Consider the following 72,089-nt stretch of genomic DNA (forward strand, 5'->3'; position numbering starts at 1 on the left):
TGTCCATGGATGAAGGCTTGGATTTACAGTCTATTGTCACAGTTGGATCTGAAACTTTTCCCTTATGGCCCAACATTTACATGACTTGTTAAAAACTACTAAACCTGACTCTATTTTCTTGGAAGATTCAGATGACATGACTTTTCAAATCTTAAAGGAAAGTTTAATAAAATCCCCTGCCCTTGGACACTCCATTTATCAACTTTCTTCCTTCCTTTTCTGTATATAAAAAACAAAGGAATGCCATTAGGGTACTCACCCAAAAGCATGGGCATCACCACCAACCCACAGGATTTTACAGCTAACACCTAGATCCCATAGTCAAGGAATAGTGCTCCTGCATCACTAGCTATCCTGCTACTGCCCTCTAGGGAAAGGCCACTAGGGAAATAGTCATTGAATTCCCTTTATCCTTCTTTGTGCCACATGCTGTCAAAGCTTTTCTAAAGCCATCTCAATTCCTATGAAATTCTCCTGTTAACTGTCCCTTACACCACTCTTGCTCACTATAATAACTTTAGCCCTGCTACTCTTCTCTCCTCTACTGACAACCCCTCCTCCTCCCCCTCCCACTGTGACTGGATAATACTGACAGGTCACCTTCTGACACCCTATGATGACTTACAGGAAATACCTTTGCATAACGTTGTCTTCTCATGGTTCAGTGATGGTTCTTATTTGAAAGATTTAAATTGTAAAAATTGTGCTGGATATACAATATCAACTCCTTTTGAAGTAATTGAAGCAACACCTTTGCTTTTGGCTACTGCCACCCAACAAGCCAAATTATGCTCACTCACATGGGCCTGTATGCTACCTGAGGGCAAAAACCTTTGGAGTGGTTCATGATTTTGGAATGGAGATAAGATTTTACATGGCCCTTAAATTCAGGATTTATTAGATGCTGTACTCTTACTGCTGCTGTTTTGGCTATTATTAAGGTCCTGGGGGCATTCTAAGCTTGACTCTTTGGAAGTGAAAAGAAATAACTCACCGATATTTCTGCAAAAAATGCTGCCCTTGAAGAGTTCAAAAGTCAAAACTCTGTCATGGTCCAAAGGAATTCACCTCCAGATGATAAGTTAGAGAAATTCACTAAAGATACCCAATAATCAGTACCAGAAAAGGAAAAACAATATTATAAATCTAATTGCTCTTGGTATGATAAGAAAGAGACCTCTGGTTTGGACTAAATAAAAACCAAGTTCTGCCAGAAATTCTAAAATTCCCACTATTGACCACTGTACATATATTAAACCATTGGGTTTCAAATAAGATGATAATATTTATGAATCAATAATGGTTGAGAAATATTACTGAGGCCTCAAAGAGTGCCTACTTTTCTTCACCACCTATCCAAAATACAATCCAGGGAAACCTGTTAGCATTGTTCCCAGGCACTATAAGTTGCCTAAGGGACCATTTGAGGTTTGGAAATGGACTTTAGTCAGCTAATCCCATCTCATGGATACAAATATGTCTTGGTAATGATTTGTATGCTTTCCCGCTGAGTCAAAGCCTTCCCATGTAGACAAGTTACTGCCTTGTTACTAAAATCTTATTGAAAAAATATATATCCCTACCTGGGAAATCCCTCTTAAGCTCCATAGCAAACAGGGAACCTATTTTACTAGTCAAATATTACAGTTAAGTCTGTGCTGTTTGGCCAGTTTTACATAATTTTCACTATGTTTATAATCCTCAGTCTTCAGAAGTAGTCAAACAAACTAACAGCATCATCAAAACTTAATTGACAAAATTTGAGGAAACCTTCCAAATATTTTGTCCAAAAGTATGCCATTGGTCCTTCTAAATCTCAGATCCACCACTTTTGGAGCTAATAAACTCTCACCCTTTGAGATAATTACTGGGCACCCCATGCATCTAGCTTCTACCTCTTTTGACCCATAGCCAATGCAAGAAAATATACTTCAGTATTGCAAAGGTCTAATTACATCCCTTGAAAACTACCCTGCTCTGGTAGAGCAATACTTTTATAGTGCACTCCAGGGAGACAACGACCTCACACACCACACTCTGCAACCTGAGGAATTCATTTGTTGGAAAAGACATCTTCAAAAAGACTCTCTTCAACCACATTGGAAAGGCCCTTATCAAGGGTTACTGACAAATACTTGTGCCAACAAACTCCAAGGAGTTGACTCCTGGTTCCATGTGTTCCATCTAAAAGTCTGACTGGACCTGCATACCAACTGTGACCTCATATTGAACATTTCCAGGAACTGAAGCGGACAACACCTGAAGCAGACAGCTTTCCCAAGATGACAGGATAAGGCCTGAATAATCTCTCCTTTATGCTTTTTTGCACCTTGTTTTCCCCTTCTGTATCCTGGAGAGATGATGCCATCATTCACATTTCCCAATCCCTTGCAAAAGGGGAAATCTTTTCTGGTTGTTGGATCTGTCTTCAGAAACCTTGATCTATCCGTGACAGCCATGACCCTTTAGTCTTCCTCTGTAGCAAACTCCTTCATATCCAGGGAGACAGCTAACTATACCCACACCCCTCCAGATATTTCTTACCAACTCAAACTTCTACAATGTGGTTTTCCTATACATTGCTTTGACCTCTCCCCTGTCATAAATTTCAGCTCAACTAATCATACCTATTCCACCTATGGTTCCCCATTCTCACTACTACCTTAGGTCTGCTTGACATAACAGAACAAAAACAAACAAAAAACCTTCTGTATGGCCTTTGACAACAATGTCCACAGAACAAGATGGTTCCTCTCTAATTGTCCCCCAAACGCCACTGACACTTGGCTTGAAAAGGCCAACTAAATAATCCCAATTAATGGCACTATTACTAATCAAACCATAGCAGGAATCTTATGCACACCACCTGGTTTTAACTTTATCTGTGAGAAAATGGTCTCTTGATAGGTGTATAAGTGTTTAAAAAGATGGCGGATTGAAGGCCAATGATTAATAGGTTTTCTAACTGTTCCTGTGGACGTCTACAGTTGGTTGTCCCACTGGTCTTCCCCATTAAACTTTTACCACTGCCTTAAAAGGGAACTCTCAGGAGGTATACATGACTCTAGATCTGCTTCCATCAGAAAGGCACTTATCCCTTTTGTGAGTATTTATGCTAATGAATGAATGACTAGAAATCTCTCTCTGGAATTGGGAAAACTTACTGATTCCACTGCTAAGGCAATATGAACCCAACAACAATCACTTGACTCACTGGTTAAAGTAATTTTAGACAATTGCATAGCCCTTTATTACCTACTTGCTGAACAAGGAGGCATCTGTACAATAGCAAACACCGCCTGTGGATATGGAGAAATTTCCCTGGAGAAGCAGAAATCCAATTATGTAAAATTAGGGAACAAGTACATTGACTACAACAAATTTCATCTGATGATCCATGTTCCTTTCATCTTTTTTAGTTACTTTAAGTTTTGGGCTCCTGCTTTAGGACTATTATGCAAACCACAGTCATTATTCTGCTCCTCATCTTACTTTGTATAATCTTTTTTTAAAGCTTTATATCTGTTGCCTGTCAAACATTTGTAGAAATGATATACTCAATAGGGCGATATTGGCTCAATATTTCAAGATGATCTCCAATGTTTACAACATTGATAAGATATAGATTTAAGATGGAAAATGCCTGAGAGTTCTCCTGCCTATCCATGTTACTCAAGTGTGGCCTCAGTGGTTTCCAATCTGTGCACTTCCCTCTGACATGGGACATGACATTGAGGAAATGTTCTTGTTGGTACAGAGGGACAAAAATAATTCTAATCAGGAACAGTTGACCCAACTCTTGATCAGCAACGCTTTCAGAGAAAGATCTTGATTAGAAGGGGGAAATATGAAAATGTTTTATGAAACTCTAACTCAAAATTGGAGTCAGAAAGTCATGAAGGAGGGGCTCTCACACATTAACCAGTCATCGCAGCTTACATAGTCCAGCAGGAAGAAGGAAGATCTCCTATCAGCCCAGCAAGAGCAAACTGCCCTCACCTGTAGCCAATGAGAAGCCACCACTACTTCAAACTCTCATTTCCCTCCAGTGAACTTTTGTTCAAAACAACCTCTCCCAGATTCCTCCTTTCCTCCATAAAAGATCACTCGCTTCCTTTGTTTGCTGGACTTACCTATGGTTTGCCATAGTTTACTTGTTCCAAATTGTGATCATTCTACTCTTCTATTCACCTCTACAAAGTTGAATAAACTCAACTTTGCTTGGTGAATTGCTTTTTTTTTTTCTTTTAAAATGTTGACATAACCATAGTTGGCTGGATAAGGGGTCAATACTTGATTGAAACTGGCCAATCAGACTCTCCTCCTACCCCCTGTAGAGTAAGGATTGAGAGTGAAAGATAGGCAACTTCTGTGTGGGGCTGCATGATGCAACATAGACTGAAATGACAGGAAAGTAAGTCTGCAGATAAAGAAGAACAAGACAAACACACAGGGAAAGGCGGAAATGAGAAACAGAGACTTCTCATGTCTTGTTTTCCGGGTACCTTCCCGAGTTCCAGGTGCTTCTTAAAAGCTTAAACTGATTCCTGTTACTTGTAACAAAATGTCCTAATACCTGAGTTTCCCTTCAATCTAGTCTAATTCTTGGGCTTAGCTCCCCCTGTTCTGTTCTATCCATGATCATCTCTATGTTGCCATGACATCCACCATGAAAAGGACCTTCTGGAGCAGTAACTTTTGGACACAGATAAATTTCTATTATATAAAATAATTACTCTAGAGATGCAAGGTTTTCTAAGGATATGAAAACTTAAAAATGTGGTACACTTTAAAACTGTGAGGCAGCATAAAGTAGAAAAAGAAAAGTTGCTGAGAAGCAGGAGACTAACCAGAAAGAGCAGAAAAATAAAAGTGTATGGAGAAGTTCATATGCCTCACACATGGAAATAAATACTTGTTAGATAAATTCACAAGAAGTAGAAAAAAAACAGAAGGGGGAGGGATCATCCTACATACCCCAAATGATTAGAGAATAAATCTCATATTTAATTTGAGATTCAGATAATGTGTTCAGTCTCCTATGTCAAATCTTTCAGAGGCCTTTGTTTCCCTCATTCACGACTAGGAAGATATTTAAAAGACATTCTTAAGGTTAAGACAATTACTAGGGTTTGAATTTGGAAGTTTGAGACAATTCTGTGTCTACACACAGAATTTCACTCACCTGTCCTCACTCCCTCATTCTGTTTCTTGTATTATTTGTCACACATTCAGGTTCATGATAGATTGAAATTTTGATAGATTGAATGTAAAAGCCATTCCAGATTCAACTTTATATCTCCATGGGAGGATGTTTTACATATAGTAAATGTTCACATTGACTAAATATTTGACAAATATATATTAAGGACCCACTTTCCTTTTAAGCTGAAAAAAATGTATGAATCACCAGTGGCCCTACTTGATAGATGTTCTTCCCATAACTGCACATAACAAAGCCTCTTCTTTTCCTTGGATATAACTATGCATGCTTCCAGGACCTAAAGGCATTGCTTTGTGGAAGAAACAGAGATCCTGATGTCTTAGAAATATGGTGTGACAGGTCAAATAGTGGCCTCCCAATGATATCCATGTCTTAATTATCAGAATATATGACTACGTTACATAACATGGCAAAGGAGAATTAAGGTAGCAAATGGAATTTGAATTGTTAATTGGATGACCTTAAAATATGCAGATTATCCTATATTATCTGGGTGGCCCAAGGTAATCACAAAGGTTCTTAAAAGTGGAAGAGAGAGGCAAAAAAGTAAGTCAGAAAGATGCCATGTGAGAAAGACTCCACTGGTCATTGCTGGTTTTGAAGATGAAAGTGGGCCACTAGTCAAGGAATGAGGTTACCTCTGGAAGATGGAAAAGGCAAGAAAACTAATTTTCCCATAGAGCCTCCAGAAAAGAACACAGCCCTGTCAACACCTTAATTTTAGCCCAGTGAAATTCATTTTGGAATTCTGATCTCCAGAACTGTAAAATAACATAGACACTGGTGTTCCAGAGCCCAGAACATGAAGTTCTCCAACAGGAGATGGCTCTCTGGCAAAGGCTGACTGGAAGGAACTGAGACCAGATAGGGAGGGGCTGTTTAATGGGAGCTGGAATCACAGAGGAATGCAGCCATTGACAGGGAGAAATGCCCTGGCATTTCCCCTCCTGCCCTTTCATCTTTGGTAACATCAAACCTACCCAGGAAGCCAGAGTACCAGAGCCTGGAAAATATATTTTCTGTCAAAAAGCAGGGTAGAAATACAGGATTTGAGAGCAGATAGTTCAATGACTAGAATGCCTTCCAGCAGTTCCCAACTAGGACTAAGCGAAACATTCCATGACTGTGAGAAGGGAAATATCGCTGTCCTTGTCCTCTTCTGTCTTCTGTTTCCTGCCGACTGTGTCCCAAATAAGTCTGTACTGGCAGGGTCAATCCTTTATATCAGTACCTTTGATACTAAACATTGATAACTTCCAGTGGGAAATGTCTCAAAATTCAGGCTTTAACATTACTGCAAAACAGACCTTACAAGAAATGTTAAGGGCACTTCTTTAAACATAAAAGAAAAGGCCATAACTAGAAATATGAAAATTATGAAAGAAAAAATCCACTGGTAAAGGCAAATATATAGCAAAGATAGTCCATCAAACACCTATATAACTAGTATGAAATTTAAAAGACAAAAGTAGTAAAGTCATCTATACTACCAAAATTAGTAAAGAGATCCACAAAATAAAAAGATGTAAAATATGATGTCAAAATAATAAAACAAGGGGGTGGTTAAAAATGTACTACTTTTACAAATCCAAGAACATTTTCAAATTGAAGCAACCATTAACTTAAAATAGACTACTATGTACATAGGTTGTTATATAAGAACATCACAGCAACCACAAGTCAAAAACTAATAATAGATACACACAAAAAATAAAGCGAAATATATACAAACATAACACTAAAGAAAGTCATCAAATCACAAGGAAGAGAGAAAGAGAAGAAAGGAACAGAGAAGATCAACAAAAATAATCAGAAAACAATTAACAAAATGGCAATAAGTACATACATATCAATAATTACTTTAAATGTAAATGTACTAAATTATCCAATCAAAAGACAGAAGGTGACTGAATGAATGAAAAAACGAGACCCATATGTATGCTGCCTACAAGAGACTCACTTCAGATCTTAAAAAACACAGAGACTGAAAGCAAATGGATGGAAAAAGATATTCCATGTAAACAGAAATGTAAAGAAAGCTGAGCTAGCAGGACTTATACCAGACAAAATAGACTTTAAAACAAAGCCTGTAACAAGAAACCAAAAAGGACATTATATAATGATTTAAAAAATCAATACAACAAGAAGATATACAACTTGTAAATATATATACAGCCAATATAGGAGCAACTAAGTACAGAAAGCAAAAATTAACAAACATAAAGGGAGACATTGACAGTAACACATAATGGTAGGGGACTTTAACACCCTATTTGCATTAATGGACACAACATCCAGACAGAAAATCAATAAGGAAACACTGGCTTTAAATGACACATTAGGTCAGATGGACTTATTAGATATATATATGAAACATTCCATCCAAAAGCAGCAGAATACACATTCTTTTCAAGAGCACATGGAACATTCTCCACAGGTTAGGTCACAAAAAAATCCTCAATAAATTTAAGATGAAATCACATCAACCATATTTTCCTACCACAGAGACTTGGGACTAAAAATCAGCTACAGGGAAAAATTGGAAAAACACAAAAACACATGGAGTCTAAACAACATGCTATTAAACAACCAATGGGTAAATGAAGAAATCAAAGAGGGAATTTAAAAACACCTTGAGACAAATGAAAAATGGAAACACTACCTTCCCAAATCTATGGGATTCAGCAAAGGCAGCGCTAAGAGAGAAGTTTATAGTGATAGAAGCATGCCTCAAGAAACAAGAAAAATCTCAAATAAACAATCTAAATGTACACATAAAGGAAACAGAAAAGAAGAACAAACAAAACCCAAAGTCAGGGGCTTCCCTGGTGGCACGGTGGTTAAGAATCTGCCTGCCAATGCAGGGGACACTGGTTCGAGCCCTGGTCCAGGAAGACCTCACATGCCGCAGAGCAACTAAGTCCATGTGCCACAACTACTGAAGCCCACGCACCTAGAGCCCATGCTCTGCAATGAAAGAAGCCACCACAATGAGAAGCCCACACACCACAACGAAGAGTAGCCCCAGCTCACCGCAACCAGAGAAAGCCTACGTGCAGCAACGAAGACCCAATGCAGCCAAAAATAAATAAATAAAATAAATTAAAAAACAAAAACAAAAAAAAACCCCAAAGTGAGTAGAAGGAAGGAATAATAAAGATAAGAGTGGAAATAAATGAAATAGATACTTTTAAAAAATAGAAAAGACCAATGAAATTAAGAGCTGGTTCTTTGAAAAGATAAAACCTTTAGCCAGACTCATCAAGTAAAAAAGGGAGAGGGCCCAAACAAACAAAAAAAAATCAGAAATGAAAAAACAGTTACAACCAACACCACAGAAATACAAAAGATAATATGAGATTATATGCCAACAATTATTCACCAACAAATTGGAAATCTAGAAGAAATGGATAAGTTCCTAGAAACACAATCTTCCAAGACTGAATCAGAAAAAAATAGAAAATCTGAACAGATCAATTACTAGTAATAAAATTGAATCAGTAATCAAAAAAGTCCTAACAAACAAAAGTCCAGGATCAGATGGCTTTACAAGTGACTTCTTCCAAACATATGAAGAAGAGTTAATACCTATTCTTCTCAAACGAATTCAAAAAACTGAAGAGGAAGTAAAGCTTCCAAACTTATTCAATAAGTCTGGCCTCACTCCTCTGATAACAAAACCAGAGAAGGAAACTACAAGAAAAAAAAAGTACATGCCAATATCCCTGATGAATATTGATGCAAATATCCTCAACAAAATATTAGTGAACTGAATTCAATAGTGTATTAAAAGGATCATATACCATGATCAAGTGGCTTTATGTCAGGAATGCAAGGATGATTCAACATACACCAATGAATCAGTGTGATACACCAGATTAACAAAATGAAGGAAAATGATCTCTCTATAGATGCAAAAAAGAGCATTTGACAAAATTCAACATCCATTCATGATATAAAAAAAAAAAAAAAGCTCAACAAACTGGGTACAGAGGGAATGTACAACACAATAAAGGGCATACATGACAAGCCCACAGCTAACATTATACTCAATGGGAGAAAGCTGGAAGCTTTTCCTCTTAGGATCAGGAACAATCCAAGGATGCCCACTCTTACCACTTCCAATCAATATAGTACTGAAGCCCTAGTCAGAAAATTTAAGCAAAAAAGAGAAATAAAAGGCATCCAAATCAGAAAGAAAGAAGTAAAACTGTCACCATTTGCAGATGACATGATATTATGCATAGAAAACCCTAAAGACTCCACACAAAAAGTGTTAGTACTAACAAAAGTCTTCAGTAAAGCTGAAGGATGTAAAATCAATATACAAAAATCAGTTGTATTTCTATACACTTACAACAAACTATCAGAAAGAAAAATTAAGAAAACAATCCCATTTATAATTGAATCAAAAATGCTTCAGAATAAATTTAACCCAGAAGGTGAAAGATCTGTACACTGAAAACTACAACACATTGATGAAACTGAAGAAGATGCAAATAAATGGAAAGCTATTCCATGCTCAAGGATTGGAAGAATTAATGTTAAAATGTCCTTACTACCCAAAATAATCCACAGATTCAATGCAATATCTATCAAAATACTAGTAACATTTTTCACAAAACTGGAACAAATAGTCCTAAAATGTGTATGGAAACACAAAAGACCTCAAATAGCTAAAGCAATCTTAAGAAAGAACAAAGCTGGGGGGTGGGTAATATGCTTCTTTTTTTATGATTCATTGTGGAGTCAGCTGAAAAATGTAAATGGGATTTGTGGATTAAGCAATAGTGTTGTATCAATGTTGGTTTCCTGAATTGAATGGTAGTGTGGTTGTTATGTAAGCTACTGTCTTTTTGATGGAAAAATCACACTAGAGGATTTAGAGGTCGTGTAAAACAAGTCAGGCACTTGCTCTCAGGTGGTTCAGAAAAACACTTTGATAATGGGACTATACGTAGAGAAAAAGTTGATGGAATAAATGAGATAAAATGTTAATAGGAATCTGTGTAAGACACACATAGGACCTCTTAATACTCTTCTTGCTTTATTTCTGTATATTTGAAACTATTTCAAACCCATTATTTACAAGTCAACAATGATGTATTGTCTATACATTTCTTTTTTAATGGTTATATATTGCTAAATATATTTTTACTATTGGCTTTTCATAAATTTGAATCATCTACTTATGGCATCCATCCAATTTTCATTGTTGTGTTAGGTGTTTATATAACAGCTTATTACCTTTTCATAACATAAAGAACTTGTCCAACATGTTGCAAAAAGACAAATAAAATTAAGATATTTTAAGATAAATAGAAGTAGAGATGTTATCAATAGCAGGTCTGCTGATGGTTAAAAACATAGGAAGTATTTTTGCTCTGAAAGTACTGATACTGGAAGTGAACAGATTTATAAAAAGATTATAAGCACCACAAATGGCAACATTTTAACATATGTGTAGGTTATATTTTAATTCTTAATTTCTGTATAAAAAACTGATTCATGAAAGCAATGAAATAGAATGATTTGTGGGTTATAACTTATATAGAATTAAAATATAGAAAAAAGCAGCATAAAGCATGTGAAAGGATATATGGAATTATATTTTTTTAAGGTTCTTGCAGATTCTATGAAATGGTAAACAATAGTTTTAATTAGAATTTAATTGTTAGGGATATATAATGTGATGAATACCTCAATCACTGATAAAAATTGTTATAATAACATTTGTAAATATTTATGAACTCAAATTGGAGGACATAAATGGATGAAGCAAATATTAACAGACTAATGGGAGAAAGAGACAGCAATTCAATCATAGTGGGAACTGTGATACTCTTGCTCTCATCAATGGACAGATAATCTGGACAGAAGGTCAATATGAAAATGGGTGGAACTACACTTTTTTTCTAATTAAACTATGGCTAATTTACAATGTTGTGTTTATATATATATATATACACATACATATATATATATTCTTTTTCAGGTTTTTTCCATTATAGGTTATTACAAGATATTGAATATAGTTCCCTGTGCTATACAATAGGTCCTTGTTGTTTATCTATTTTATATATAGTAGTGTCTATCTGTTAATCCTAAACTCCTAATTTATCCCTCTACCTACCCCGTTTCCCCTTTGGTAACCATGTTTGTTTTCTATGTCTGTGAGTCTATTTCTGTTTTGTATATAAGTTCATTTGCATCATTTTTTAGATTCTACATATAAGTGATATGATATGATAATTGTCTTTCTCTAACTTACTTAACTTAGTATGATAATTTCTAGGTCCATCCATGTTGCTGTAAATGGCATATTTCATTCTTTTTTATGGCTGAATAGTTTTCCATTGTATATACATACCACATCTTTTTTATCCATTCATCTGTCGGTGGACATTTAGGTTGCTTCCATGTCTTGGCTATTGTACATAGTGCTGCAATGAACATTGGGGTGCATGCATCTTTTCGAATTAGAGTTTTTGTCTTTTTCAAATATATGCCCAAGAGTTGGATTGCTGGATCATATGGTAACTCTATTTTTAGTTTTTTAAGGAACCTCCATACTGTTCTCCATAGTGGCTGAACCAATTTACATTCCCACCAACAATGTAGGAGGGTTCCCTTTTCTCCACACCATCTTCAGTATTTTTTATTTGTAGACTTTTTGATGATAGCCATTCTGACTGGTGTGAGGTGATACCTCATTGTAGTTTTGATTTGCATTTCTCTAATAATTAGTAATGTTGAGCATCTTTTCATGTGCCTGTTGGCCATCTGTATGTCTTCTTTGGAGAAATGTCTATTTAAATCTTCTGCCCACTTTCTGATTGGGTTGTTTGTTTTTTGATATTGAGCTATATGAGCTGTTTGTATATTTTGGAAATTAATCTCTTGTTGGTCACATTATTTGCAAATACTTTCTCTCAGTCTGTAGGTTGTCTTTTCGTTTTGTTTATGGTTTTCTTCGTTGTGCAGATGCTTTTAAGTTTAATTAGGTCCCTTTGTTTATTTTTGGTTTGATTTCCATTACTCTAGGAGATGAATCCAAAAAAAACACTGCTGTGATTTATGTCAGAATGTTCTGCCTGTTTTCCTCTAGAAATTTTTTAGTATCTGGTCTTATGTTTAGGTCTTTAATCCTAGTTTAATATCCTTCTTGATTTCAAACTATACTATCAAGCTATAGTAATCAAAGTTGTATGGTACTGGTACAAAAACAGACACATAGATCACTGAACAGAATAGAGAGGCTAGAAATGAACCCACACACATATAGTCAAATAATCTATGACAAAAGAGGCAAGAATGTACAATGGGAAAAGAACAGTCTCTTTAATAAGGGTGTTGGTAAAACTGGACCATTCAAGAGAATGAAACTGTACCACTTTAATTCACCATATACACAAATAGTCTCAAAATGGATTAAAGACTTAAACATAAGACCTGAAACCATAGAAGTCCTAAAAGAAAATATAAGCAGTAAACTCTTTCACATTGGCGTTCGTAATACTTTTTTGGATCTGCCTCCTAGGCAAGGGCAATAACAGCAAAAATAAACAAATGAGACCACATTAAACTAAAAAGCCTTTGCACAGTAAAGAAAACCTTCAAGAAAATGAAAAGGCAGCCTGCTGAATGGGAGAAGATATTTGCAAATGCTATATCCAATAACAGGTTAATATGCAAAATATATTAAAAGCTCATTATTACTCAATGTAAAAAAAAGCTGAACAATCCAATTTAAAAATGGACAGAGGACCTGAACAGACATTTTTCCAAAGAAGACATGCAAATTTCCAACAGACACATGAAAAGATACTCAACATCACTAAACATCGGGGAAATGCAAATAAAATCACAGTGAGAGATCAATTCACACTTATGAGAATGGCTATCATCCAAAAGACAAGAAATAGCAAGTGTCGGTGAGGATGTGGAAAAAGGGGAACCCTTGTGCACTGTTGGTGGGGTAGTCAATTGGTGCAGACATTATGGAAAACAGTACAGAGATTCCTCAAAAAAATTAAGAATAGATGTACCATACAATCCAGCAATTCCACTCCTGGGCATTTACCTGAAGAAAACAAAAACAATTAGAAAAGATATATGCACCTCTACATTTATTGCAGCATTTTTCAAAACAGCAAAGACATGGAAGCAACCTAAGTGTTCATCAATAGATGAATGGATAAAGAAGATGTGAGACAGATAATCTATATCTCTCTATATAATGGAATATTACTCAGCCATCTAGAAGAAAGAAATCTTGCCATTTGTGACAACATGAATGGATCTACAGGGAATGATGCTGAATGAAACAGGTCACACAGGAGGAGGCGCCCAAGACTGGGGCGGCCAGCGACCAGAGGAGCACGAGCCGCGGGACCCGCACCGCACGCCGCCCGTAGGCCCCGGCAGTGGGGCCACCCCTTGGCCTAGCCAAGCTGTCCCCACCCCAAATCCCCGGGAAGGAAGATGAGGGACACGGGCCCGGCGCTCAGCCGCCAGAGCAGCTGCAGCAGCGGTCGGGGGAGGGTGTTTCGCCGTTTCCTCTCAGCCGCCGGGACAAGATGGCAGCGGCCGCGTTGAGAGGCTGAGCCCGGGCCGGGTGGTGCCGCCTGCTGAAGCGCCTGGCTCCCTGTCCCCGACACGGCCCCGCACCCACCCCGGACACACTCAGGGCTGCGGCCGCCGGAAGAGGGGAGAGCGCAGGCCTCTAGGAAGGTACGGCCTCACGAGTCTTGGTCTACCCACCCGTATATTTATCAAACTCAGTCAAGTGTCTTTTGTAGTGTGAAGAAACTCAAAGTAGAGCCAAGCAGTTGTGTATTCCAGGAAAGGAACTATCCACGGACCTATGTGAATGGTAGAAACGTTGGAAATTCTCATCCTCCCACGAAGGGCAGTGCTTTTCAGACAAAGATACCATTTAAGAGACCTGGAGGACACAACCTTCCATTGCAGACAAGTGCTGTTGTTTTAAAAAGCACTGCGTCACTACAAATAACTCAATTTTGTTTCTTTTTATGGCTGAGTAATATTCCATTGTATATATGTATATAATTGTATATATATTCCATTGAAGATGTGCCACATCTTCTTTATCCATTCATGTGTCGATGGACACTTAGGTTGTTTCCATGTCCTGGCTATTGTAAATAGAGCTGCAATGAACAACAGGGAGATCAGCTAGGTAGTTTGTGACCACCTAGAGGGGTGGGATAGGGAGGATGGGAGGGAGACGCAAGAGGGAGGAGATATGGGGATATATGTATAGCTGATTCACTTTGTTATAAAGCAGAAACTAACACACCACTGTAGAGCGATTATACTCCAATAAAGATGTTTAAAAAAAAAAGCACTGCGGGTGCTACAAAGGTTATAGCAGCTCAGGAAGAGCAAACTAAAGTGGAGGCATCTCAGACTGGGACGTGGCGATGCAGGTTAAATTTCCTAGAAGGCCCCCAGCGATGTGGATTGAAGCACAAGAGTGAGGAGTTGGATAATCATAGCGCAATGCAGATTGTCGATGAGTCGTCCATACTTCCTGCAATGTTGCAAACCAACGTGGGAAATCCAGTGACAGTTGTGACAACTACCACAGGAACAAAACAGAATTGTACCACTGGAGAAGGGGACTATCAGTTAGTACAGCATGAAGTTTTATGCTCCATGAAAAATACTTATGAAGTCCTTGATTCTCTTGGTGGAGGCGCTTTTGGTAAGGTAGTGAAATGCTGGAAAAGAGGGACAAATGAAATTGCAGCAATCAAAATTTTGAAGGACCACCCTTCTTATGCATGTCAAGGTTAGATAGAAGTGAACATATTAACAAGGCTCAGTACTGAAAATGCTGATGAATACAACTTTGTACGAGCTTATGAATGCTTTCAGCACCGTAATCAGACTTGTTTAGTCTTTGAGATGCTGGAACAAAACTTGTATGACTTTCTGAAACAAAATAAGTTCAGTCCTCTGCCACTAAAAGTAATTCGACCCATTCTTCAGCAAGCGGCCACTGCGCTGAAAAAATGGAAAAGTCTTGCTTTAAGTCACGCAGACCGCAAACCAGAGAATATTATGTTGGTGGATCCTGTTCGACATACATACAGGGTTAAAGTAATAGACTTTGGGTCGGCCAGTCACGTATCAAAGACTGTTTGTTCAACATATCTGTGATCTCCGCACTACAAGGGACATGGGTTCGAGCCCTGGTCTGGGAAGATCCAACATGCCGCAGAGCAACTAAGCCCATGCGCCATGACTACTGAGCCCATGTGCCACAACTACTGAAACCCACGCACGTAGAGCCCATGCTCTGCAACAAGAGAAGCCACTGCAATGAGAAGCCCGCGCACCACAATGCAGAGTAGCCCTCATTCGCCGCAACTAAAGAAAGCCTGCGCCCAGCAAGGAAGACCCAACATAGCCAAAAATAAATAAATAAATAAATTTATTTTAAAAAAAAAAGAGAATCCGCTTGCCAATGCAGGGGACACGGGTTTGAGCCCTGGTCTGGGAAGATCCCACGTGCCGCAGAGCAACTAAGCCCGTGCACCACAACTACTGAGCCTGTGCTCTAGAGCCCGTGAGCCACAACTACTGAGCCCACGTGCCACAATGACTGAACTACTGAAACCCACGCACCTAGACCCTGTGCTCCGCAACAAGAGAAGCCACTGCAATGAGAAGCCCTTGCACCGCAACGAAGAGTAGCCCCCGCTTGCCACAACTAGAGAAAGCCCCTGCGCAGTAACGAAGACCCAACGCAGCCAAAAATAAATAAATTAGAAAAAAAATCTTAAACTATTAGAATGAAGTGTATTAGTATCTTGCTTAGAGGACTGTCCTTGGGCTCTCTGTGCCAAGGGACTATATTTTAGATAAGGTATCTTTAAGTACCTAAGGAAATAACCTACTTCAAGAGAGGAAAGAGAATACGACTACTTTGCCTTGTACTAAATTCTGTCCATTTGGAAACAGCTTTGGAATTAATCTAGATATTCTAAGTATTAAATCCTCTAGAGGTTATTTAAGACCCCCTTCAGTTCTATGTGCCTAGGCACTTGTAACTTCTAATTTCATTTCTTCCCAATTTTCTCCTTATTTCCCTTCATCCTTCCTGAAATGAAATGACAAATAATATGGCATTTCCCATATAATCATTTCCTGTATTTTGAAGAATCCATACTTTATTCTCCCTAATAAACTCTTCTAAGATAATCCCTTACTTAATTCTTTTATATAATGGCAGATCAGTGCTTATGATTTCACAAATGATTTCAGTAATACGAAAAAGAAGCAACATGAAAAATATCATAGGATTTGGGTAGAACTAGCAGACTAAGAATTCTGAATTTTAATCCTAACTCTAGTACTGATTTACTTAGTACATGTGACTTGTGAGGAGGCTACTTAACTTTATATGTTTCCACATTAATGGTTTAAAGCCTCATTAATATGATCATCATTAATATGATCCTCTTGCTGTATAGGTGTGATGTTAAGTTATAAGATAACAGTACATAAATGCTAAGTAATACTAGTCAGGAATAGGACAAAATCATTTTGTAAAAGCTTGGTCACAAAGTGAGTTTGTTAATTCTGTTGATTATAGATTTAAAATATGTAATAAATGTAATGCCATATAAACGGCTAATCATTAAAAAAAAAGAAATACGTCCTACAGAGAAAGATGAATACCATATGATTTCACGTATATGTGGAATCTAAAAAACTAAACAAACAAAACAGAACAGATACAGACTTATAGACAGAGATCAAACTGGTTGCCAGATGGGAGGGGTTTGGGGGGTTGAGTGAATAGGTGAAGGAGATTAAGAGGTATAAACTTCAAGGTATAAAATAAATATGTTACAGAGATTAAATATAAAGCATAAGGAATATTGTCAATAATACTCTAGTGATTTTGTATGGTGACAAATAGTTACTAGACTTATCATGGTGACCATCCTTAATGTATTTAAATGTTGAATCACTATGTTGTCCACCTGACACTAACTTAATAGTCTACATCAGCTATACATCAATTTAAAAAGTTAGGCTTTCAATACTGTCACAGATGTTGGATGCTATGCTACATACTCCCTCAGCCCACACCTCTGCTTCTCTGTGGAGGCTTCCTCAGGCACCACTGTAGCTTCCTGGTTCAGGATAAGGCATCCCCCAAGGACTGAGATTTAATGCCTTCAGGGGCATCCCTCAGTCAGCCTGGAATTGCTCCCAGTGGATAAATACTCCAAATTTCTGGTCCTTTGATGGGACACTCCTGAGGTGCATCTACATGGCTCTTTAGATGGCCTCTAGTAGGATCGACCTGAGTTACCTATAGTGGTAAACTATGCAATGATGTACCCCTGAGAAAAATGTAAGGTCAGACATAAAATCTTGTTAAAAGGTTGGCTGTCCCTTTTACCTAGGAAATGGTGTCTTTCTTTTACACTGTAATTCTATCTCCTGGTGCTTTAGAACAATTTGTGGCATAAACCCAACTGAAAAAAAAGCGCTACCTTATCTTTTCAGGAGTCCTTGGATTCTGGAATACTATTTGTGTATGATTATAAAACCCCTCCTTTGGTACAGTTGCTGCATAACTTGCATCACTGTTAAGTAGGCCATTGTTTTCCAATCCTGGCTTGCATTAAAAACAAAACCTGGGAAGCTTTAAAAATCCAAATTTCTAGGCCCCTACTTTGAATTACAAAATTCATCTCTCTGTGAGTGTGTGTGGGTGTACGCATGTGTGTGTGTGTAAATCTCTCAGGTGATTCTAATGCACAGTTCAGTTTGGGAACTGCACAAAAGTTTGGTGTAATTCTTCCAACTCTTGCCCTTAGGGAGGGGGATTACAGAAGACAGGGTGGAAAGAAAGGGTGTGAGTGGAGGTTTGTAATATGTGGTAATTGAGACATTAGAATTTTACAGCTACATAATGAAGATGATTTTATGACAGTGTCAAAAGCCTGTATCCAGCATCACTGAGATGTCTCTCAGATTAGTCCTTCTTTATTACAGCTTGTAGTTTAAATGCCAAGGGCACAAGCTGCTTTGATGATAAAGTGTTATCCTTGAATATCTTTTATGTAAATGTAACCTTTAGGTGAGGAAGGAGGAGAGACAATATAATTAGTGAATCAAATGCAGATAATCAGCACCTTGTGTAGTATTGGCATATAATTACAAGGCTGGAATTCTTGAAACTTGATATTTGGACAAGGAAATAAGGAAAACACCTGCAACTCATTCTGCAAGGTTAAAATGGGGTTCTCTCGAGTCTATTTTCAACACAACATTAAACAGCAGATACTAAACCAACCAAAAAAAAAAAAAAATCTTGTGAAACTGTAAAACTAGAAAGCATGTGCAAAAAAAAAAAATCTCTCCTCACTTGGTATCTATTTCATGAAATCATTTTTAAAAATGAGATTTTTACAATCTTTCTTTGAACTTTAAAGAATATATTAAATTTTCTAATGCCATAAAACACCCTTGCAATTTAATCAGTCAACCTGCCCAATTTCCATCAACCCCTCCATACACAACAATATTGAACAAAGTGCTTTGGTGGGACAATTTGTTTCTAGGAGTCTTTTGTCTTCAAGCCCTTTGTGAAGCTTCTGTAAACATGCGGCACACTGCAGCACCTGGGACATGATTAATAAACAAATACATGAACAAGTGAATGAATGCATGCATGATGCACAGACCTTACACACTGATACTCCAAACTGGCCTTGCCAACATATCCTCACATTCCACAATAAGCTGTCAAATATTTATCAAACACAGCCTATGCTAGGGTGTCAAAGGCAAACAAAACAGGACATTAGTTAAGGTGGTGAAAACAGATTCTATTCAGTAACTACTCTCAGTAGGGGAAAGAACTGAGCTCTATTCCAATATGTGCAGAAATGACTGGGGGTTTTAAAGGGAGAATGAAGGAGTAAGGAGGGAGAGTGAGTGGGGGATCAGGTAGAGTCAAAGAAGTGAAATGTTACAGAGACTACCTCAGTGTAATTGTGATTAGGCCCTGTGTCTACTAGCAGACAATTAATCAAAGTTAGGATTCTATACTGCTACAGAGACAGAAGACAGAGACTCTGTCCTTCCTGATGGTTTTCAGGTGCCTGAGAAAGACATTCCTGAGTTGTAGAAGATACACATACATTTCAAAGGGACAAAGAAAGGATTCACAATTGTAAGCCCTTTTTAGTAAATGCTCTAAGTAAGGGAGGTAAGGGGCCTATTTTCATGTGTTAAGCAGAACAAACAGTAAATTCTTTTGGCAGCTCTGAGCCTTTCCAGATTGGGACTCAAAACGGGGCTGTGTTTTCCCAGGGACATTGACCTTAGGCTGCTAGAAACCACGTTAAAGTTTGGTCAAGTCTCTTAGCGCAGGGTTATAGAGCCATTTATGTGCTGAGAGTTCTTTGCATTTCTTAGGGACTGTGACACAAATGACAACGAGTAAGACCAATTCCTTATCTTCAAAGTCTTTACAAATGAGAAAAGATAGGCAGACCAAAAAATTAATATAGAACATAATATTATACACATAGAAGGAACTTTTTTTTACAAAGTACAAGGAAAGGACTCACAGATGTTGTCATGGAATATAGAGAAATGTTATGGATTAGCAATTAGGGAATGCTAGGAAATAAATCAGACAATTTCTAAGCAGAGTCTCGAGTACATTAGAAGTTAGGGAGTCTGAATTGTGGGCTATCCTGCAGCCCTGAAAGAGAAAGGGAAAGTAGAGAAGGATGAAGATTCTTATGTAGGCGAGGAAAAAAATAATGTTCCTTTTACCCTTCTAAGGGGCTGGGGCTCGTGTAACAAAAGACAGATTAACAAGAGAAAAACAAACGGAAGTTATTAACATGTATACCAGGGGAAACTCTCAAAGAGGTGGCTTAGAATTCAGACTTAAATACAATCCTCTTTAGCTAGATTGAAGAAATAAAAGGTGTGGAGGAAACCAGTTATGGGGAGGTGACCAGGAAAAACACGGTAAACAAGAGTAAGGTTAGTTATGCAGATTTAAGTCAGTGCCTTCTCCACGGATGAGTGTTTCTTGTGATCCTTCTCTTCCTGGTAAAGAGAGAGAGACATGCTTACAAATTGAGATTTCTTTTATAAATGTAAATTTCCTTACAAAAGGGTAACCTCTACTCTATGTTCAGAGCACCTCCTGTGGCTGATCTTCCTCAAAATAATCAGCTCAAAATAATGCATATGCCAAAGGCATATTTTGCCACATTTTATTCACTCGGAGTCTGGATCAGCAGAAAAGTAAACATATGAGAGGCCCCAGGGCAGGAAGGGCAAGCAATTTCATGTTTTGTGCCAGTACTGACAGACTGGAAGTGGTAACCCCAGCACACTTGGAGAAAAATTCTTAGACCAAATCTGAACTATGGCTGCCCAGGCATAGGAAAGAAGAGTGACCACATAGGTGCCACCCAAAAGATCACATCATGTACTTCAGAGGCTAATGTCTGAGTTCAAGCTCAGCAAGGATTAAAGCAAATGCACTGAGTGAATTGGGGGATGGGAAAGAGGTCATAAATAAAATTTTTGATAAAGTAAGATGATGGTATCAAGCCCACCAACAGAGGCAGCCAGCAAACCTATAAATAAGTTTCACAACAAAAATGCCTCATGTTAAACTCTCCAGCTCTGTGGGAAAAAATTAATACACTGTATTCTCCTTGACCACTCCATTAAGATTGAATTAAATAAAGCAAATACACTTAAGAAAGGATCCCTGTGTTTATATTCATAGGTCTATTTTAACATATTTTTTTTCAGTTTATCCCTAAATTATGAGCACTTTCCACGTCTGAACTTCCCCTATGTTGTATCAAATTCCCACAGTTTTTGCAAAAGAATGCTCAAGTGAAGGTGGGATCAAGATGGCAGAGTAGGAAGACCCTGAGTTTACCTCCTCCATGGACACACCAAACTACAAGTACATATAGAACGACTCTCTGAGAATGACCTGAAGACCAGCAGAACAGCTTTCCTACAACTACAGTTATAAAGAAAAAACTACATCAAGATGGGTAGGAGAGCCAGAGATGTGGTCTAGTCAGAATACGTATCTCCGTACAGTGCCCCACAAGCAGGAGGGGATCACAAACTCAGAGGTCCTCCGTAAGGAATGAGGGGTTCAAGCCCCACAACAGGCACCCCAGCCCTATGGTGCAAGACCTGCACCAGGAAGGTGAGCTCTCATAACTTCTGGCTTTGAAAACCAGCAGGGCTTATGTCTGGGAAAGCTGGAGGGCTATAGGAAACCAAGACTTTGCTCTTAAAGGGCTCACACAAAACTCACTTGCTCAAACTCCTATTGCAGAGAAAGCAACTTGAAAAGCACTTGGGCCATACGTGAAAGAGATTCACTGACTAATTTTAGGGCAAATGCTTAGGGGCCGGGATCTGTTGGAACTTTCTCAAAGTACTGGTGTGCACCCTTTTATTTTTATTCTCCCTCTACCTAGCTGGCCTAGTGCAAGCAGGCACCACTTCTAACATTTGCCATCTACCTTGCTAGCACTGCTCGCCCCACCTCAGTGTTCCCCTGCAGAGCCACCCCATGCAAACTACCCACCTCAACTGGTACCCCCAAAAGTGGCTGCCTTGGTGATGCCCCTCCAAGGCAGGTCCCAAGCCACCACATACAACAGGTGGCTTCAGCCTGGACCAGCACTGCCATCCCAAAGTGGTTCCTGTCCCAGGATCTCAGACCTGATCACCAGTGCACAGCTGGGCCCTATAGCCAGTCACACTGGGGCCAGCCTCCTCCACCAATGTACCTGCAGCTCCTGTGGTACTATCACAATAAGAAGGTACATGCAGCCCACAGGGGACGCCCATGGATCACCTGGCTCTGGTGACCAGAAGAGATTACTCTTCTGAGCCCCACAGGAAACCTTCTACATAAGGCCACTCCTTCAAGATCAGGATCTGTAACTGATCTACCTAATACACAGAAACAATCACAAAGAATTTGGGCAAAATGAAGAGAGGAACGGATAAACATAGTGAGAACTTCAAAAAGACACAGAAAATATAAAAAGAACCAATCAGAGCTGAAGAATACAAGAACTGAAATGAAAAATACGCTAGATGGAATCAACAGAAGATTAGGTGATGCAGAAGAACAGCTCAGTGATCTGGAAGACAAGATAGTAGAAATCACCCAATTGGAAGACAAAAAAAAAAAAAAAAGAATTTAACAAAATGAGGATAATACAAGGGATCTTTTGGACAACATCAAGCAAAATAATATTTGCATTATAGGGGTCTCAGAAGGAGGAGAGAGAGAGAAAGAGACAGAAAATGTATTTGAAGAAATAATGGTTGAAAACTATTCTAACCTGGTAAAGAAAACAGACATCCAAGTCTAGGAAGCACAGAGTCCCAAACAAGATGAGCTCAAAGAGACCCATACAAAGACACATTATAATTAAAATGTCAAAAGTTAAAGATAAAGAGAGAATCTTAAAGGCAGCAAGACGAAAACAACCAGTTACATACAACAGAACCCTCATAAGATTATCAGTTGATTTTTCAGCAGAAACTTTATAGACCAGAAAGGAGTGGCATGACATATCAAAGTGCTGAAAGGAAAAAAATTACATCCAATATTACTCTACCCAGTAAGGTTATCACTCACGTTTGAGGAGAGATAAAGAGTTTCCCAGATGAGCAAAAGCTAAAGGACTTTAGCACTGCTAACCTGGCCTTATGAGAAATGTTAAAGGGACTTCTTTTAGAGGAAAAGAAAAGGCCATAACTAGAAATAAGAAAACACATTAAAGGAAAAATCTCACTGATAAAAGCAAACATATAATAAAGGTAGTTGATCAGCCACTTACAAAGCTATCATGGAACTTAAAAGACAAAGTAGTAAAATAAATTTAAAAACTACAAAAATTAGTTAAGGGATATACAAAAAGATGTAAAATATCATATCAAAAACATGAAAGTTAGTGAGGGAGTAAAAATGTGTTTTTAGAATGAGTTTGAACTTAAGTGACCATCAAATGAAATAGACATGCATAAGTTGTTACACATGAACCTCATGGTAATCACAAACCAAAACCTTTAATAGGTGTACAAAAAATAACAATAAAGGAATCCAAACATAATACTAAAGAAAGTCATCAGATCACAAAAGAAGAGAGTGAGAGAAGAAGGAAGGAACAGAGAATAACTGCAAAAAAATCTTGAAAACAATTAACAAAATAGCAATAAGTACACACCTATCAATAATTAAGCGTAAATGGACTAAATTCTCCAATCAAAAGTCAAGGGTGGCTGAATGGATAAAAACAAGAACCATCTAAATGCTGCCTACAAGAGACTCACTTCAGATCTAAAAACATACAGAGACTGAAAGTGAAAGGATGAAAAAAGATATATTCCATGAAAATGGAAATGAAAAGAAAGCTGAGATAGCAGTATTTATACAGGACAAAATAGACTTCAAAACAAAGCCCGTAACAAGAGACAAAGAAGGCCATTATATAATGATAAAGGGATCAATTCAATGCAAGGATATAACGCTTGTAAATATTTATGTGCCCAATATAGGAGCACCTAAATATATAAGCAAATATTAACAGATGTAAAGGGAGAAATTGACAGTAATACAATAGTATTAGGGGACCTTAATACCCCACTTACTGCAACAAATATATCATCAAGAAAGAAAATCAGTATGGAAACACTGGCCTTAAAAGACATATTGGACCAGATGAAAGTAACAGATTTATAGAGAACATTTCATCCAAAAACAGCAGAATGCACATTCTTTTCAAATGCACATGGAACATTCTCCAGGATAGATCACATGATGGGTCACAAAGCAAGCCTCAATAAATTTAGGAAGATTGAAATCATATCCAGCATCTTTTCTGACCACAATAGTATAAATCTAAATCAACTATAAGAAGAAAACTGGAAAAAATACAAACATGTGGAGAATAAACAACATGCTACCAAACCCCACAAAACACTATTAGAACTAATAAATGAATTAAGTAAAGTTAGTTAGTTAGTTAATTAATTTATAAAACACTTTTTAGCAGTCACTCCTCTTTTCTCCCCAGGCCTCCAGCCATAGACAGCTATTAAAGAGTATGGGGTTTCTTTTTGGTGTGATGAAAATATTCTAATATTGACTGTGGTGATGGTTGCACAACTCAGTGAATATACTAAAAACAATTCAATTGTACATTTTAACATTTTAACTGGGTGAATTGTGTAGTATGTGAATTATATCTGGATAAAAGAGGTATAAAAACAGGTGACATATTGTAGCACCATTTCATTTGGCTGGTGAACAACCCTTCTGATAAACAAACATTAGATAAAACTTAGAGCTTTAAGAGGAACATACATCTTACTTCATCATTATCATAGCCATATGCACAGGGAGCTCAGTATTAACAGATTTGGTGAAAGCAAAGTATATGAGGGAGACTTCCATGGAATAAGAATTGGTTGGACTATATATATATTTCCTGTAAGTTTCTAGTGTGTGTGTCCATCTTTTAATTCACTAAGTCAGAATTTTTTGACCATCTGTTTTCTATCAAATACCTTATTTTTGTTGTTTTTTAAAAATATCTTTATTGGAGTATAATTGCTTTACAATGGTGTGCTGGTTTCTGCTTTATAACAAAGTGAATCAGCTATACATATACATATATCCCCATTTCTCCTCCCTCTTGTGTCTCCCTCCCATCCTCCCTATCCCACCCTTCTAGGTGGTCACAAAGCACCTAGCTAATCTCCCTGTGCTATGTGGCTGCTTCCCACTAGCTATCTGTTTTACATTTAGTAGTGTATATATGTCCATGCCGCTCTCTCACTTTGTCCCAACTTACCCTTCCCCCTTCCCGTGTCCTCAAGTCCATTCTCTACGTCTGTGTCTTTATTCCTGTCCTGCCCCTAGGTTTTTCAGACCTTTTGTTTTTCTTTTCGATTCCATATATATGTGTTAGCATATGGTATTTGTTTTTCTCTTTCTGACTTACTTCACTCTGTATGTCAGACTCTAGGTCCATCCACTTCACTACAAATAAGTCAATTTCATTTCTTTTTATGGATGAGTAATATTCCATTGTACATATGTGCCACATCCTCTTTATCCATTCATCTGTCAATGGACACTTAGGTTGCTTCCATGTCCTGGCTATTGTAAATAGAGCTGCAATGAACATTGTGGTACATGACTCTTTTTGAATTATGGTTTTCTCAGGATATATGCCCAGGAGTGGGATTGCTGGGTCATATGGTAGTTCTATTTTTACTTTTTAAAGGAACCTCCAAAGTTTTCTCCGTAGTGGCTGTATCAATTTACATTCTCACCAACAGTGCAAGAGGGTTCCCTTTTCTCCACACCCTTTCCAGCATTTACTGTTTGTAGATTTTTTGATGATGGCCATTCTGACTGGTGTGAGGTGATACCTCATTGTAGTTTTTTTATTTTTTTAAATTAATTAATTAATTAATTTATTTTTGGCTGTGTTGGGTCTTCGTTTCTGTACGAGGGCTTTCTCTAGTTGTGGCAAGCAGGGGCCACTATTCATCGCGGTGCGTGGGCCTCTCACTATCGCGGCCTCTCTTGTTGCAGAGCACAGGCTCCAGATGCGCAGGCTCAGTAGTTCTGGCTCACGGGCCTAGTTGCTCCACGGCATGTGGGATCTTCCCAGACCAGGGCTCGAACCCATGTCCCCTGCATTAGCAGGCAGATTCTCAACCACTGCACCACCAGGGAAGCCCCCCTCATTGTAGTTTTGATTTGCATTTCTCTAACGATTAGTGATGTTGAGCATCCTTTCATGTGTTTGTTGGCAATCTGTATATCTTCTTTGGAGAAATGTCTATTTAGGTCTTCTGCCCATTTTTGGATTGGGTTGATAGTTTTTTTGATATTGAGCTGTATGAACTGTTTGTAAATTTTGGAGATTCTTTTTCAGTTGCTTCATTTGCAAATATTTTCTCCCATTCTGAGGGCCGTCTTTTTGTCTTGTTTGTGGTTTCCTTTGCTGTGCAAAAGCTTTTAAGTTTCATTAGGTCCCATTTGTTTATTTTTGTTTTTATTTCCATTTCTCTAGGAGGTGGGTCAAAAGGGATCTTGCTGTGATATGTGTCAAAGAGTATTCTGCTTGTGTTTTCCTCTAAGAGTTTGATAGTGTCTGGACTTACATTTAGGTCTTTAATCCATTTTGAGTTTATTTTTGTGTATGGTGTTAGGGAGTGTTCTAATTTCATTCTTTTACATGTAGCTAGCTGTCCAGTTTTCCCAGCACCAATTATTGAAGAGGCTGCCTTTTCTCTATTGTATATTCTTGCCTCCTTTATCAAAAATAAGGTGACCGTATGTGTGTGGGTTTATCTCTGGGCTTTCTATCCTGTTCCATTGATCTATATGTCTGTTTTTATGCCAGTACCATACTGTCTTGATTACTGCTTTGTAGTATAGTCTGAAGTCTGGGAGCCTGATTCCTCCAGCTCCGTTTTTCTTTCTCAAGATTGCTTTGGCTATTCGGGGTCTTTTGTGTTTCCATACAAAGAGTGAAATTTTTTGTTCTAGTTCTGTGAAAAATGCCATTGGTAGTTTGATAGAGATTGCGTTGAATCTGTAGATTGCTTTGGGTAGTATAGTCATCTTCACAATGTTGATTCTTCCAATCCAAGAACATGGTATATCTGTCCATCTGTTTGTATCATCTTTAATTTCTTTCATCAGTGTCTTATAGTTTTCTGCATACAGGTCTTTTGTCTCCTTAGGTAGGTTTACTCCTAGGTATCAAATACCATTTTTGGTGCTGGGGAATAAATAAATAAATGAATATTTATAATTAATATATATAATGTGTATATAAATAAATTTATATGTAGACTCTAGGACTTTGTATTCATATATATACATTTAGATATATTAATATTTGTATGCATATAAATATGATATATGTTTGTACACATTATATATGTGTGCATATATAAATATAAAGTCCTAGAGCATATACTCCATGCTGTGGGGCATGTAAAAGCAAATGCTACCTGCTGTCAAGGAAAGCTTCCAATTCAAGAACCAAAAACATAGTCACATAATCCTATTGTTTAACAAATAGGATTATTTGGTGGCAAGTTACAGAAATCAACTTGACATAGTTTAAGCAAAAACGCTTTTCTAAGGGTAGAAATGCAGCTGGGTTTCAGGAAGGAATGGAACTGGAAACCAGAAAATTTCAGCCCCCAGGTAGTATTCTCTCCCTGTATCTTGTTTGTGCATCTCTCTGCATGCTTCTTCTCTTTCTCAATAGTCTTCTGCTGATTTAGCCACTAGAACAAGTCTGGTTTCTCAGAGTTCGTAGATCCAGTCACAGAGACAAAGCCTGCTTTCTTTTTTGTCTCTTTTCTCATATTCAGTTTCAAATTACTTCCACAACCAAAAGCACCCTACCTTTCTTTCACCCTAAGTTTTCAGAAAGTAGCAGAATGTCCAACTATGTGTGCCTTAAATCTTTGTTACTGCAACTGAGATTTTTGGACCAGCATCACCGGTGTCACTCAGGGGCTTCCTAAAAAAGCATGCTCTCTGGGCGATAAAATCAGAACCTGTACTTAACAAGACCTCCAGGTGGTTGGAATGCATATTAAAGTCTAAGAATTGGCTTAAACAATAAGCGAGGTGTGTTCCCTCATGTAACAACAAAGCCCAAGACTGGCAGTTCCAGGGTGGGCTGATTGATTCAGAGGCTTAACAATGTTACCAATGTCATCCTTCTGCCCTGCTGTCCTCTTAGCCCAGCTCTTCTCAGGCTCCTAAGACGGTTGCAGCTTTTGCAGGATTCCCATCCGTGCATAACAATGTCCTTAGAGGAGAGGGTATTCTTTCTTTGTGCTCTTTTTTAAATGAGAGAAAAATCTTCCCAGTATCCCCTTAGCAGATTTCCCCTCACATATCACTGGCTGGATTGTGTCACACACCTATTTCTAAATCAGTCACTGGTAAAGGAACAGAAATACCGTGATTGAAAGACTAATTAAGATTCACCCCTACTTGCATGTAGTCTATTTGTTTATTTTTGGTTTTTTTGCCCTTGCCTGGAAAAACAGATACCAAAAAAAAAAAATTACTAAGATCAATGTCAAAGAGCTGAATGCCTATGATTTCTTCTAGGAGTTTTATGGCTTCAGGTCTTATATTCAAGTCTTTAATCCATTTTATTTTTGTACATTGTGTAAAATAGTGGCTTTTGCATGTAACTGTCCAGTTTTCTCAACACAATTTATTGAAGAAACTTTTTCCTATTGTATATTTTTGCCTCCTTTGTTGTAGACTAATTGACCATATAAGTGTGGGTTCATTTTTGGGCTCTCTCTTCTGTTCCATTGATCTATCTGTCTGTTTTTGTGCCAGTACCATATAATTTTGATTACTATAGCTTGGTAGTATAGTTTGAAATTAGGAAGGATGATGCCTCCAGCTTTGTTCTTTCTTAAGACTGCTTTGGCTATTCAGGGTTTTTTTTTGTAGTTCCATACAAATTTTAATATCATTTGTTCTAGTTGTGTGAAAAATACCATTGGTATTTTGATAGGAATGATATTGCATCTGTATATTGCTTTGGGTAGTATAGACATTTTAATATTAATTCTTCCAATCCATGAGATTTATCTTTGTCTTCTTTAATTTCTTTCCTCAATGTCTTACAGTTTTCAGTGTACAGGTCTTTCACCTGCTTAGTTAAATTTACCAGACAGAAATCATACTTTCTGTCTCTATAGATTTGCCTGTTCTGGACATTTTATATCAATGGAATCAACAATACGTGGTCTCCAGTAAATGACTTCTTTCACTTAGGATAATGTTTTCAAGGTTCATCCATGTTGTAGCACTAGTACTTCATCCCTTTTCATGCCTGAATTACATAACATACCATATGAATATATCATATTTTGTCTGTTCATCTGTTGATGGGCATTGGGTTGTTTCCACTTTTTGGCTATTACAAATAATGTTTCTATGAATATTCATATGCAAGTTATTATATGAATTATGTTTTCATTTCTCTTGAGTATATATCTAAGAGTGGAATTTCTGGGTCAGATAGTAACTCTATGTTTAACTTTCTGAGGAAATGCCAAACTCTTTTCCAAAGTAGCGGTACCATTTTACATTCCCACCAACAGTATATGAAGGTTCCAATCTCTCTACATTGCCTCCAACACTTACTATCTCTTTTTTATTTTAGCCATCCTAGTGGGTATAAAGTGGTATTTCAGTGTGATTTTGTTTTGCACTTCCCTGAGGCCTAGGGAATACATCATCTTTTGATAAAAATTAGAGCAGATGAGCTTTTTCTGGATAATTAACCATTTCTTGGTTTCAGACGATGTTTCTTTCAGATAGACGTCTTTTCATTGGAACAATTTTTCATAATTTCCAATTTACTTAAAACTTAGGGCAATCCACTCATCACGATTTTTATCTAGGTGTTTCACATACATATGCCCACTGATGGGCATACATATTTATACTGTCACAGCCCCTATTGCAGTAGTTCTTTATCCCATGCAGGTATTTTTAAAATGCATAATTAATAATAAAGTAATAATAGTTCAAAGAAAAGCTGTTCTCATGAGAATAGCAAGCAGCAGTTCTCAGAGGCTGAACCTTCTCAGAATGGCTAGATTTTTGTCATTTAATCTTTGCCTACGCATTTACAATATATATTGCACTGTGAATAACAAAAGCAACACCCTTCCCTAAATTCCCAAAATATGTAAATCAGAAGTTGTAGTTCATGAGAGAAAATGTGGGTTCTGAGGGAATGGAGAAAGTACATGGATTGAAACAGGTGAAAGACAGTATACAAATGGACAATGGCCAGACCACATATAAAAACAGAATTCTGACCACAATCTGCAGCAACGAGCCCAGGAAGCCAACCCATTATCTACATTGACCAGCCCAGGAAGCCAGCCTACCATCTACAAGTCAGACCTGTAAGAAGTCAGACCACTATCTCTAAGAAGCAAAGTTCTCTAAGAAGCCAAACAATAGCCCCTGTAACAATTGGCCCAACATGACCAGGAGTTGGTTAATGATTGACAGCTCCTTTAATTTTTGTCTCCATCTCCAATTTAAGACCAGCCAGAGACATCTCTAAGCAATCATATAGGATACCCCCCTTCTAGTTAGTCCTTCTAACCCTCCTACCACTTCCCCATGCTAACAGCCTCCAATCAAGGCATACCTGAAGCCTTCCCTTTTCCACTATAAAGTTTTATCACTCCTCTGTCTACCTTTGAGTCTCTGCCAAAACACAAGTGATGGTGGCTGACTGCCTTGCTACAGTAAGCTCTGAATGTGTAGCCCTTGCCTGTTCTCATTTGGTTCGTCTTCATTTATTTCCACATAAGCTATTTGGATTTAATATTCTAGCCCAATTTAGAATCTGCTTAACTATTTTCTGGATCCGACAGAAGAAAGTAGGACTCCTGTGACATTGACTTTACTCTGAATCAGTCCTATGGAGTGGAAAGAGCATGAGGTTTGGAGTTGAGAGACAATGATTGTAGTTCAAGTCTGCTGCTAACAGCTGTGTGACTCTGGTCCTGCCACTGCTCTAGACCTCAGTTTCCCTACCTATAAAGGGGAATGGCTGGGGTGGGAGGAGAGGAGTGTACTGTATCTCTAAAATAACTTCCGTTTCTTAATCACAGGATGTTATAATTGGTTTATAATATTCTGTGATTAATTGCCTCCCCCAACCTTCTAACTTCATTCTCATCTAATTAGAGCAAATTTCCTACACATGGAAGCATGGTGTTCCTTTACACCAAGTGTTTCACAGTATAGTCTTCAAACCAACTTCATCAGACACCTGGGAGTATTTGTTAAAAACACAGTTTCCTGGTCCCTACCCGAATTAATGAATCTGGATCCCTGCTAAAGGGCCCCAGAATCAACACTTCTAACAAGCTCCCAGGTGATTTGTATACTATTAATAATTAATGTTTATTACTATGTTCCTGGATTGTTTCAAATGCTTTATATTCACTGATTCCTGTAAGCCTCACAGCAACTCTAAATGGTCAAGTTGGGGAGCTTCAAGATGGTGGAAGAGTAAGAAGAGGAGATCACCTTCCTCCCACAAATACATCAATAATACATCTACATGTGGAACAACTCCTGCAGAACACCTACTGAACGCTGCCAGAAGACCTCAGACTTCCCAAAAGGCAAGAAATTCCCCCACGTACCTGGGTAAGGCAAAAGAAAAAAGAAAAAACAGAGACAAAAGAATAGGGATGGGACCTGCACCAGTGGGAGGGAGCTGTGAAGGAGGAAAGGTTTCCACACACTAGGAGCCCCTTTGTTGGGGGAGACTGCGGGTGGCGGAGGGGGAAGCTTCTGAGCCAAGGAGAAGAGCGCAGCCACAGGGGTGCGGAGGGCAAAGCGGAGAGATTCCCGCACAGAGGAGCAGTGCCGACCAGCACTCACTAGCCCGAGAGGCTTGTCTGCTCACCCGCTGGGGCGGGCGGGGCTGGGAGCTGAGGCTCGGGCTTCGGAGGTCGGATCCCAGGGAGAGGACTGGGGTTGGCTGTGTGAACACAGCCTGAAGGGGGCTAGTGCACCACAGCCCGAAAAGGTCTGGAACTGCCGAAGAGGCAAGAGACTTTTTCTTGCCTCTTTGTTTGGCGGTGTGCGAGGAGAGGGGATTCACAGTGCCGCCTAAATGAGCTCCAGAGATGGGCGTGAGCCGTGTCTATCAGCGCGGACACCAGAGACGGGCATGAAATGCTAAGGCTGCTGCTGCAGCCACCAAGAAGCCTGTGTGCAAGCACAGGTCACTATCCACACACCCCCTCCCGGGAGCCTGTGCAGCCCGCCACTGCCAGGGTCCCAAGATCCAGGGACAACTTACCCGGGAGAACACACGGCGCACCTCAGGCTGTTGCAATGTCATGCTGGCCTCTCCGGCCTCAGGCTCATCCTGCATTCCACACCCCTCCCTCCCCCTTGCCTGAGGGAGCCAGAGCCCCTGAATCAGCTGCGCCTTTAACCCCGTCCTGTCTGAGCGAAGAACGGACGCCTGAGGGCAACCTACACGCAGAGGCGGGGCCATATCCAAAGCTGAAACCCAGGAGCTGTGCTAACAAAGAAGAGAAAGGGAAATCTCTGCCAGCACCCTCAGGAGCAGTGGATTAAATCTCCACAATCAACTTGAGGTACCTGCATCTGTGGAATACCTGAATAGACAACGAATCATCCCAAATTGAGGAGGTGGACTTTGGGAGCAACGATATATATATGTTTTTCCTTTTTCTCTTTTGTGAGCGTGTATGTGTATGCTTCTGTGTGTGATGTTTTCTGTATAGCTTTGCTTTTACCATTTGTCCTAGGGGTCTATCTGTCCGTTATTTTTTGTTTTTTTGGGGTTTTTTTGTATAGTTGTTAGCGCTTGTTATCATTGGTGGATTTGCTTTTTGGTTTGGTTGCTCTCTTCTTTCTTTCTTTCTTTCTTTTTTTTTATTATTACTTAAAAATTATTTTATTTTCAATAATTATTTTTTATTTTAATAACTTTATTTTATTTTTTCTTTCTTTCTTTCTTTTTTTCTCCCTTTTATTCTGAGCCATGTGGATGGCAGGGTCTTGGTGCTCCGGCCGGGTGTCAGGCCTGTGCCTCTGAGGTGGGAGAGCTGAGTTCAGGACATTGGTCCACCAGAGACCTTCCAGCTCCATGTAATATCAAATGGTGAAAATCTCCCAGAGATCTCCATCTCAACGCCAAGACCCAGCTCCACTCAACGACCAGCAAGCTACAGTAGTGGACACCCTATGCCAAACAACTAGCAAGACAGGACCACAACCCAACACATTAGCACAGAGGCTGCCTAAAATCAGAATAAGGTCACAGACACCCCAAAACACACCACCGGATGCGGACCTGCCCACCAGAAAGACAAGATCCAGCCTCATCCACCAAAACACAGGCACCACTCCCCTCCACCAGGAAGCCTACACAACCCACTGAACCAACCTTACGCACTGGAGACAGACACCAAAAACAACAGGAACTATGAACCTGCAGCCTGTGAAAGGGAGACCCCAAAAATAGTAAGTTAAACAAAATGAGAAGACAGAGAAACATACAGCAGATGAAAGAGCAAGGTAAAAACCCACCAGACCTAACAAATGAAGAGGAAATAGGCAGTCTACCTGAAAAAGAATACAGAATAATGATAGTAAAGATGATCCAAAATCTTGGAAATAGAATGGAGAAAATATGAGAAATGTTTAACAAGGACCTAGAAGAACTAAAGAGCAAAGAAACAATGATGAACAACACAATAAGTGAAATTAAAAATTCTCTAGAAGGAATCAATAGCAGAATAACTGAGGCAGAAGAATGTAAGTGACCTGGAAGATAAAATAGTGGAAATAACTCCTGCAGGGCAGAATAAACAGAAAAGAATGAAAAGAATTGAGGACAGTCTCAGAGACCTCTGGGACAACATTAAACGCACCAACATTCGAAATATAGGGGTCCCAGAAGAAGAAGAGAAAAAGAAAGGGACTGAGAAAATATTTGAAGAGATTATAGTTGAAAACTTCCCTAATATGGGAAAGGAAATAGTTAATCAAACCAGGAAGTGCAGAGAGTCCAATACAGGATAAATCCAAGGAGAAACATGCCAAGAAACATATTAATCAAACTATCACACATTAGATACAAAAAAAAAATATTAAAAGCAGCAAGGGAAAAACAACAAATAACATACAAGGGAATCCCCATAAGGTTAACAGCCAATCTTTCAGCAGAAACTCTGCAAGCCGGAAGGGAGTGGCAGGACATATTTAAGTGATGAAAGGGAAAAACCTACAACCAAGATTACTCTACCCAGCAAGGATCTCATTCAGATTCGACAGAGAAATTAAAACCTTTACAGACAAGCAAAAGCTAAGAGAATTCAGCAAAACCAAACCAGCTCTACAACAAATGCTAAAGGAACTTCTCTAGGAAATACAAGAGAAGGAAAAGACCTACAATAACAAATGCAAAACAATTAAGAAAATGGTAATAGGAACATACATATCGATAATTACCATAAATGTAAATGGATTAACTGCCCCAACCAAAAGACATTGACTGAATGGATACAAAAACAAGACCCATATATATGCTGTCTACAAGAGACCTGCTTCAGACCTAGATACACACACAGACTGAAAGTGAGGGGACGGAAAAAGATATTCCATGCAAATGGAAATCAAAAGAAAGCTGGAGTAGCAATTCTCATATCAGACAAAACAGACTTTAAAAGAAATACTATTACAAGAGACAAAGAAGGACACTACATAATGATCAAGGGATCAATCCAAGAAGAAGATATTACAATTGTAAATATTTATGTACCCAACATAGGCACACCTCAATACATAAAGCAAATGCTAACAGTGATAAAAGTGGAAATTGACAGTAACAAAATCGTAGTAGGGGACTTTAACGCCCCAATTTCACCAATGGGCAGACCATCCAAAATGAAAATAAATAAGGAAACACAAGCTTTAAATGATACATTAAACAAGATGGACTTAATTGATATTTATAGGACATTCCATCCAAAAACAACAGAATACACTTTCTTCTCAAGTGCTCAGGGAACATTCTCCAGGACACATCATATCTTGGGTCACAAATCAAGCCTTGGTAAATTTAAGAAAATTGAAATCATATCAAGTGTCTTTTCTGACCACAATGCTATGAGACTAGATATAAATTACAGGAAAAAATCTGTAAAAAATACAAACACATGGAAGCTAAACAATACACTACTTAATAACCAAGAGCTCACTGAAGAAATCAAAGAGGAAATCAAAAAATACCTAGAAACAAATGACAATGAAAACATGACGACCCAAAACCTATGGGATTCAGCAAAAGCAGTTCTAAGAGGGAAGTTTGTAGCAATACAATCCTACCTCAAGAAACAAGAAACATCTCAAATAAACAACCTAACCTTACACCTAAAGCAATTAGAGAAAGAAGAACAAAAAACCCAAAAGTTAGCAGAAGGAAAGAGTTCATAAAGATCAGAAGAGAAATAAATGAAAAAGAAATGAAGGAAACAATAGCAAAGATCAATAAAAGTAAAAGCTGGTTCTTTGATAAGATAAACAAAATTGATAAACCATTAGCCAGACTCATCATGAAAAAAAGGGAGAAGACTCAAATCAATAGGATTAGAAATGCAAAAGGAGAAGTAACCACTGAAACTGCAGAAATACAAAGGATCATGAGAGATTACTACAAGCAACTATACGCCAATAAAATGGACAACCTGGAAGAAATGGACATATTCTTAGAAGAGCACTACCTTCTGAGACTGAACAAGGAAGAAGTAGAAAATATAAACAGACCATTCACAAGCACTGAAATTGAGTCTGTGATTTAAAATCTTCCAACAAACAAAAGCCCAGTACCAGATGGCTTCACAGGCAAATTCTATCAAACATTTAGAGAAGAGTTAACACCTATTCTTCTCAAACTCTTCCAAAATATAGCAGAGGGAGGAACACTCCCAAACTCATTCTACAAGGCCACCATCACCCCGATACCAAAACAAGACAAAGATGTCACAAAGAAAGAAAACTACAGGCCAATATGACTGATGAACATAGATGCAAAAATCCTCAACAAAATACTAGCAAACAGAATCCAACAACACATTAAAAGGATCACACACCATGATCAAGTGGGATTTATTCCAGGAATGCAAGGATTCTTCAATATACGCAAATCAATCAACGTGATACATCATATTAACAAATTGAAGGAGAAAAACCATAAGATCATCTCAATAGATGCAGAAAAAGCTTTTGACAAAATTCAATACCAATTGTGATAAAAAATCTCCAGAAATTAGGCATAGAGGGAACTTACGTCCACATAATAAAGGCCATATATGACAAACCCACAGCCAACATCGTCCTCAGTGGTGAAAAACTGACACCATTTCCACTAACATCAGGAACAAGACAAGGTTGCCCATTCTCACCACTATTATTTAACATAGTTTTGGAAGTTTTAGCCACAGCAATCTGAGAAGAAAAAGAAATGAAAGGAATCCAAATTGGAAAATAAGAAGCAAAACTGTCACTGTTTGCAGATGACATGATACTATTCATAAAGAATCCTAAAGATGCTACCAGAAAACTACTAGAACTAATCAATGAATTTGGTAAAGTAGCAGGACACAAAATTAATGCACAGAAATCTCTTGCATTCCTATACACTAACAATGAAAGATCAGAAAGAGAAATTAAGGAAACAATCCCATTCACCATTGCAACAAAAAGAATAAAATACCTAGGAATAAACCTACCTAAGGAGACAAAAGACCTGTATGCAGAAAACTATAAGACACTGATGAAAGAAATTAAAGATGATACAAACAGATGGAGAGATATACCATGTTCTTGTATTGGAAGAATCAACATTGTGGAAATGACTATACTACCCAAAGCAATCTACAGATTCAATGCAATCCCTATCAAACTACCAATGGCATTTTTCACAGAACTAGAACAAAAAATTTCACAATTTGCATGAAAACACAAAACACCCTGAATAGCCAAAGCAATCATCAGAAAAAAAAAATAGCTGGAGGAATCAGGCTCCCGGACTTCAGATTATATTACAAAGCTACAGTAATCTAGATAGTATGGTACTGGCACAAAAAACAGAAATATAGATCAATGGAACAGGATAGAAAGCCCAGAGATAAACCCACACACATATGGTCACCTTATCTTTGATAAAGGGGGCAAGAATATACAATGGAGAAAAGACAGCCTCTTCAATAAGTGGTGCTGGGAAAACTGGACAGCTACATGTAAAAGAATGAAATTAGAACACTCCCTAACACCATACACAAAAATAAACTCAAAATGAATTAAAGACCTAAATGTAAGGCCAGACACTATCAAACTCTTAGAGGAAAACATAGGCAGAACACTCTATGACATAAATCACAACAGGATCCTTTTTGACCCACCTCCTAGAGAAATGGAGATAGAAACAAAAATAAACAAATGGAACCTAATGAAACTTAAAAGCTTTTGCACAGCAAAGGAAACCATAAACAAGATGAAAAGACAACCCTCAGAATGGGAGAAAATATTTGCAAATGAAGCAACTGACAAAGGATTAATCTCCAAAATTTACAAGCAGCTCATGCAGTTTAGTAACAAAAAACAAACAACCCAATCCAAAAATGGGCAGAAGACCTAAATAGACATTTCTCCAAAGAAGATATACAGATTGCCAACAAACACATGAAAGGATGCTCAACATCACTAATCATTAGAGAGATGCAAATGAAAACTACAATGAAATATCACCTCGCACCAGTCAGAATGGCCATCATCAAAAAATCTACAAACAATAAATGCTGGAGAGGGTGTGGAGAAAAGGGAACCCTCATACACTGTTGGTGGGAATGTAAATTGATACAGCCACTATGGAGAACAGTATGGAGGTTCCTTAGAAAACTAAAAATAGAACTACCATACGACTCAGCAATCCCACTACTGGGCATATACCCTGAGAATACCATAATTCAAAAAGAGTCATGTATCACAATGTTCATTGCAGCTCTATTTACAATAGCCAGGACATGGAAGCAACCTAAGTGTCCATTGACAGATGAATGGATAAAGAAGATGTGGCACATATATACAGTGGAATATTACTCAGCCATAAAAAGAAATGAAATTGAGTTATTTGCAGTGGGGTAGTTGGACCTAGAGGCTGTCATACAGAGTGAAGTAAGTCAGAAAGAGAAAAACAAATACCGTATGCTAACACATATATATGGAATCTAAGAAAAAAAAATGGTCATGAATAACCTAGGGGCAGGATGGGAATAAAGACCCAGACCTACTAGAGAATGGACTGAGGATATGGGGTGGGGGAAGGGTAAGCTGGGACAAAGTGAGAGAGTGGCATGTACATATATATACTACCAAATGTAAAACTGATAGCTAGTGGGAAGCAGCATTATTGCACAGGGAGATCAGCTGGGAGCTTTGTGACCACCTAGAGGGGTGGGATACGGAGGGTGGGAGGGAGGGAGACGCAAGAAGGAAGAGATATGGGGATATATGTATATGTATAGCTGATTCACTTTGTTATAAAGCAGAAACTAACGTACCATTGTAAAGCAATTATACTCCAATAAAGATGTTAAATAAATAAATAAATAAATAAATAAATAAATAAATAAATAAATAAATGGTCAAGTTATCCCTATTTCACAGATGGGAAACAGAGGCATAATTTCTCTTGGCCAGGATCACAAAGCTAGTTTAGGGGAGTAAAAATTCATTTCCTTCAACCCTCGTAGAGTCCTTGGCTGGATCTGAACATTAAATTGAAAGATCAACAGGAGGAAAGCAAACAAATTTGTTTAATACAAATTTTATGTGGCACGGGAGCCTTCATAAGGAAATGAAGACCAAAGAAACAGTTAAAATTGAGTGGTTTTATGCTATGTTTTCTGAAGAGGGAAAAGTTGTGGAAAGATACGATAGGGCAAGGAGTATGAGCTAAGTGTAGTAAACTGGGGAAAGAGCAAGCTCGTTTGCTTTCTTCTCAGTGTCCCTCCATCTTCGAGATAAGTACTCCTTTCCTCCAGGTATAGGGAGAGCAGCTCTCACATGAGGGTTTCATGACCTGCTTCAGGGGAGAAGGATGGGGGAAGGTCAGAGAGACCTTACTTCTTTTGCCATCTTCTCAAGCTCCTTCAGCTTAAATTATTAATATGCCAAGGTGCAATATTTGGGGGTAGCATGTCCTGAACCCCATCACTAGTAAGTGGTGAACAAGCATGCAAACCCAGAAATCTTACTCAGACTCTGAGCTCCAACCATTATTCTATGGCCATGTCACCAATTTATTGGATGACAAGAGGCCAAATCAGGAGGTCACTTTGTTGCTCACCAGGGCACTTCTACACAAGCCCTGAAGCTGTGTTTCCCCCTGGATGCAGCCTGGGGCAGATGGATTGGTATTTTGGTTACTCTCAGGTAATAAGCAGTTTCTTTTTCTTAGTATTGAAACATCTAAGCCAGGATAATATCAGGACTCTAGACTCACCCAGTTTACATTGTCTCCCTTTCCCAGTTTGGTCCAACCTCAAGCTACAAGGTCTGCAGTCAGGCAGGGGTGGGAGGGATGGAGAAGAGGTAGAGGGGACAGATGCAGTGCTTTCTTGTTGGGTACTGTAATCTGGAGCTGGGACCTTTTGTGTGACTGATGCCCCATCACTGGTTCTTTGTCCCATGATGTTTGTTTCTTTGTCATCCCCCCACACCTCCTCCCCTCCACACACACTGGGAGCCTCCAACTGCAGTTTCCTGGTGGAGCTGAATACTGCTCCCACTGGCACTCAGTGTTCCCTCCTCCCTCTAGTTTCTGTATTCTTTGGCATAGCTCTAGCCTTTTTCCACTGAGGTGTCCTCACACTTGGCAGGACACCCCCTTGGGCCAGGTTCTTTATAGAGGGCTCATAGCCAGTTTCCCCAAGAACCATTTATCTTTGCCCCTTCACTAGGGAAAGTGCAGCTCGCTCTGCACAGCTCTCTTCCCTCTAGCTGCAACCTGTCAACTTTATACTTTTTCTAGGTATGAATCCCACAAAAGTCCCCACATATTCCAGGGGATAGGACTGAGCTCTCCAAGCGATCCTTTAGAGCTTCCATCAGTTCTCTAAAGAAATCATTCTCCAGGCTCTTCAACCTTCTCTTACCTAGTTAGGCTGGGAGGTGGGCTAACATGGACAGAACGATTTTCACAAGAATTTAGCCTGACCTGTAAAAGCGGTCTAGAACAGTGCTACCTAAAACTGCTACCAGTCTGTGAAGATCTCAGTACAGAAATTGAGAGCGTTTGAAACATTTCTGGCAATCTGACATTGCTATAATATCCAAGGGCATGATTTTGTATTTTACAAAAGTATCCATCCACAATGGATGGAATGGTTCTTCGCCATATATAATAGATTGAGCAATTACAACATATCTTAGGATATGGGATACTTTTTCCCCATTGGTTTGTTTTTAGCCTTTATGGCCTCTGCTGAAACTAAAAATCTAGGGAAGAGTCTTATTTTAATATCCTGTTACAATAAAGATTAAAAATAATTGTTCTATTCAGTTTGGATATTACTAATATACCTAATCAATCTCCAAACTGTAAATACTTAATCTTCCTCATCAACCATAATAAAAGAGGAATTCTAAAAGTCCAGGCTACCCTGACAAGTCTCCCCCTGTCCTGTTTATGGGTCCAGGGGTGCCCAGTGCTTCTAAGTCATCATTGGATGCCAGTATAACTTGGTCTCATCTGGCTGTGTGCCTGCTGAGGAGATGCGTAGCTTCTGATAAAAAGCTGCCTTGCAAGCTGTATGGGTGTGTATCCCAGCTACTAAGTGGACGAATGTGAACCTTCAGCTTTGGGCTGTCTGTTTTCCCTCCCTGAACATGCTCATGGAGGCTGCAGACATCTAGAGTAGAAGCTGGCTGGAGCTGCTCAGAAGTGCTGGGGAGGTGTGTAATGGTGCTTAGGGCCAACTCAGTAACTGAGTCTCTCCAACTTGACATGTGCGTTATGAAGAGGTAAGGTAATGCCCATTCCTGCAGAGCAATGCCCAGGCTGGGTCCACTTCTCCACCAGCTACTAAGAAGCAGTCCCTCCAGGAAAGGCTGATCCCCACCAGTCCTTAGAACCCACAGGCTTATTTCCAGAGTGGCTGTCAAGGACTCTAGCAATTAGTTTGTCTAATGCCTATCCACAGCCACATCCCAGAGCACAAGCCAGCCCTGCATGCACAGAGTCAGGACTGGTACCAGCAGCTGACACCTCATGGCCCAGGACCACCATCATTGCCTCCCAGTCCTCCCACCCTGTCCAGGATATTACGTGGAGCTGCCATCAGAGATTCTCCGGGAGTTTTGGAAACCTGCTATCATTGTGGTATCGTTGGCTTCAAGTTGGAATCCTCTGAGGCATTTCAGAAAATGTTAATGCCTGGTTCCCATCTCTAGATCTTCTGATTTAATTGGTCTGGTGTACAGCTTGGACGTCAAGAGCTTTCAAAGCTCCCCAGGTGATTCCAATATGCAGCAGGGTTTGAATGCAACCAGTAGAGCTGGTAACCCCTCTCAGTGAAGAAGAGAAGAAAATTACACAAGTGTGGCCTTTAGTGGGGCATTCCCTTTGTAAGGGTTCCTACCAAACACACAGTTCTTCCTGAGGTTTTTCCTAGCCATAGTTTTGGAGCTTAGCTCAGATGAAGGCAACACGGAGCCCCTCCTGGCAGCCTAGCATTGCTGTACTGCCAGCATTTCACACTGATAAACTGGGGGCTTGGATCATTGCATTCCCCTACCGTGGCTAAGAAAGCAATAACAATACAAATTATAATTGTAATTGTTTTTAAAAGATAAAATGATGTTCTCTGGAGAGTGTTCCAGCTCAGTAAAAATGCCAGCAGCATAGAATACAAACTGTGAAGACTGTAAATCTAAGAACAGCCAGAAGTTTTATTTCCATAGTTCTTGAAAACTGCTTAGCATTTGCAAAATCTGAAATGATACCCAAGAATCACATGCATTTAATTATTTGAAGTTAACTCTGGCATACTTTGCCAATTACTTTTAAGGTGGAAAAACTAGAAAGAACATGTATTAAGGAAAAATGTGTTATTATAATTCAGTAGCTAAAAGGGCCTATCAGTACAGAGAATATTTGAAATGAAGGGCAGACACAAGTTTAAATTCTGGAATTACCCCTAAAAAAAACTCACGCAAAAGCTATAATCAAAAAGAACTTATTTTGTGCCATTCCAAGGTCTACCCCACCATCCTTCTTCCCTCTCACCAAAACATACATATGGATATACCTATTACACATTCATACACATGCATGGCAATGAAAAGGTGATTTGGGTAATGTTTAAATTTATGGAAAGCAGCATGGTGCTCTAGAAAAGGCCTGAGGTTTTGGAGTCCTACAGAACTGGATTTGAATTCTGTCCTTCCTACAATCTAAGTGTGACTTTGGACAACTTATTTAAACTCGGAATCTCCATTTCCTGTAAAACAGGAATATTCTAACTTTTCTCACAGCACCATGCATGGCTGGGGGAAGTGGAGAGAGAAATACAATTGAGGAACATCTGTGACATTAGACAAATCTTGGTTCCATCCCATTCCTTCCCTTCAATTCATTCAACTGAAAACCAAAGCTACACATCTCCCCTTCTCCTGGTACTGTCTACATTAACATAACTTTACTCTTTTATTACTTTCATTAGCACAAGTTTACTCTTTCAGGATGTTCTTGCCCAAGCAAATATCCTGATTGTTTGTTAGAGGAAATTGCCAAAAGACACATCAACTCTTCAATAGGAAGCATCAACAGATGGTTTGTGGCCTAAGATTTCCTTGCTTCAAAATCTTTGCCTTGCTATTTCCACCAATTCTAAACCATGAGAGACTCAACACAAATGGAGAATGGCCAGACCTCATACAACAGTAGAACTCTGACCCATAATCTGTGGCAGCCAGCCCAGGAAACCAACTCATTATCAATAATAACCAGCCCAGGAGGCCAACCTACTATCTACAAGTCAGACTTATAAGAAGTCATATCACTATCTCTAGCAAACAGTCCAGGCAGCCAAACCATAACTCCTGCAACAATTGGCCTCAAACAGCCAGGACTTGATTGATAACTGCCAGCTTCCAAATTTCTGTGCCCACTTCCAACTTAGGACTAACTGGAGAAGAAAGCCAAACATGGCTAACCAGTCACTTCGGATGCCTTGCATCCAGTCATCCTGCCTATAACTTCCTCATGTCCATAGCCTCCAATCAGGGCACACACAAATTTCCTCTTTTCCACTGTAAAGCTTGACCACTCCTCTGCTTTCCTTTGAGTCTGTGCCAAATCCAAGTGACGGTGGCTGACTCCCTTGCTCTGAATAAATAGTCTTTGCCTCTTCTCATTTGGATGGTCTTCATTTATTTCCACAACTGTTACATTGTGATCCTTACCGAAATCTAATTAAGGCCATGTCAGGAAATGAACATTTTCGTACTTCTGCACAGTTAGGGATCTTTGAGCAAATTTTACTGGGATCTGGGTTAAAAGACAAGTCTTGGAAGTTAAAGGGAAGTTGGATGCCAGAGAACTCCGGAAAGATTTACCTCTCTGGAGACGAACGTTTACATTTCAAGGGAGCATAAAACACGGACATGGAGATATTCCAGTGTTGTAAGCCCCAAGAGGCTTGTCTAGGTGTCCCCTGGAGACATTTATTTGCGTTGCAGAAGGATCTTCCTCTTCTCCTCCCAAGGAGATTTTGTTTATAGTAGGGAGATTAAGTTTATTTCCCTCTCTCAGAAAGGGGGTCAAGTTGCTGTGCATGTTGTCCTATGGAAACTGCCAGATTGATGACTTTGGGGTTCCTCTCCTGTGGAGTAAGAATCCCCTTTGTATACACAGGCCCAACCATCTGGCTCTCACTGCATTATCCTAGAAGAGGGAAGAATTAAGGCTGAGGAGCTAATATAGTTATTTCTGTAAGTAAATAATAATCTGCCCTGATCCAGAAACCTCATGCTTTCAGGATAACATAAATAAATAAAAATATTAAAACTTATCAGGACCCCCCTTCCCATACTGAAAGACTTGCCTTGCCTTAAACCAAACTTCAAATTCTCAGTAAATTCCAATCTTTCTTTCCCTCTCAGAGACTCTACTGTCAAGGCTGTGTTCTCCCTTAGCACAGCAAGCAATAAACTCAGCTTCGTCTTATCAATGAGTAGTGTTGGTGATAGATAGGTAGCCAGCATTTGATACAAATGATATTTGTTAAGCACCTACTGTATGTCAGGAACTGCTCTAGGCACTTGGACGACAACAGTCCACAAAACTAATAAAAAGCCCACCCCTCATGAGCTTACATTCCAGTGGGGTGAGATACACAACAAACGTAACAAGGCATGCAAACAAAAGAAGAGGAAAGAGAATTCCTCTCATTATCCAAGTCTACAAAGATTGACCCGCTGCAGTGGCTGACCGACAGTGCACTCGGTGCTTCAGAGAGAGGAAATTAAAGACAATAACAGTATGCTCTGTGCTTTGGACAAACAGGCCCTCAGGTAGTTCTATGCATTTCAGGAAGAATTTTAATGAACCCCGCTTCTTGCATCTTCCCACACATAGGAAAGCACCATAATCACTCACTTGAGATATCTGTTCTTCGTGACTAGCAGTCATCTTTTGTTAAGATGCATGCTTGACTTCATGTTATTCCCTAACAAAGATCACATACAAACTAGTCTCCTCCTTACCTCTTTGGACCAGTCCCGCACAGCCATCTGAGAGTCTGTCTCCCAGGCAACAGTCCTCAGTAAGACCCTGAATAAAACTTAACTCACAGCTCTCACATTGTGCATTTTTCTTTCAGTTGACAGGTGAATTATATAGACTATGGAAGGTGATAAAGTGGTATAGTGTCATAACAGGGCATCAAGAGTACCTGAGGAGGAGGAGGACGAGGAAGAAGAGGAGGTCAGATGAAATAATGTGAGACTGAGCAAAAGCTTTGTAGTGGAAGAAAAATAATTTTCCCTTTACCCTTCTAGGTTCTTGGCTAATACTTCCCTGTAATAGAAGACAAATTAACAGGAGAAAAAACCCCAAAAGTTTAATAACATGTGTACCTCTTGTATACATGGTAAGTAACCAGGAAAACTGAGTAACTCTCTGAAATGGCCCAAGCCATCACCTTAAATACCACTTCCAGCTAAAGACAAAAGAAGATGTTGGGACAGTTATGAGAAAGCCAGTTATCAGGCAAAGCACATAATCAAAGGTATGGTTGTTATAGATTTAAGTCACTGCCTTCTTTACTGAAAAGACTTTCTAAAGATTTAGTCATCCTCCTCTTCCCAGTACAGAGAGGGACACCCTTACAAATGGAGATTTCCCTTATTAATGTGTGTCGTACAAAAGTGTAACTTCTACTCAGTTTTCAGAGCTTTTCCTATATCTGCTGTTTCTTAAAAATTGCCAGCTCAGGATAATCCTTATGCCAAAGAAGTATAATTTGGGGTGACATACTGCCCTTCAGCTTGAAGGAAGTAAGAGAGCTAGCCAGGTGGACATCTAGGAGGAGAGCTTCCAGGCAGAGGGAATAGCTAAAGCCCCTGAGAGCTGAAATCATCCAGTGTACCTGACCTCACAAAGCATTCACTTGCTTGCTAGAGTTGCAAGTGATTCTAAAATGCTTCTTTTAACTCTACCTTGAAAGAGATTTGTCTATTTCCATATCTCCATTGCATTTGCAATTCAGTTCCCATTTCTGATGCAAAGTTATAGCTTTGCATCAGAAATGCAAAGCTATAACTATCTATACCCAAGAAAAAGGAGTTAATAAATTATGCCTGACATTTCCAGATGGAAGGTTCTTTACAAGGATTAAACTTCAAGGTGCTTAGGAAACTGAATATTTTATAAGATTTGTAGCAAAAGAAAAAGTCACAAGTAAGGCTGAAGTTTTAAAAGCAAAAAACAAAGGTATTGAAAATGTCTTTGCATTTGTAAGTCTTTTACAACACATGAAAAAATCAGACTGCAGTCTTTAAAAGACAGTAAAAGATTGTTGCTGAATGTTAAAATGTCTTTGCTTTGGTGGTTTTTATTTTATTAAATTAATAAAAACTAAGTCATGGTCATAACATAAACAGGCAGAGGGCACATACCCAGACCAATGCCAAGTAATAAATAAGACCAGTCCTGCCCCTGGGCAATTCACAGCCTCCAGAGAAACACATACAGATAAATAATTGCAATACATATGGTAGGAAAAAACCAGAAGGGCCATTCATCCGAGTGTTGATGAAGCTCACAGAGGAAGGGGTATTGGAGCTAAGATTTGAAAAATGACAATAGCAAACATAGAGCTGGCTGTGTGCTGGGCATGTCTCTAAGTGCTTTTCAACTAGTAGCTCCCTTTATCTGAATCATACTGCCATGAGATAGAATTGTTGTGTCCATTCCCATCTATGCAGTCTGTTTCAACCTCGGACTGGAGAATCCTGCTGCTAGAGTGCATGGGGCAGCAGACACCAAGCAGCCACTGGAGTAGTGACGGGGTAATACGAGGTGTGTTGTTGAGCTGGATGCTTCGGCAAAACAAACAATTAACTGTGATCTCACAAAGGGATCTCAAAATTTCTACTATGGATTTCTTTGGGTCATGGCCATGTCTTCAAATCCGCTTCCCGCCAAGGTCCCCGTGGACTTCCCAACACGGAAAGGGCAGGAGCAGGCCAACAGGGATAAAAATTCCTCACACTCGTGTAACTCTTCCATATACCACAACATCTGGATGACTGCAACAGGGTTCTCTGCCTTCAAATTTTTGATATATAACATTGCATTAGTTTTAGGTATACAACATAATGATTTGATAGATGTATACATTGTGAAATGATCACCACAATAAATCTAATTAGCATCCATCACCACACATCACTACAAATGTTATTTTTTGTCATTAGAACTTTTAAGATCTACTCTCTCAGCAACTTTCAAATAGACAATACAGTGTTGTTAACTGTAGTCACCATACTGTACATTACATTCCCAGGACTTACTCATCTTATAACTGGAAGTTTGTACCATTTAACTACCTTCACTCCTTTCACAATTGCCCCCCCCCCCCCCCGCCACCCCACCTCTCACCTCTGGCAACCACCAATCTGTTCTCTGTATCTATGAGTTCAGGTTTGTTTTTTTTTTAATTCCACATATAAGTGGTATTATACAGTATTTGTCTTTCTCAGTCTGGCTTATTTCACTTAGCATAATGCTCTCAAGGTCTGTACATGTTGTTGCAAATGACAAAATTTTCTTCCTTTTTATGGATGAATAATATTCCATTGTATTTTCTTTATCCATTCATCCATCCATGAACACTTAGGTGATTTCCATGTCTTGGCTATTTTATATAATGCTGCAATGAATGTGAGAGTACATATATGTTTTTCAGACAGTGATTTTGTTTCCTTCAGATAAATACCCAGATCATATGCTATATCATATGGTAGTTCTATTTTAATTTTTTTGAGAACCCTTCATACTGTTTTCCACAGTGACTGCACCAATTTTCCTTCCCACCAACAGTGTATGAGGGTTCCCTTTTCTCCACACCCTCTCCAGCACTTGTTATTTATTGTCTTTTTGATAATAGCTATTCTGACAGGCATGAGGTGGTATCTCATTGTGGTTTTGATTTGCGATTCCCTGATGATTAGTGATGTTGAGCCCCTTTCCATGTACCTGTTAGCCATCTGTATGTCTTCTTTGGAAAAATGTCTATCCAGTTCCTTTGCCCATTTTTAATTGGATTTTTTCTATTGAATAGTATGAGTTCTTTATATATTTTTGGATATTAACCACTTATCAGATATATGATTTGCAAATATGTTCTCCCATTCTACAGGTTGCCTTTTCATTTTGTTGATGGTTTCCTTTGCTATGCAAAGGAAAATTTTATGTAGTCTCATTTATTTGTTTTTGCCTTTGTTGCCCTTGCCTGAGGAGACAGATCCAAAAAAAAATATATTGCTAAGACCAATGTCCAATAGTGTAATGCCTATGTTTTCTTCTAGGAGTTTTATGGCTTCGGGTTTTACGTTCAAGTATTTTATCCATTTAATTCATTTTTGTGTATGTTGTAAGATACTAGTACAGTTTTATTCTTTTACATGTGGCTGTCCAGGTTTCCAAATACCATTTATTAAAGAGATTATTCTTTCCCCATTGTACTTTCTTGGCTCCTTTGCCATATATTAACTGACCATATATGCATGGGTTTAATTCTGGGCTCTCTATTCTGTTCCATTGATCCATGTGTCTGTTTTTATGCCAATATTGTACTGTTTTGATTACTATAGCTTTGTAATACAGTTTGAAATCAGGGAACGTGATGCCTCCAGATTTATTCTTCTTTCTTAAGATTGCTTTGGCTATTCTGATAGTTCATTGTTAGTATATAGAAATGCAACTGGTTTTTGTATATTGATTTTGTGGTTCCATACAAATTTTAGGTTTGTTCTATTTCTGTGAAAAATGCCGTTGGAATTTTGATACGGATTGCATTGAATCTATAGATTGCTTTAGGTGGTATGGGCATTTTAACAATATTCATTCTTCCAACCCATGAGCATGAAATTTTTGTATATTGATTTTGTATCTTCCAACTTTACTGAATTTATTAGTTCTAACTGTTTCTTGGTGGAGTCTTTAGGGATATATATATATATATATATATATATATATATTTTTTTTTTTTTTTATGTCATCTGTAAATAGAGGAAGTTTTACTTCTTCCTTTGCATTTTGCATGCCTTTTATTTCTTTTTGTTGCCTGATTGCTGTGTCTAGGATTGAGTAAGTGGCAAGAGTGGGCATCCTGTCTTGTTCCTAATCTTAGAAGAAAAGCTTTCAGTTTTTCATTGTTGAGTATGATGTTATATGTGGGCTTGTCATATAAGGTCTTTATTATGTTGAGGTATGTTCCCTCTATACCCCTGTTGAGCATTTTCACTGTAAATTCTTTTCTGTCAAAAAGTTTTCCTTGACCTTAGAGTCCCTGACTGGGTCTGAAAATTAAACTGACAAAGACAGATTTACAGGAGAAAAAGCACATAAATTTTATTAAATTTTTACAAGTACAATTTTATTAAATTTTTACATTTTCACAAGAGAATGATGACCCAAAGATGTGACCAGACCAAGAAGCTTTTATATCTTTTAGACCCAGAAACAATTAATTTGTGATGAATCAGCAAGATAAATGGATTTGAGCTAGGGGTAGTAAATGGTGAAGAAGCAACAAGAAAGATAGGGTTGCTTTAATAACATTTGTTTGTACAGATTTCTCGGCCCCAAATTCACTGTCTCTAGTGATAAGAATGTCTTCCAATCTCCTGGTACAGGGAGAGTACCTTTCCTATGGGGTTTTATGACCTGTTTCAGGGAAGAAGGGTGAATAGTGGGAAAGGTCGGAGTGAGATTCCTGCTTCTGTTATTTAAAAAATTCCTTCAGCTTAAGATATTTAATTTGCCAAGATGCCATATTTTGGGGTAGTATGTCCTGAACCCCATTAATATAAATATGAAAACCCCCAGAAACTCCCCATTGCCTCCATGATAGCACAGCACTCCTGTTCCTCTGTCATTATGCCTTCACTTACACCTCTAATTCATCTCCTGAACAAGAGCAAATGCATCCTGGGCTTCAGCCACTCCAAACTTCAAGGTGAAGTGTGCACTGCCTTTGTTCATTGGGTTTCCTCTGCTGGCAAACTCTCACCTGTCCTTCAAGACCTACTCCACATCTGTGAAGCCCCTTCCATTTACTTAGTGTCTTACCTCCACTGGGACACTTCTCAGTACGCCTACAACAGCAGTCCTTAGCCCAGAGCTCACCTGGGGATTTTGTAAAAGATATCAGTGCTTGGGCCCCACTCCCAGACATCTGGACCCAATTGGTCTCGGGTGTGCCCTGGACAGGGGTGTTTCAAATTCCTCAAGGTCTGGGGCCCTGGTATTCATCTTTAGCACTTTCCCCAGTGCCTGGCACAAAGTACAACTTCAATCACAAATCAAGAATTTGTGAATGAATAAGATAAGCAGCATTCACAACTGCTCTGTGAGTCAGATACTATTGTTATCCCACTTTGCAGTTGAGAATCAAGGACACTACATAATTTGCCCAAGATTACTAGGAGTAATCTGAATTTAATTCTTCTGATTCCAAGTCCAGTATTCTGCCTGCATCTGAGGAGGAATGTCACCTGCAGAGGAAGGATAGCACCCAGCAATGTGCCTACAGCAGATGGGCTGGAAGAATCAACCCCCTCTGAAGGAAAATGCCCCCTTTTTGTTATTTCGATCCACATTTGGAGAGGGACTTGTGCTGTTCTGGTCCTCTGTGACTTTTCTTGAATTTGGAAGGTTCTCCTTAAAACTCATGTTTCCTTAAAACTTTCCCCATCTTCTTGTTTTTAATGAATTATGAGCCATCCTTTATTTATAACCCATCTACAGCTGCCTTTAGGGAGCAGAAAATGAACTATTTGCCAAAGTAATTACCCTTTTTATAGACTTAGAACAAATGCTCACAGCCCATTCCTTTCTAAATGGCTGTTGTGCTAGGTTTCTGCCGTCTTGTTTGACCTGCATGAGTCTCTACACTTATTGTGGATCCTCCTCAGGATTATTTTTCTAACTAACTCACAGAAAACGGACTTCTTTGTGTAACAGATCAGCATTTTTAGTAAATGCCTCTTCCTTCCCCAACAGTAAACAGATGCCTTAAAACTGACACAGCCTTCTCTGGGCATACAGGCTCATAATCTGCTTTTCACAGGTAATGTCACCTAGGTATATAGATCTATCACCCAGCCAGGCAGCAAGAGGCGGGTCTTGCCATTTATTCAGCTGAGGGCAGGAAACATTAGGGTCTTATTGTGCCAATAGAAATATCACTACAAACATAATTACTAGTTATTAATTTGATTCAATAGTTGTATTTAATAGTTACATTCCATATTAATATTTGTAAATGTATATAAATGTATACACATAGAGCAACACACTATTCATTCAGTAACCATTTCTAAAATGAACTGAGCACTGTCAAATTGCTGTTACCAGTTACTTCATTTATAAATATCCTGGTACTTCAATTTTTGCTGAATATTATTATATTAGAAGTCTAAAGATCTCCAAACGCTGAATATAATTTTTAAAGGTTATAGTAAACCAATATTTTAAATAGTGAAGCTAAGAAATCTAGTAGAATTGCAAGTTTATTATAGATAGAATTTCAGTGGTCTGGTTTAGCTAAGAAAAAGGATTTTAAAATAAAGCCACATTAGGCCTATTAGTCAACATTATGTTCATATTTTGGTCTCTGACCATAGCTCAGAAATTGCTAGGTCTGGCCTCTCATTTCTTCTTTCCATGGTTACAAGGAAGACTTTGAACTCAACTCCAGAATTTGCCTGAAGATTGACCAGTAAATGGACTGAAGGAAGACTTGAGATGCCATTTAGCCTATGATGTGGTGACTTTTAAGTTTTATTCAAGGATGGTGGTTATGCCATAAATAGCTGTGTGATTTTAGGTGGGTCATTGAGCCCTTTCTTGGCTCAGGTTTCCTTATTGTGAAATGAGGCATCTGTGAATCTATAAGAGACTAGAAAGGGTGGAGTAATCTGTAGGCAGAAATAAGGAGTTACAGATCACCTGAAAGATTTGGCACCGTATAGAGAAAGTGGTGTGCATGTCCTACTAGGTCCAGTGCACATCTGGGCATCTGATCTTGCCTGCCCCCATCAGAGAAGGGGAGGAGGAAAGACTTGGTGAAAGCAACGGGATAGAATGGGAGAAGACAGGGAGTAAGGACGGAGGGGGAAATAGAAAACAAATGAACAAGTGAATGAATGAATGAATGATTCAGGCAGGTCAGTGAGTAAAGGCAAGCCTGATGATGGGGATGATCCTCGGCAGAAACCACAGCTGACTGAGTCCCTGAAGCCTCTGTCCTTTCACAATCTTCTGGCCACTTCTCGGTGGAGCCGCCCGCCTCTGCTCTGCAGCCTCACAGCCTTTTGGCAGCTGGAGAAAGTGCCCAGTCTGAAGAAGCCTGGTCAGGGTGTCCAACACTGCCAGTTGCCCGTAGTAGCTGTTTTTCTTGAAAACTTTTAATGATGATTATAATTTCAAAAATGTGTGTTTGAATTACAACACTTTAGACAGAAAAGAATTCAAACTGATTCTATTCCACCCTTCAATTTTATGGGTGAAGGAAACACAGGTCATATTTTATTGCAGCATCTTTGGAATAACACTTAAAGTATCTGAGGACTTCATAAACACGAACATTAAGTAATAATGACACAATTTGTAGAGTGAAATAGAAGGTGGCCTGTTGATGTCCATGCTATTTCACTGCTGCTTCCATGTTAAATCTCCACAACTGGATTGCAGACGTATCAAGGACAGACTGTGATGAGCTTCTTCTTACTTTTGCACCAAACACACTACGCATAAACATGAGTATAACACCCCGGCCATGCAAGGCACACATATGAACACACACAGGGAATTTAGTCACATTTTTAGATCTGGACATCAGATACCTGTTCTGAGGGAAGGAGAGACACCTCCTTCCTCTAGGCAAGAGAGATACAAAAGAATAAGAGTAATAATAATAAAAACAATGAGCAACCTATATTCCATCAACTCCCTCCCCCGCAAAGTGATGCTTTTTTCTGAAGTGTAGTTGATTTACAATATTATATTAGTTTCAGGTGTACAGCATAGTGACTCAATATTTTTACAGATTATACGTCACTAAAAGTTATTACAAGATAATGGCTGTATTTCCCTGTGCTATACAATATACTCTTGTTGCTTATCTATTTTATATACATTAGTTTTATCTGTTAATCCCATAGCCCTAATTTGTCCCTCCCCCCTTCCTTTTCCCCTCTGGTAACTACTAGTCTGTTTTCTATATCTGTGAGTCTTGTTTCTGTTTTGTATACACATTCATTTGTGTTATAAACTGAAGCTTTTAAAACCTAAGTCAGGTGAAATCACTGGTCTGCTGGAAACCTTCCAATGGCTTCCCCTCTCACTCACAGTCAAACCTAAATTCCAAACAACAGCCTTCAAGGCCCTGCATGATCTGGACTCCATGACTCCTCTGCCCTCATTTCCCACCACTCTCCCAGCCTCCTCAGCTCGGCCCCCTGATTCCTTCCTATTCTTGCACATAAGAAGACCCCACCCTAGGACCTTTGCAGTTGCTGTTGCCTCTGCCTAGAACACCTTTCCCCAAAGCAGGCACACAGCTCACTTCCTCTCTTCTTTCAGTCTCTGCCCAAATGTAACCATTCTCTATAAACTAGCACAGCCTCACCCCTCACTCTCTATCCCTTTACCCTGCTTTATGCTTCCCCTAGTCCTTATCACAACCTGTACTGCAATATCTTCGTTTGTCTCCCCTCCCTATACTGTAACCTCAATGAGAGCAGGGGTTGTTTCATTCCCTCCAGGATCCCCAGGACCCAGCACAGTGCCATTGAGTAGTCAATGCCAATAAGTCTATGTTGAATGAAAAAATGAATTTATTAAACATTTACTATGTGTCAGGTGCTTTTCTAAGTGCTTTACATGCTTTACCTCATTTAGTACTCACTTCACGAGTATTGTCCTTATCCTACAAATAAAGAAACTGAGGGTCAGAGAGCTCAAGTAATATGTCCAAGATGACACCACAAAATAAAGATACATATTCATTCACAAATTCCCTCCTCCCTGAGCTCCCCATATATTTTAATAATCATAATGGCTCTTCCATTTATGGAGTTCTTATTGTGTGCTGGGCACAGTGTGAAGTACTTTACATGTATTACTTCACTTGATCCTCACATGTACTAGATCCCATAATTATCCCCATTTCACAGTTGAGAAAACTGAAGCACAGAGAAGTTAAGCAGCTTAACCAACATCCCACAGCTAGCAAATGCCAGAGTCAGGTTTGAACCCACGCAGTCTGACTACAGATTTCACAAGCTTTATGACCTCACTCTTCATGTACTCATTAGAATATGTCACATTCAGTCCATGTTAGGAAGTCTATACCTTTCTTATCTTTACTCGGCATATCTAAGGTGAAAATATCTACTTTATTTTAACATTACTTCCACTTTTACTTCAAAAGAGTCATTACACATTGTGAAGAATCCAAGAACTGAGTAAGACATAGTTTCTGACCTCCAAGAGCTCACAGTTTATGGAAAAGATAAACACAAGTGCATCTGAACCAAAGCAGAGTAGGGGACAAATTCCATAATAAAGATCTACATTTTTATGCATATTATTTATTATAAACCTGTATCTCCAGAGGGATGCCATATCTGAGAGTTATATAAATATGTCTGTTTTCTAATATATGTGCTTGTGTGTGTATGTGTGTGTGTGTAAAATTAAAATATTAGATTGATACCAAAATTAATTTAGTCTTTGTTGATTCAAAAAGCACTAAGGAAATCTTGCAGTTTCTTGTCCTAAAACTGTGAAAGGTAGAAGAAGTTGACCTGAATTTGATGATCCCAAGAAAATGTGTCCTAGAAAATGTGTGTTCTCATGTGTATCTGAATATTGATAAAAGCTTCTCTGTTTGTCTTTATTTCCCCTGCAGAGCGAAAAAAATAATCCAATTATCTGAACTTTCAGATAGCTCAGAATTTGGAAAAGCAGAAGTTTGTTCTATAATATGCTTATGAGCACAATGCCTGGAATGCAGAATACTGAATAAATGTGTGTTATCCTTTGTATTCATCTAGTTCTCACTCCTCTGTTCAACTAAGTTTAGAATATCGCCCAACAGTCTCTTTTGAAATGGAGATCCTTAAAGCTAGATCTGAATGGTCTGATGAGCTAAATAGGAAAGAGGGTTCTGTAGCTCCTGCTCCTGTAAAGGCCCTCAGCAGCACTACCACGTACTGGGTAACCATGCAGGTGGCAGGCTGTGGGGCCTTAGGGCACTGTGATACCATGGAGAGGGCACAGGCTTTGAGATCATAAAGGCACAGGTTAAAAGTCTGCCACAGTAGATATTTACCTTTGAGCATGCTGTTTAACTTGAGCTTCTTTGCCTTTAATATAGGAATATTGCTAACACGAAGGTGTCTAGTAACAGTGAAATGGGTGGATATATGTAAATGCATATGTAAATGCTTAGGACATGGTGCCACCAAAAAGAGACAGAAGAAGAGCAGGGGGAGGAAGTAGAGGAGAAGGAGCAAGGGAACACTTAGTTTATTTCTGCAAAATAAATTACCCCATAAGTTAGCATCTTAAAACAACAAATATTTATTATCTTATGCAGTTTCTGTGGGTCAGGATTTAGGAGCAGCTTAGAGGGATGGTTATGACTCAGGCTCTCTCATGAGTTTGCATATAAGCTGTCAGCTGCTGCTGAGGTCATCTGAAAGCTCAACTGGGGCCAGGGCATCCAATTCCAAGCTCACTAGCATGGCTGCTGGGAGGCCTCAGAAGACTTGCTTCCAGGCTGATTCACATGGTTGCTAAGAGACCTTCCTTCCTTGCCATGTTCTGCCTCTCCATAAGCTACCTGAGTGTCCCCATGACATGGCATGTTGACCCAAAAGAGAGAAAGCCAGAGAGTGCCCGAGATGGAAACCACAGTCTTTTTATAAGTTAATCTTGGGATGACATCTAATTGCTTCTGCCTTGTTCTATTTGTTGAAGCAAATCAGTAAGTCTAGCCCACACTCAAGGGGAGGAGACTGATTACACAAGGACATGAATACCAGGAGATGGGGATCCTGGGGGCTATCTTAGAGAATGTGTATCACACCACTCTGTTTTTTCTCCATCAAACTAGCTCTCTAAAGAATCAGGAATAAAGTGCTTACTCTTGGAAGGTGTAGAGAAATATAATTCTGCATCTCCAAGAGTGATTCTTAATCTGGGTTTCATGATATTCTGATGTACATGTCTTTTAAAATCTTTTGTTACCTTGATATTTTAAATTAAGATCTAGTGCAATTTTTTAAGTCACAAAGATTAAATTAAATTACCTTCCAATATTTTAGTATGAAAAAATTTCTAACAAAAAGCAAAATTAAAAGTATTTTACAGCAAACATTTATATACTCATCACTTAAATACTACCATTAATATTTAGTACACTTGCTTCATCACATATCTCTTTATCTAGCCATCCATCTAGTCAGCCTTCAATCCATCTTATTGTTCAATGCATTTCAAAGTAAAGTGAAGATATCAGTAAACTTCCCCTTAAATACTGCATTATGCATATCATCAACTAAACTTTAATATTTATTTGCAGTATTTTATGTAAAATTTACATACATTAAATTTATATACATTGAAAAGGTACATCCACTGAGTCTTAATGCATACACCTTTGTAACCCAAACCCCTATCAAGGTATAAGACATTACCATCACCTCAGAAATTTCCCTCATGCCCCTTCACAACCCCTGTTCCCACCCTCAGAGACAATCACTATTCTAAGTTTTTTCCACCACAGATTAATTTTGCCTACTCTAGAATTGCATATAAATGGGGTAATATAGTATGGACTCTTTTCTGTAAGGCTTCTGTCACTTAGCATAATGTTTTTAAGACATCTATGTTGTTGTGTATATCAGTAGCTCATTCCTTTCTATTGCTAAGTAATATTCCATTATAAAATTATAATATTATACACTTTGTTTATCTACACTCCTGTTGATGGATCCCTGGGCTATTTCCAGTTATTGTAAATAAAGCTACTGCAAACTTTTGTGCTTTTGTAACTCTTGGATAAATATACTTTTCACTTTTGGAAAGATACACATTCTTGGGACTTCCTTGGTGGTCCAGTGATTAAGACCTTTCCTCCCAATGCAGGGGGTGCAGTTTCAATCCCTGGTTGGGGAGCTAAGATCCCACATGACTTGTGGCCAAAAAACCAAAACATAAAACAGAAGCAGTATTGTGATAAATTCAATAAAGATTTTAAAAATGGTCCACATCAAAAAAAAAAACTTAAAAAAAAAAAAGATACGCATTCTTGTCCTTTTATTCCAAGTAATCCAGCAAGGTGAAAAAAATGAAAAGAAATAGATTGTGGTGTTTTAGACCCTGGAGGTGAAGAATGAGCAAAAAGTCTAGACAAAAACAACATGCATCTGAGACAGTGTATCTTTTACACCTGAGAGGCATGCCCACAATCTAGTGTTGGTACTCCCGAGGAAAGACCTTTGGATGAGCCAATTCTGTTCATAGTACCAGTCCTGGACCCCGTCCTCCACTAGTTCCCACTTCTGCTCCTGAGCTTTCTCCATCCCTACTGCCTCTCCACATGCTCACCTCCCACAGGTTCCCAGATTCCCCTTTCTGTCTATTTCCCATGGCCAGCCCTGTAATCAGCTCTTAGACCTTGCATGAAAGTTGGCTTCCCTTCATTTGAACCTCACCACTTTATTTTTAATACAAACGCTTCAATGTTATTTGTTTCAGATCATAAAAGTGACACATTCAACCATCAAATGATCAGTTAGATGTTCATTTCTCATCCAATTAGACATAGGGCTTAAAGTTCAGGACCTTGTGACTTACTTCAGGCTCAGATATAGTTCCTCTCAAGTCACAGACCTATAAACTAAAATGACAAGTTATCTGGCCCCCATACTTCCAATTCATAATGGTAGAATCGGATAGCTGCAATAAACCTCTCCCAGTTAAAAAGGAGAACAAGAGAAGGCATAACACCTAGTCATTGGTCCAAGCAATTCTGAAATCCTGTTGGGCAAATCCTGAGGGCTGTAGGGAAAACTGTGTGCTTCAGTGGAAAAGTATGCAACGTTTAGAGGATACTCCTCTACTTTATGTATCAGATTCTGAGTTTATGCGTGTTCTCTGTTTTTCATTGCCTTTGAGCTATCTTACAATTGTAAATTTTAGATAACTAATAATAATACAGAATAATTCTTGTCTATGGACATGCAAAAAATTCTGTCTAGTGGAAGTTCACTTGACTTTCCTCTTCCACTATGGAAGAAGCAAGTTTTTTCCTCCATTTGCACATTTCTGATCTATAAATATGTCTGCTCTTTGGACTCTTTTTTGAGGATCTCCTTTGCAACATATGCCTGGTTCCCTCATTAATAATGAGCTTTAAAAAATTTTTTTTAAACATGTGTTCATTTTATGTCTGTATGAGCGTCATGATTTTACCCTTTTAAAAAAATCATCCTTAAATAGATAATGAATGTTCCCTGATTGGGCCCTGACTCTGATTCCTGGAAGTAGATCTCCAGTCATTTTTCTCCAAAGCTCTCAGCTCTGTCCTTTGGGATTTCCTTCCTTTTCCATTATCCTCTTTGGCCATGTCTGAAAAGATTGCTGGAGAATATGCCCTGCCTGGCAGTTGAGCAGCTTTCTTGGCCTGCTCCTTGCCTATGGAAAGTTGAGGGTCCAAAGGTAGTTTTACCTCTTGAACTGTGACCAGCTGTATTAATGCAGGGTGGTAGCGTTTTTGACAAAGTATTTCTCTTAGAACTTTCTTGGTTTTCTATCTATTTGATTTCTGTTGCCTTTGTGTTCCAATAGGCATATACACAGTGCTTTTTGAGACCTAACTCTCTCAATTAATTATAGAAACTTTGGCTCATCATGCTTCTGTGGGACCATGCCCTTGGTCTTTTTCCATGAGGCATTTTGTTCAATTGAAAAGATTTGTTGGAGGACACTTTAGACCATACCTTTGATTTGGTCTTTGCCCCCAGGTTGTGTCTTAATTCGAGACGCTTTAGCAGTTGTCTCTTTCAACCCTGAAAATCTCAGAATATCTGTATTTTCTTGTTTTCTTCCCTTTAACCCATGCTTTCAAACAGACCAATTTGACTTTATCAAAATTAAGAAGCATTGTTAAAAGAATGAAAAGACAAGCTACTGACTGGGAGAAAATATTTGTAAATTGCATCTGTGGTAATGGATTTGTATCCAGAATATATAAAGAATTCTCAAAACTCAGTAATTAGAAAACAAATAACAAAAATTTTTTTTTAATGGGTAAAAGATTTGAACAGACACGTCATCAAAAAGACATGTTTGGCAAATAAACACAGGAAAAGATGTTCAACATAATTAGTCATTAGGGAAATGCAAACTTAGACCACAGTTAGATACTATTACTTACCTGCTGGGATGGCTAAAATTGAAAAGAATGACAATACCAAGTGCCACAGAGAATGCAGAGCAACAGGAACTCTCACACCCTGGAAATGTAAAATGTACAACCATTCTGGAGACAGGTTAGCAGTGTCTTATAAAGTTAAACATGTACTTATCATTAGACCCAGCAATCTTACTTCCAGGTATTTCTCAAAAGAAAGAGAAACATAAGTTCTCACAAAAAACAGTATGCAAACATTTATAGTAGCTTTATTTGTAATTGCCCCGAATTGGAAAAAACCCAAATCTCCTTCAACAAACGAAGTGCTAAAACGTGGCACAGCTATACAGTGAAATAATACTCAGAAATAAAAAGAACTAAGCTATTGACATATGCAACAACATGGATGGATCTCAAATGCATATACCAAGTGAAAGAAGCCAGACTCATAGGCTGCATACTGTATGATTCCATTTAGTGGACTTTCTGCAAAAGGCAAAACTACAGAGACAGAAAACAAATTAGTAGTTCTAAGGGCTAGAGCTGGGGGCAGAGGGTTGACCCCAAAGGGGTCTATATCTTGATTTTGGTGGTAGTCATATGACTGTATATATTTGTCCAAACTCCCAGACCATTTACTAAGAAGGACGGATTTTTATTGTATCGATAAATTATACCTGAAAACAAATAGGCTGATTATTTTCTTAGTATCTTTCTTTTAGTGCCTTGTCTAATACAGGTAGTTACAACTAATACTCATACTGTAAACATTCTGCCTTGAAATCTCTTTACCCTAAGCCACAAGAGCATTCAGTACATTTTTTTTTTTTTTAACTTTGGGTTTATTTATTTATTTATGGCGTGTTGGGTCTTCGTTTCTGTGCGAGGGCTTTCTCTAGTTGCGGCAAGCGGGGGCCACTCTTCATCGCGGTGCGCAGGCCTCTCACTATCGCGGCATCTCTTATTGCGGAGCACAGGCTCCAGACGCGCAGGCTCAGTAGTTGTGGCTCACGGGCCCAGTTGCTCCGCGGCATGTGGGCTCTTCCCAGACCAGGGCTCGAACCCGTGTCCCCTGCATTGGCAGGAAGACTCTCAACCACTGTGCCACCAGGGAAGCCCCCATTCAGTACATTTTTGACAGCTTACCAAATGATCTGCATGACAAACATTGCCACAATGGCAGTCTCCTGAGGCCAAAGTCATATTTTGGGGGTTTTATTATGGCAGCAGCTTACTCTTAGGTACCTATCCCTATAATTGTTAGCTTTTGCTGCAGCAACCAATATTTTCAAATTCCAGTGCATTATAACAGTGAACAATTGTCTTTCTAGTGAAACATGAAGATTGGCTATGGTTCCACTGGGCTTGGCTGGGCTCAGCTGGGCCTGGCTGGATTTGGCTGGGCTTGGTTTGGTTCCATGTATCTTCTCATGCTGGCTCTTACACTAAAGGAGCAGCCACTATCTGGGACATGTTTCATAACAGAGGGCAGAACCTCAAGGGAAGCAGAGGCTAATCACACAAATACATTGAAATATTTTTCTCAGATATGGCATATGGTCCATTGGCCAAAGCAAGGCACATAGCCAAGTGCAAAGTCAATGCAGTAGGAAAGAGTAAGCTGACTGTAGGGAAGCTTAGCAAGGCCCGAGGAAATAAATAATAGTGAACAAAAAATACAGCTATTCTCAGGAAATCTGTACGAGGATACAGATTGCTGCATTGTTTGCATTAGGAAAAAGGTAGAAACAAATCTAAATGTCCATCAGAGGGAAATGGATAAATAAAATATGATAGAGTCACACAATGAACTGTCATACAGCAGTTAAAAGGGAATGGATTCTCTTTATATCCATCATCTATGTCATCTATCTATGTCATAGACCTCAAAAATATGACATTGAGTGAAGAAATTGTATTGTTGATTTGGTTTGTGTTGAGAGTTTAGCTAAGTTACTCCATGATATTGCTTCCTCAGCATCCATTTTGTTTGGCCAAGCAGCCTGCAGAGCCTTTAACTGATACTAGCCCCCTCTTGAAAGCACATGCCCTAGATTGCAGCCCACAGAGTCACAAGCAAATGTAAGTTCCTGTTATGACTTCCCAACAGCCCTGTGATCAACAGTCTCCCCTGCCTTCTAGCTCTTTACCCTTTACCTGGCCCTTAGATAAGACTCCCGTGGAGCTTACTAAAATCCCACTCTTCTGGGTTTAATTAAGTAATCTGACTTTAGCCCAGGAACTTCAAAACTCTCCACCCACAGACCCTAATAAAGGCATGTGCCCCAGGTCCTGCTGTGCTTTCTGCCTGCACTATGCCTTGACCTCTCCAGGTGACCCCTCAGGTGTGCCATGTATTTCCTCCAGGACCTGTAAGTAACACACTTCTCTGCTTCAACTCCTTTGTGGTCTTCTATTGAACTGTGGCTCACATCTGGTACCCAGAGGCTTTATCTAACAAATGTTAATGTAACAAAGTCGCAACAGTTGTTTACTGCAACATTTCAGTGACTTATAAATAGGTGGGAAGTGGGGAGACAAAAAGAGACAGACAGACAGACAGAGACGTTAGACTAAATTCTCAGTTTATTTTTAAAAGGACACAACAATTTAGCTGACATGGCAGCAGTCCCACAGAGCAGTAGATGAAACCTGTCTTGATGGCACGTCTTTGGTCCCCAAATTCCCTAACAAGTGTGCAGTCCATGTAAGGAACCTTGCTGGATCAGAGAAGCCTAATCTCTAGCCATGTCCTTTTTCTACTTTGGGTTCACATTACTACTTCAGAAATTTTATAACTTACAGAAAAACCCAAACAAACTTTTTGGCCCACCCAATACAAACAGATGTATATCCACTGAAGGGAATTCTGGAATCTCCTAATTCTTGAACAAAACTCAGCATCAGTGAAGCCATAGCCACATTCAGGGATAAGCAGAGCTAACGGCTAGGCATTCTTGACCTGCTTGTCTCTGCTTTTCCTTCCAGGGAAATTGAAAGCCTATTTTTCCAGATACGCTTTGACAGTTGGGGTCCCTTACAGTATATAATTAAGTACTCCGCGTGTGGAAGGAAAGGTAAGCGCACATCTATATGAGGTGGACTAGGGGTGGTAGCTGGGTCTTAAAAGATGACTAAGATTTTAAAGGCAAAAATTTTTAATTTTAAGGGTTAGGAAATTACAGATGAAAGGGAACAGTGTGGGTAAAAGTATAGAGAGACATTCCCGATAAGTCACTTAACCTTCAGGTCACATTGCACAGAAAGTGTGTCTAAGCAAAAGTTGATTCACAGAAATGGGAAGGATGCTACCTTGAACAGACACGGTTTTGTAAGGGATGACATTGTAGTTGTAATGTCATTGGGTCCACTCAATTCAGTCACCTCTTCCTGAGAATAACTGGAGGGTATTCTCAAATGCAACAGAAGTATGAAATCAAAATCACTCTTTGCAGATGACTCATATGCAATGTTCTAAAAGTTAGCAAAATACATTTGGCAAATGGACTTTTGGAGCCCTTAAAAAAGAGAAGCTGGAGTGGTGTTTCTGTCATTGCCTGGAGCCACTTCTTTTGTCAACCCAGTTCTCCAGTCTAAGTCCCCTATCTGGATCTCCACCAGGTTTCTAGTCTGGATCTGCCATTGGTGTCCATGTGATCCAGTCATTTGTCCTGACCTGGCCTGCTAACCAGAATGCCACTTTTCCACATGCTCTCCTTAAACAGGTATTTTACTTCAACTACTGAGAGTTCAACTATGGTGTTGCCATTGTGCTTGCTATTTTTGTTTCAGTCCCTAATTGCTATTGGAAAAAGCAGTGCCATGCTGGTACTGCAGGAGTTGTGAATTAAATTTCTATATCCTCTGGGCTACTGCAGTGGGAAAGGGTTTGAGTTTTTCTGCAACAGTAGGTGAGATAAAAAATATTCTCTGGTCTGAGTTTACCTATAAGAACTTCCCCATTATTAAAACTACTCTCTCTTATGGCAATATCATGGTCCAGCAGAAAAACAAGTTTAAAAGTAAGGAGAACCTTCAAAATAGCAGAGGAGTAAGACGTGGAGATCACCTTCCTCCCCACAAATACATAAGAAATACATCTACATGTGGAACAACTACAGAACACCTACTGAATGCTGTCAGAAGACCTCAGACTTCCCAAAAGGCAAGAAACTCCCCACGTACCTGGGTAGGGCAAAAGAAAAAAGAAACAACAGAGACAAAAGAATAGGGATGGGACCTGCACCTCTGGGAGGGAGCTGTGAAGGAGGAAAGCTTTCCACACACTAGGAAGCCCCTTCACTGGCGGAGACGGGGGGTGGGCAGGGGGGAAGCTTCAGAGCCATGGAGGAGAGCGCAGCAACAGGGGTGCAGAGGGCAAAGTGGAGAGATCCCCACACAGAAGATCAGTGCCGACCAGCACTCACCAGCCCGAGAGGCTTGTCAGCTCACCCGCCGGGACGGGTGGGGGCTGGGAGCTGAGGCTCGGGCTTCGGAGGTCAGATCCCAGGGAGAGGACAGGGGTTGGCCGTGTGAACACAGCCTGAAGGGGGCTAGAGCACCACAGCTAGCCGGGAGGGAGTCTGAGAAAAAGTCTGGACCTGCATAAGAGGCAAGAGACAATTGTTTCAGGGTGTGCAAGGAGAGGGGATTCAGAGCACCGCCTAAATGAGCTCCAGAGACGGGTGCGAGCCACGGCTATCAGCACGGACCCCAGAGACGGGCATGGGACGCTAAGGCTGCTGCTGCAGCCACCAAGAAGCCTGTATGCAAGCACAGGTCACTCTCCACACCTCCCCTCCTGGGAACCCGTGCAGCCCACCACTGCCAGGGTCCCGTGATCCAGGGACAACTTCCCCAGGAGAACACATGGCGTGCCTCAGGCTGTTGCAAAATCATGTTGGCCTCTGCCGCCGCAGGCTTGCCCCGCATTCCATACCCTGCATTCTGTACCCTTCCCTCCCCCCGGCCTGAGTGAGCCAGAGCCCCTGACTCAGCTGCTCCTTTAACCCCATCCTGTCTGAGCGAAGAGCAGATTTCCTCAGGGGATCTACACGCAGAGGCAGGGCCAAATCCAAAGCTGAACCCCAGGAGCCATGTGAACAGAGAAAGGGAAATCCCTCCCAGCAACCTCAGGAGCAGCAGATTAAATCTTCACAATCACCTTGATGTACCCTGCATCTGTGGAACACCTGAATAGACAACAAATCATCCCAAAATTGAGGCAGGGGTCTTTGGGAGCAACTGTAGACTTGGGGTTTGCTTTCTGCATCTAATTTGTTTCTGGCTTTTTGTTTATTTTAGTTTAGTATTTAGAGTTTATTATCACTGGTATATTCGTCTATTGATTTGGTTGCTCTCTTCCTTTTTATTTTCTATTTAATATATATATTTTTTCCTTTTTCTCTCTTTCTGAGTATGTATATGTATGCTTCTTTGTGTGATCTTGTCTGTATAGCTTTGATTTTACCATTTGTCCTGGGGTTCTGTCTGTCCGTTTTGTGTGTGTGTGTGTGTTTTGTATAGTTTTTAGCACTTGTTATCATTGGTGGATTTCCTTTTTGGTTTGGTTGTTCTCTTCTTTAAATGATACATTAAACAAGATGGACTTAATTGATATTTATAGGACATTCCATCCAAAAACAACAGAATACACTTTCTTCTCAAGTGCTCATGGAACATTCTCCAGGATAGATCATATCTTGGGTCACAAATCAAGCCTTGGTAAAGTTAAGAAAATTGAAATCGTATCAAGTATCTTTGCTGACTACAATGCTATGAGACTAGCTATCAATTACAGGAAAAAATCTGTAAAAAATACAAACACATGGAGGCTAAACAATACACTACTTAATAACCAAGAGATCACTGTAGAAATCAAAGAGGAAATCAAAAAATACCTAGAAACAAATGACAATGAAAACACGATGACCCAAAACCTATGGGATGCAGCAAAAGCAGTTCTAACAGGGAAGTTTATAGCAGTACAATCCCACCTCAAGAAACAAGAAACATCTCAAATAAACAACCTAACCTTACACCTAAAGCAATTAGAAGAACAAAAAAACCCCAGAGTTAGCAAAAGGAAAGAAATCATAAAGATCAGATCAGAAATGAATGAAAAAGAAGTGAAGGAAATGATAGCAAAGATTAATAAAACTAAAAGCTGTTTCTTTGAGAAGATAAACAAAATTGATAAACCATTAGCCAGACTCATCATGAAAAAAAAGGAGAGGACAAATCAGTGGAAATAGAAATGAAAAGGAAAGTAACAACTGACACTGCAGAAATACAAAGGATCATGAGAGACTACTACAAGCAACTCTATGCCAATAAAATGGACAACCTGGAAGAAATGGACAAATTCTTAGAAAAGAACAACCTTCCGAGACTGAACCAGGAAGAAATAGAAAATATAAACAGACCAATCACAAGCACTGAAATTGAAACTGTGATTAAAAATCTTCCAAGAAACAAAAGTGCAGGACCAGATGGCTTCACAGGTGAATTCTATCAAACATTTGGAGAAGAGTTAACACCTATCCTTCTCAAACTCTTCCAAAATATAGCAGAGGGATGGCTTCACAGGGGAATTCTATCAAACATTTAGAGAGGAGTTAATACCTATCCTTCTCAAACTCTTCCAAAATATAGCAGAGAGAGGAACACTCCCAAACTCATTCTACAAGGGCACCATCACCCTGATACCAAAACCAGACAAAGATGTCACAAAAAAAGAAAACTACAGGCCAATATCACTGATGAACATAGATTCAAAAATCGTCAACAAATACCAGCAAACAGAACCCAACAGCACATTAAAGGGATCATACAACATGATCAAGTGGGGTTTATCCCAGGAATGCAAGGATTCTTCAGTATACGGAAATCAATCAATGTGGTACACCAGATTAACAAATTTAAGGATTAAAAACCATATGATCATCTCAATAGATGCAGAAAAAGCTTTTGACAAAATTCAACACCCATTTATGAAAAAAACACTCCAGAAAGTAGGCATAGAGGAAACTTACCTCCACATAATAAAGGCCATATATGACAGACCCACAGCCAGCATTGTTCTCAATGGTGAAAAACTGAAACCATTTCCACTAAGATCAGGAACAAGACAAGCTTGCCCACTCTCACCACTATTATTCAACATAGTTTTGGAAGTTTTAGCCACAGCAATCAGAGAAGAAAAAGAAATAAAAGGAATCCAAATTGGAAAATAAGAAGCAAAACTGTCACTGTTTGCAGATGACATGATACTATACATAAAGACTCCTAAGGATGCTACCAGAAAACTACTAGAGCTAATCAATGAATTTGGTAAAGTAGCAGGATACAAAATTAATGCACAGAAATCTCTTGCATTCCTATACACTAATGATGAAAAATCTGAAAGAGAAGTTAAGGAAACACTCCCATTTACCATTGCAACAAAAAGAATAAAATATCTAGGAATAAACCTACCTAAGGAGACAAAAGACTTGTATGCAGAAAACTATAAGACACTGGTGAAAGAAATTAAAGATGATACAAACAGGTGGAGAGATATACCATGTCCTTGGATTGGAAGAATCAACATTGTGAAAATGACTATATTACCCAAAGCAATCTACAGATTCACTGCAATCCCTATCAAACTACCAATGGCATCTTTCACAGAACTAGAACAAAAAATTTCACAATCTGTATGAAAACACAAAAGACCCTGAATAGCCAAAGCAATCTTGAGAAACACGGAGCTGGAGGAATCAGCCTCCCGGACTTCAGATTATGTTACAAAGCTACAGTAATCAAATCAGTATGATACTGGCACAAAAACAGAAATGTAGATCAATGGAACAAGATAGAAACCCAGAGAGAAACCCACGCACATATGGTCACCTTATCTTTAATAAAGGAAGCAAGAATATACAATGGAGAAAAGACAGCCTCTTCAATAAGTGGTGCTGGGAAAACTGGACAGCTACATGTAAAAGAATGAAATTAGAACACTCCCTAACACCATACACAAAAATAAACTCAAAATGGATTAAAGACCTAAATGTAATGCCAGACACTATCAAACTCTTAGAGGAAAACATAGGCAGAATACTCTATGATATAAATCACAGCAAGATCCTTTTTGACCCACCTCTGAGAGAAATGGAAATAAAAACAAAAATAAACAAATGGGACCTAATGAAACTTAAAACCTTTTGCACAGCAAAGGAAACTATAAACGAAACGAAAAGACAACCCTCAGAATGGGAGAAAATATTTGCAAACGAAGCAACTGACAAAGGATTAATCTCCAGAATATACAAGTAGCTCATGCAGCTCGATTTCAAAATAACAAACAACCCAATCAAAACATGGGCAGAAGACCTAAATAGACATTTCTCTAAAGAAGATATACAGATTGCCAACAAACACATGAAAGGGTGCTCAACATAACTAATCATTAGAGAAATGCAAATCAAAACTACAATGAGATATCACCTCACACCATTCAGAATGGCCATGATCAAAAAGTCTACAAACAATAAATGCTGGCGAGGGTGTGGAGAAAAGGGAACCTTCTTGCACTATTTGTGGGAATGTAAGTTGATACAGCCGCTATGGAGAACAGTATGGAGGTTCCTTAGAAAACTAAAAATAGAACTACCGTATGACCCAGCAATCCCACTACTGGGCATATACCCTGAAAAAACCATAATTCAAAAAGAGTCATGTACCACAATGTTCATTGCAGCACTATTTACAATAGTCAGGACATGGAAGCAACCTAAGTGTCCATCTACAGATGAATGGATAAAGAAGATGTGGCACATATATTCAATGGAATATTACTCAGCCATAAAAAGAAACGAAATCGAATTATTTTTAGTGAGGTGGATGGACCTAGAGTCTGTCATACAGAGTGAAGTAAGTCAGAAAGAGAAAAACAAATACTGTATGCTAACACGTATATATGGAATCTCAAAAAAGAAAAAAATGGTTCTGAAGAACCTAGGGGCAGGACAGGAATAAAGATATAGACGTAGAGATGGACTGGAGGACACGGGGAGGGGGAAGGGTAAGCTGGGACGAAATGAGAGAGTGGCATGGGCTTACATATACTACCAAAAGTAAAATAGATAGCTAGTGGGTAGCAGCCGCACAGCATAGGGAGATCAGCTCAGTGCTTTGTGTCCGCCTAGAGGGGTGGGATAGGGAGGGTGGGAGGGAGACGCAAGAGGGAGGAGATATGTGGCTATATGTACACGTATAGCTGATTCACTTTGTTATAAAGCAGAAACTAACACACCATTGTAAAGCAATTATACTCCAATAAAGATGTTTAAAAAATAAATAAATAGAATAAAAAATAAAATAATAAATAAATAAAAATTAAAAAAAAAATAAAAGTAAGGAGAAAGAAACTAAGTTTTGGCTGAACTCTAACAGTGTGACCATAAGAACATTATTAACCTCTCTGATATTCCAGTCATTAATCTAAAAATGGAGAAGATCTAATAATGTATATCTCAGAGCCGTGAAGATTAAACGAGGTACGTACATCAATGTACCTAGTGTCCAGCTTAAAGAAGACATGAGATTATTCCTCCCTTTCTCCTCTCACTAAACCTGCCCTCATAGCAAAGGAACCCCACCTCCCAGTGCAGCAGTCAGCAGGCTAAACAACAGCAGGCTTTGCTAGTTATATTTCTCTTTGCTGGTAAAAGAGAGACTTACCTGTAACGCTGCTGGTTGAAATGATAAAAAGAAAACCAACAACAAAATCCCAGAAAATTTCATCCTAAATTCAATAGTACTTTAAAATTTTATTTATTTATTTTTGACAGATTGTATATACATAGGGTGTGCACCATGATATTTTGATACATTGTATACATTTTGAAATGATTACCACGATCTAACTAGTTAACATATTCATCACTACCCATGGTTACCATTTTTTTGAGTTTGGTGAGAACACTTGAGATCTACTCTCTAAGCAAATTTCAGGTATACGATACATTACTATTAACTATAGTCACCATGCTGTACATTAGGTCTCCAAAAGTTCATACATCTTATAACTGAAAGTTTGTACCCTTTGATCAGTATCTTCCCTTTCCTTCACTCCTGGACCTGTAGTAACTGTCATTCTACTCTCTGTTACTATGAGTTTCACTTTTTTTTTTTTTTTAGATTCCACATATAAGTGAGATCATGCAATATTTGTATTTCTGTGTCTGACTTATCTTACTTAGCAAAATTTCCTCTAGATTCATCCATGTTGTTATAAGTGGCAGGATTTCCTCCTTTTTTAAGACTAAATAATATTCCATTGTGTGTGTGTGTGTGTGTGTGTGTGTGTGTATACACATATGTTTATTATATACGTATATAATATGTTGTATATAAAATGTGATACATATCACATTTTCTTTATCCATTAATCTGTTGACAGACACATAGGTTGCTTCCATATCTTGGCTACTGTGAATAATGCTGCTGTGAACATAGGAATGCAGATATCTCTTTGATATACTGACCTTATTTCCTTTGGCTATAAAGCAAGAAGTGGGATTGCTAGATCATATGGTAGTTCTATTTTTAATTTTTTGAGGAAACTCCATACTATTTTTCATAATGGCTGTACCAAGTTACATTCCCACCAACAGTTCACAAGTGTTTTCTTTTCTCCAATTCCTCACCAACACTTATCTCTTGTCTTTTTGATAATAGCGATTCTAACAGATGATATCTCCCTCTCTTCTTCTGGGACTCCAATAATTCATAGATTTCTTTTTCTTGATTGTGTCCTATAATTCACATATGCTTTCTTCACACTTCTTCATTTTTATTTTTATTTTTGCTCCTCTGACTGGATAATTTCAAATGATCTGTCTTTAAGTTCACTGATTCATCTTCTGCTTGGTTGAGTCTGCTAACAAAGATCTCTATTGAATCCTTCAGTTCAGTCATTATTTTTCAGCTCTAGTATTTCTATGGGTTTTCTTTAATGGTTTCTATTTCTTTGTTGAAATATTCGTTTTGTGTATGCTTTGTTTTCCTAATCTAGTTTAGTTGTCTATCTGTGTTTTCTTGTAATTCACTGAATTTCTTTAAAAGGATTATTCTGAATTCATTATCAGACTGTTCATAGATCTCCATTTCCTTAGGGTCAGTTATTGGATATATTCGTTTTTTTTGGTGGTGTCACGTTTACCTGATTCTTGGTGATCCTTATATACTTATGTTGCCATCTGTGCATTTGAGGAAGTGGTCTCCTCCTTCTGCCTTTCTCAGCAGTTGGGCAGGGCTGCTGACTTGCTTCCTTGGGCTGTAGGATGTGCTCCACTGCTGCCCACTGTCTGGCCACGCTTCCTCATTTGGCAGGGCTGGAGGCTATGCTCAGCTGGTGGGCTGGGTTGATGACTTGCCTTCCTATCCAGGCAGGGCTCTAGGATGGACTCCATGGCCTGGTCAGGCCGCTGGCTGGAGACCCAAATCAGGCAGAACTGCCAACTGAGCTCTGCAACTAGATGGGGCCACCAGTTTGGCTCTGAAGTTGTGTGGAGCCACTGATGGGGATCTCTACTCAGGTGCCTCTGCTAGCAGAAACACAGTCTACCAAGATCTATTCATGAGAATCCTTGATTTTTTCCAATACTGTTTCTTACCCTCCCTGTACAAGGGTGCCTGGTGGGTACTAATCTACTATGCCCACATCTTGGGGCATACACTGAAAAATGAAGTTTATTTCTCTGACTCTGGTAACAAATAGTCCAAATTGCATTCAAGCTGGTGTTAACTTACATTGTAGCCCTTTCTCATAAATATGACATAAAGTTGTGGCCGAATTTCTCACTGAAAAAAGTCATCATTTTTTCCCTAAGATTGATTATTTAATTCCCAACAGAAAAAAAGGTATATAGCATAAGGCCCCAGCAAAATTATCAAGCCTTGAAACTAATCTCCAGAATCCTATTCAAGCCCAAAGCATCCCTTCTTTCCATATCCCAAGAAAAAAATCTAGATAGTGTAGGATTGAAGGTCTCAGACAGGCCTGGGTTTGAAACTAGCTCTGAATGGTTGAATGCTGGGCCTCTGAAGTTAGGCTGCCTAGTTAAATCTGGTTTCAGATAATTACAGTTCTGGGACGATAGGGAAGATATTTAAAGTCTCCACTCCTCGGTCCTTCTGAATACATAGATAAATGAGGATAATAATGGGGTTGTCCTGAAGATTAAATGAGATTGCTCACATGGAATCATTAGGAAAGTGACTGAAATAGTACAATGTTTATCTTTCAAAGCTTGAGTATTTACTCACAACTTACAAAAATGAAACAGAACTGTTGATGTAACTAGGCAGGTTTTTTTCCCAGCATTTTGAATATATCATCCTACTCACTCTCCTGGCCTGCAAGGTTTCTGCTGAGAAGTCCCCTGATAACCTTATGGAGGTTCCATTGTATGTGATGAACTTCTTTTCTCCTGCTGTTTTCAAGATTCTCTCTTTCTCTTTGATTGTTGATAGTTTTGGTTGGGGAACTAGATCCTGCATGCATACCACAACTAAAGATTCCCACATGCCACAGCAAAGATCCCACCAGCCGCAACTAAGACCCATCACAGCCAAAATAAATGAAATAAATAAATATTTTTAAAAAATATATCTCAATAAAGTCTTTTTTGGGTTGACACTGATTGGGGAGCTTTAACCCTCATGTACCTGGATGTCCATATCTCTCCCCAGATTTAGGAAATTCTCAGCCATCATTTCTTTAAATAGCTTTCTGCCCTTTTCTCTCTCTTCTTCTTCTGGGACTCCTGTAATGCAAATGTGGTCTCACTTGATGGTGTCCCCTAAGTCTCAGAGGCTTTCTTCATCCCTTTTCATTCTTTTTGCTTTTTTCTCTTCTGATTGGATAATTCCAGGT

General features: G+C 39.0%; 1 pseudogene; it reads left to right on the forward strand.

Moving 5' to 3' along the window:
• The first annotated feature begins 13,535 nt into the window (after positions 1–13,535).
• Positions 13,536–41,523, forward strand: LOC137760762 (homeodomain-interacting protein kinase 3-like; annotated as a pseudogene).
• Positions 41,524–72,089: the final 30,566 nt, after the last annotated feature.

The sequence above is a fragment of the Eschrichtius robustus genome, chromosome 3, assembly GCF_028021215.1.
Source record: "Eschrichtius robustus isolate mEscRob2 chromosome 3, mEscRob2.pri, whole genome shotgun sequence".
Classification (NCBI taxonomy): domain Eukaryota; kingdom Metazoa; phylum Chordata; class Mammalia; order Artiodactyla; family Eschrichtiidae; genus Eschrichtius; species Eschrichtius robustus.